Source organism: Populus nigra, chromosome 11 (assembly GCF_951802175.1).
Source record: "Populus nigra chromosome 11, ddPopNigr1.1, whole genome shotgun sequence".
NCBI lineage: Eukaryota > Viridiplantae > Streptophyta > Magnoliopsida > Malpighiales > Salicaceae > Populus > Populus nigra.
The window spans coordinates 12014516-12086604 of NC_084862.1; the positions used below are offsets into that span (position 1 = coordinate 12014516).

Below are 72089 nucleotides of genomic sequence, written 5' to 3' on the forward strand. Positions count from 1 at the left end.
AATTAAAATTATATATACAATATACATTTTTTAGGCTCATTCAAATCAAGTTTTTAATGAACAGGTAGTTTTTACTCAATGTTTCCGATAACATAACATGCGTGCAAGTGTGATTTTTTCTTTTCCATTTATTTTTATATTTTTATTTAAGAATTTGAGCTTACTCAACAAAAAATAAATGTTTAATTTAATTCGATTAGTCTTCACAAACATCTCCTGATTGGAAAATTAATGATACGTGGACGCAATAGGCAGATGTAAATTAAAGGTTGTATATTGTATTTTAAAATATTATATTTTAAAATTTATTTTTGATATTAGCATATTAAAATAATATAAATACATAAAAAAATTAATTTTAAATAAAAACAATTTTAAATTTTGAGAAAATAGTGTTTTGACCGTATTGCGTAACGCTCCCTAAATATGTTTGATATTGTGGTGTATGATAATTTTTAAAAGTATTTTTTACTTGAAACGCTTCAAAATAATTTTTTATATCTGTATATTAAAACCATAAAAAATATTAAAAAAACATTAATTTTATTATTTTTCAAGTAAAATATATTTTTAAAACACATAAAAATAAAAGATATCACACTCTTAAACACTTGTTTAAATGAAGTAACATAGTTGGATGAATTCAAATCAATTTTATTAAAATGAGTTGTTTTATTTTCTTAAAAAAATCTCTAGTTTTGATTTATTTAGAGATTGAAATAATATGGTCAGATCAACAACATAGTCCTGGGTCAATCCATTAAATTACTTGAATTTAACCGTGTCATTGCAATGTAAAAACCGATTCAATTACTTGGTTAACTCACGAGTGGAGCCGGGTTTAATTGCGAGTTGAATAAGAGATGACATTCTTAGCGTATTGCCATAACTCTCATGAGGCCCACCATCTTCGTGTGGGCAAAACTTGGCAGTTGGCATTCCGTGGTCGGTCCATCAGAACTTGTGCCGTCGTGGAGAGGGAACAGAAGATAAATTAGGCAGCTCAGCCTACATATATATATATATATATATATATATATATATATATATATAGATAATGGGTTTGACTTTGGGGCCTCACAGGTCAAAGTTTTTAGGTTTTTTCTTGGAGAACGAAAGGGCTGGTTTGTTGGCTTTTTGTCATTTACATAAAGCACCAAAGTGTGAATAATGGGAAGTCAAAATTTTCATCGGCACATATCACTCCACAACGCATATGCTGCCTTCAGGCCTCGTTAGTTTAACCAAAGATCCATTCATCGGCAGTTTTGAGATGCGGTTCAATTTATTTTTTATAAAAAAAATTTGAAAAATAATTATTTTAAATTAATAATTTTAATACTTTAGAAATATTTTAATGTGATGATATTAAAAATTAAAAAAATATTAATTTAATATATTTTCAAAAATAAACATTTTAAAAAACATTTGCTGTTTATTTTCCAACAACCCACGAGATACAAGGTCTGAATTCTCTCTCTGCTGCTATTTACCTGGAATAAAGATTTTTATGATCAACACAAGTTAAATTATTATTATTATTATTATTATTATTATTATTATTATTATTTTGACCAGGACATACTAGACTATCGGCTGCATTGACTGGCAATATTTATTTATTTTTGTTAGATTCCAAGATTAGGAATTGATTTCTCGGGGGAATTTCGACACTGATATTCTAATATATATTAGTAGAGGTTGATTCCTTGATGATTATTGTTCTTTATCTTATTTAGATTTTTATTAAATTTTATTATTTAATATTAAATTTTTTATAAATTAAATTTTTTATTATATAATAAAATAAAAAAATTAATTAAATCTAACATAGTTTATAACCTAGATCATCAATTTAATAAGTTAACTAGAATAGATTTGATTAATTTTTTTTATTTGAATTTATTCAAGGTCACGTCAAATAATTTTTTATAATTTAATTTAAAATTTGAATATCTAAAATCAGATTAAATTTTTTAAATTTAAATTGTTAAATAAATTTAATAATAAAATTAAATTTTTTTCTCTTTCTTAAACCTCAAAACCACCCAAGCAATGGCGCGTGTCCAAAAAGGACAATCCAATATTTGTAGTCGATGATTAATGGATTGACTTAAATATTTTATTATTATTTTTAATTTTTTCTTTTTAATATTAAATTGTTTAATAATTAAATTTTATAATATTATTCAGTTTATTTTCGACAAACTTCATTGTTAATTTGTTTTATCAGTATATGTATTGTGATTGTATTTTTTATTTAAATTATTTAAATTAGATGAATTTATTAAACTCTCAAATCTCAAATAATATTTTTTAAAACACCCTAATAACTTTAATATTTTTTATATGTTAAAAAAATCAAACCTGTCTGCGACGCAACGTTGACCCCTGTCTAGGAACTACTCTTTAGGAGCTTTCAATTATCTTCAAGTCTAAAATCTTAACAAAAGTTGATTAACTTGCAATGCAATTCTGTCTTGAATTTGAATTCAAGAATCAAACGGGACACATTCTTAAAGAAGTCGGGTAAAAACAACCCATCTTTTCTCTTCAAAGTTGAGGTGAAGGACTGCTTCTTAACAATGGGTAAAGCGGAGACAGCACCTTCTTTTACTCCTCTGCGACCTTTTCAACATCTTGGCAGCACTCACTATTCACTACTCAGGACATGTTGCTACCGCACTCTTACGTAATTCTCTATCTTGAACAGTGCTTAATTAAAAAGAATTACCTTTCAGTTTGGCCATACTCCACAGTCAGAGACTCACTTTTGTAACAGTTCCCAGCACCCAAATCGAGGTGGGAAAAACCCTAAAATATGTGGGTCCCAGTTCCCTGTCTGTGGCGTGAATCTAGGTTGAAGAAAGAAAAGATAGAGCAATAAAGGATTTAGAGGTCAAAAAGGTTGCTCTACTATGCTGTAATCTGTAAAAGCTGGAAACAAGAAAGAAAGAAAGAGAGAAGAGAAACTAGCAAGTAGCAACACAAAACGAGTACAAGACCAGCAAAAGCCAAACCCCTTTCCTTTATGTTCTAGTACTGCGTGCTATAAAGATATGAAATGTATCTTTCTTTGCCGATTCTCTCTTCAATTCTGAGCTAGAATCTCTACAACTTTCATGTCTTTGGGGTGTTTTCTTGAGAGAGGATGATCCCCAAACTCCCTTGTTTTTAACCCTTTTGTTCTCCCTTTTCAAGTTCTTATCTTTTTCTCTACCCTTTATAGACTTTTCGTTTCGCTCTTTCTCTTTGGCTTCTTGCGTTACACTGCCAAAATCAACCAGAATGGATGTAAGCTCTCCTGCCATTTCTTGGCTTCTTACTCTCACCCTCTTTCAGAATTGGCTTCTTTCTACTGTTTTCTGCTCCCTTTATCTCCCTCTTTTTTCCATTTCATGATACAATATATACTAATGCTATAGTTATATTGAAATTTCTTCACATGGGACGTCTTTTTTTTTTTTTAATTCTTAGCTTCCCATTGAAGTTCAGGATCTAAATAAATATTTTATCTCCTTAATTTTTTTGTGGTGCTCTGTGTGTTGATAGGAGTGGAGGAGAAGTGGACAAATACCAGCATTTGGAAACTGGGACCAAGCAAACGAGCTGCCAATCACGCAGTATTTTGAATCTGCAAGACAGGCAGGATTGATCCGATTCAGTACCACTCATAATTCCTCTGGAGAATGTGGTCATCAGGACATGCGTGGTGATCTATATGCTTCTGATATCAACAAACCTTCTCGCAATCTTCCTCCCCCTGTAAAGGTTTGTCCTTGATCTTGGCCATTTTTCAATTTTTTTTTCTGAGGCAAGTAAAATAAATTTGTTGCCGGGAAATTTAAGAGTCGGAGGTTGATGGTGAATATAATGATGTTACATAACGTAGAGATCAATAATGATGATGAGAGTGATGATGACGGTGTTGAATTTGTAGACAAGAATGAGAGAAAAGCGAGGCACGCATGCTAAGGAGCAGAGAAAGCAGGGAAAAGTCTGTGACGTGACTGAACCGGCAAGGAAACAACTACAGCAGCCACAGCCCACAGTGTACCATAAGAATAAGATATCACAATATTCTCATAAAATGGACACTGTAATTGTTGCCAAAGCTCCTGTTAAACCTCCTAAGGCAATCGATGAAGATCTCTACAAAATCTCACCTGAGCTCCTCCGCTCTTCCAAGCGGGTAAGTTTGCTTGTTTTCCTCCTTGAATACACGGGGATATGCATTAATGCAGTTTGTGCTGGACCTAGATTAGTAAAAATGGGGGAGTAAGCTAGCTATAGTGTGGAATTTGAAGGGTAAGAGCATGTAGTTTCTTAATTCGATGGGCCAAAAAAGTCTCAATGAAAAGGAAAAACAATAGTCTAAGCAACAGATGACTTCTGATTAGGCTGTGTCGGAAGCTCGAAGCCTAGAACCATCTATCCATGTCTATTCATTTTCTAGCATGTGGTTTGAGAGCTAATCTCCTTCCTAACATCGTTCAAAACCATTGAAAAGAGCAGCATTTTAATAAGCCGTGGTGGGTGGAATAGCGTTATTTTAAAGAAATTTTTAAATAGATCGACACAAATTCCAATAAAAAATAAAAAAAATTATACCCTGTGTCTTATTTTCCCTTTATTTTTTTCAAACAAAACTAGTTTTGAAAAAAAAAAATTAGTGGTTTGGATAGAACTTCTTTTCAATCCCTAGATTTCCGATTGATGTTGAAATGTTGAAATTTTTTATGGAAGTTTGCCAGGAAAAAAAGCCATTTATTGCCAAAAGTTCCACATCATTTTGAAAAACGAGACTCCCAAATGTCATCATGGTAAAAGTAAGAGTGTCGTGTTGAATAAATCTAGAAACCGTGTGAGGTGGTGGTGGCTGCAAGAAAGTTTGGGCTTGCTAGAGGCCCCACAAGCTCAACCTGCCTCGCATAATGATGAGATGCTCAAATCCTGTAACATTTCCATGGCTGAACCAGAACACCTCATTGTTTTCGTTTTTTACATTTTTTAGCAAGGAAACATCAACTTAATCATTGGGAGATTCGGAAAGTGATCTAATTGTATTTTTCCTGCTCTCTTGCTTGCATGCATGCAGAAGAAAAGACCAGGCTTGTTTTCATGCCTCGTACCCGCTTGTGTTTCATAGATTTGGACCTCAAGGAGTTCCTGTCACGAGAGTGCTTATATATATATATATATATATATATATATATATATATATATATATGGAGGTGAAGAACAAGACTCCATGGGCTTTTTGTTCCAATTGGAATGCCTGACTTGTAGTAGTTGTAGTTAAAACAATGTAACCTATGCTATGCTATGAACGATAATGGATTTATGATGATGTATTTTGCTACAGTGTATGTTACAAATTATCTTAATTTTTTGTTCTGATTTTAATTAATTTAACCAAATATGGCTTCTCAGATGATGAAATGATTGGTCGTAGATTTTTTTATTTTTTTCAATGGTATAATTCTAGTGTGTGATAAATTATATTTTTCTTTTGAAAATACATTAATTCAATTCATGCCATGAAATATTTTATTAATGGTACAAACTATCAAATAAAACCCAACTACTAGAAACTGCAATTTGAAGCCCATTATACAAGAAAAACAACACATATTTTCTTATAGCATAAGAGAAAAATAGACACAAAAAGAAGAAAGAAATAGAAAAGAGAGATTTATGATTTACCTGCTTTTCTAAAGTAATTTGTTTGCCTTTTCTAAAATCAGGTTATTTAGCAAACATATCTACTTTTAAAAGTGAGACCGAAAGTTAAATTTACAGACACAACATAGCCAAGTGTAGCACAGTGCTCTAACTTGCATCAAGTGCTCCAATGAGTAGTCTGCAAACCAATCGTGAAATCACTTTGTCCTCCATGGATTCGAGCTTGAGCAATTTGGGCTCAAGCTCAACGCAGCTTACTAGGCCCTGTAGATGACCCTTCAGCCTTTACAATATCTTCACTGGGAAAAAGGATGCCTTTAGCCTTCAGGGTAGAAGAGTTTGGTTGCGGCTTTCCGAAGGAAAAGATAATAAATCAACTCCGAAGAAAAAAAACAAGAAGAGCTTCATTTAAAATTTAAATATAAGGGGTTTAGTTTAACTAGTCAGGTATTAAATTTATTTTTTTAAAGGTTATCAGTTCGAGCTTCATAAATCTTAAGGCCACTGGAGATTTACATAACTATTAATTTCAAGATCCGTGAAATTAGTCGAGCTACGCACAAATTGGATTGAACATCCACGTTAATAACTAGTTTATAGCTATGTCATGTTTTTTAAAGTATTTTTTAATTTTTTTGATATAATAATATTAAAAATAATAATTTTTATAAAAAAAACAACATTTTAATATATTTTTTTTATTAAAAACAGTTTCAAGAAACCATGGAGGACCACATTATTGAATAAAATTCTGTCCTCTTTCTTTCTCCGGTAATTTTTTCTTGGAAACATGCAATCATACCATCTCACATGCACCAGTGATCATAGAGGACAATTTTCTCGAGAAAAGACGAGAAAATTAAAGGGATGGTAGTGGGGTTTGAATTTTTACCAAGGTTTGTGATGGGGTCATTTCACCGTTGCAAACCACTCGTAAATTATAGAGGACAATTCTCTCTTTAGTGTAGACTTGTACATGGGGAAATTGATTGTTCTGCTGAATTTTGTGGACAACAGTGCCATAAACAAGACTAGACAAAATGACAAATACATCTTCTTAAGGAAGCTCAAAGGCTTCTTTGTGGAGCTGGGGTCGAGCAATGAAGGGATGGGGTCTTTACCTTGTTATTATCTGTAAAGTTTTTCAAAGGTTAGTAAAAGAAAACGCAAATTACATTGATTCCATTGCACCAAATTTGTTTTTTTTTTTTTTTAATTTCTGAAGCTGCATTAGTCACTAGTTTTGGTGCAATCTAGTTGAATTTAGAGGTGATCGATTCAACTTTTTGGTTAAAAAATTGTATGAGAAGATTTTCGTCATTTAATCCGATCCGTATATTGTATGATAAAAATAAGTATAATTTTTTATTTGATAATTGAATTGAACTGAAATTTGACTAATAATTTTTAAAGATGTAATTCTATAAAAAATCAGTTGTGAATTGAGAGTTTTTTCATGTTCATATTAGACTTGAAAATTACTTTTTTTTGGTTTATGTTTCTATTTATATTAGATTTATATTAGGATAATCAATTTAATTAAGATTTTATTAATGAAGAACGTTTTTCATATATTTAAACAGCCTTGTAAACTATTTTTTAATAGAAGTTCATGAATTATTGACATCTCATAGTTTTGTCTACAATGTTCTGTCCAATTTTGATGGAAATGAACAAATATTTAATGCAATTTAAGAAACATGAAGCATTGATTTACACAGGGAAAAAAAATAATATTATATGACAACACAAGTCTTTGTTTCTTGTTGGAATGGGTTCTCAGGTGACAGAAGCCATAGGTCCATTTCTTCAGACGCATGGAAGGAAAAATGGACCAGAAAAGTAGATATGCTCATCTGGGTCTTCCATTTTCAAGAAAACCATGCATTAAGCAAGGAATAATTGTCAGAAATCGATCATCTTTAACCATTTTTAAGGTATCGATTGCCAAGCTCAGAAGAAATGTCCTCTCACGTCTTCATGGACCACTTGAAACCGAAAGCAAACACAAAAATGTGGCATTAACGCAGTCTGTGGATCACATCTATTCATCTTGAGAATGACACGCCCTTTACCTTCGCCATCTAACCACCAAGTCTAAAGTCACAACAAAATTAAGATTCCAGCACATGAAATCCGTCAAACAGGTTCACGACACGTCTCACGCTACAGTACAATAATGCAGGTTTTGGATATCCTTTAGCAATGGTGGTCAGCATTTCCTCATCCTGACAAACTTTTTCAAGGGTTTTCGATGTCCTTTAGCAAATTAGACCGCACGCGCTTTTAAAACGCATCTAGAAGCAGAAGCAGAAGCTACCAGCCTCTCATCCCACAAATGCTGAAAGCCAATCAAACCCCATTATTCGATTCTGCAGGTGATGCTGATAGTCTGTGTAAATGTTACAGTTGCCACTAGAGGAAATTCATAACACATTGCAAGTTAACTCTAAGCACAAAGTCACTAAACATATGCCATCTGGCTAGTTGAAACTCAAGTTTACAATTCATTGAGAAATAGTTTATTTAGTCTCCGTAGTGCTAGATAGTCAGATGATACACAAAACTAATGACAGAGACAGATTAACCATCTTTAAAACAATGTGTGGGTCGGCATGACAAGTGACACAAGCAATGCAGGCGAGAAGAAATAACTTTTTTATGAAATAATTTTCAATTATCAGTCAAAGGTGGCTTAATGACAATCAAAGCGTTGCTGGCGACAGCTAGTAATGTTTTTGATGATTTTCACCGACACTGATCTCTGAGAATTCTTGAAGCAGAGCAAAAATGGTAGAAAAGGTCAATGTGACCTTACATCTACCTAATGAAAGGGTGCATGAATATTAATACTTGCAGAGATTCATATTATAATAGGAAAAGATGTATGCGCGTTCCTATCCACTAAAATTCAGTACCTATTTACAGAACATCTCTAGTTGTTTGCTGCTGTAAGGAGGGGCGGCTATTTAACCTAACAAGAAGTTGAATACATAGTGCAACTCTACAAAAAAAAAAATTCCCACCATGGAAAGTAAACTAGTAGATGGCAGAAATGTGGAAAAACCAGTCAGCCCAACATGAAGATACTGGATATCCCCATCACTTTTTACTCTTTATCTTCCTTTATTCTAGCTCTTGATTCCTACAGAACCGTCCAAATCTTGTCAGTGTACAGTGCACTAAACTTGAATACGTGGATACTTAAGCCGGCCACTCAAAACCAGAAACAAAATATATGTTTTGTTATGTTATATGGTGATGGTGCCGACACTCTCAAAGTTGATGGTGAAAGGAACAATTGAGACCCTACAACTGCAATCGGTCCGTGTGAATCCCTAACAAATCAGTTGGCCTTGCCCTCTTTCAGTCCTCTTAGATGGCAACATTATCGGAATTACATGATGCAATATCACAATCCATTGACACATAAGGTACTAAATTGGTTTAAATGAAATAGACATTCAAGTGAAGACAGGAAAACAAACTTGAAGAAATCAAGAGGCAGGAAGATGAAGGCACAACGTAAAAAACTCACCAGTATAACTATTTTATATCCACTCATCATATTAGGGGTTAAACTCCATATGTTCTTTGCTCGTGTTATACTTGGATGAACCAAAACCAGCCTGGGACAGAAAAAGGAAACATGTACCGATATGTGAACTTTTTACAGTAAATGGCCAAACTATCGGTCTGTACAATGAGAGTGTGTAGGAAGACAGCATGTACAAGGACTAATAGGCAATATCTTCAGACTATGCTGTTTATTCTATCATGCAGTATGTGTGAGTGAAGCAGCTCTATTCAGTCTCTCGAGGATGCTATTAGCTTTCCTCTTGGCTCTTGAAGTCCCACTCTCTGCTAGTCTCGAAAGCGTACCTTTGGCATTTTCCTCTTCCCTAATGTCCCTCAATTTAGAGTAGTCGTTTAGACAGATTGTGTGTAAAATTGCAACACAATTCTCTTTGTTGCGCTCAGAACTGCTCTCCCTTATAATGCCAAGCAAACAATGAACCGCACCAAGCTCCCCCATTTCCTCAACAGCTTTCTGATGGCTAGCAAGCATTGCAAGAATAGCCAACAACTCATCAACAAAGATGCAATCCATGATTTTTTTAAGGATTACCCTGACTGCCCCTTCTCGGACAGCCCTACCTTTATTCTCAAGGACAAGACATAGGTTGAATATTGCCGATGCAGCATCCTTCATTGCCAGTGGATGCCCTTCTTCTAAAAGGTCAATTAGAGGTTTGAGAGCACCTGATTTTCCAATAATGAGCTTGTTCGAATCTAGGGCTGACAAGGAGAAGATGGCGGCGGCGGCATTGCTTCTTGTTTCAATAGTTCCAGATTTTACAGATTCAACAAGCAGGGGGATGACAAGTGGATTTTCTGCAGCTAGCCGTTTATTATTGTCATGAATGGAGAGGTTCAAAACTGTTGTGATCAAATCTTCTTGCAGATCAGGGTGAGTGTTAGCTCTGCCTGGTGATAGTGGATTGAGCAATTTTGGAATGGCATCGGTTGAGTCACTGAAAAGGGCCCGGAATGATGGCATCCTTTTAGTAAGCAGCCGAAGCTCTTTTGCAGCTTCCTTTTGATCTGAAAGGGAAGAGGACATCTTTTCAAGCAGTGACTTCAAATGGCCTCTGTCTGCATCAGTACGCACCTCATCAACATCCTTCGCAGGCCTTGGTAGCTCAATTCCACGCTCCTTGCACCACTGTGAAATCATTTCTCGCACCAAATGATTAGGGGTCAGGATAGTATGAGAAAGGACTTGCTGGGTCTGGGGACACGTACGGTGCCCTTCATTTAGCCATCTTTGGATGAATGGTAGATCATAAGTCTAGAAATCAACAAGCATTTCAATAAATGAGTGACTCTATACTATAGCCAACAAATCATTGAATAAAAATGAAACCAGCTTGAAATAGCACAGGAATTCAAGTAAAATGAACATGGACTGTTCATTCCTCGTTCTAGTGGCAAGGTCACTATCACAAATACAAATCAGTATAACTCTTCTAGCATCAATCATAGCACAAGAACATCTTCACTATGTTGGTGACAGATTCATTAATGCTTAAGAACGGGGTCAATTCCTTGTCCTAGTCTGTGAGGCCACTATCCCAAAGATAGATTGGCCATCTGACTAAGTTATCTCAAATATGGAAAATGATGGCAAGAGGTTGAACAAGAAATATCAAGTCTGTATAAAGAATTAAAAATGGAGTTACCTCAGCTCTAATCTCAAAATTATGGATGGAGGAAATGAAAAAAAAAAAAAAAAAAACAACCAGATTTTCGCCCACAAAATACCTTTTCTTAATTTTGGGCCAACTTTCTCAAAAGAAAAAAAAATCTTTTACGTTGGGTGCTGCAATTCCTTGTTCCAATAAATTTGTTAATAGAAATTAAATACACATAAACCAAAGAAAAAGGGGAAAATCTACACATTCTACAATTTCAAAAGCAAATCCCAGTGTTTGAAAAATCTCAGTTCTTGCAGAAATACCAACAGATTAATTTTACGCAAATCCAAAGCCTCAACAATTTTGCAGAAGAACCAAAATCCATATGTGCAGAAAACTTCAAAAATCTATAATTACTAGTGCATGGAAAAACATTCAACTCAAATTCTAGGACAAAATTTAGCATTAAACCCTTAAAATAAATCCCCAAAGATGATGAATTTTTTGCATGCACATTCAAATAGCATCCAAACCAAGAACGATTCAACTTCAAACAACACTCAAATCCAAAAGAAATATAGAAAAAAAAATCCCAAATGCATACATAAAGTAGAGAGGACAAATCTTGATGGTCTCTACCTGTCCAGTAGCCAAGACAACAGGGTCACCCATTATCTCCCTTGAAATGGGACATTTAAATTCTTCAGGGACAACTGTATCATCCACCATCTTCAAAGATTTCTTGAATTTCAATTCTTTCAAGACACTCAAAACCCTCATGGCTTCATCAGTGGCCTCCACTCTATAATCCTCCTCATCAAGAATTGCCTTTACTAGCTTCTCCAATTCTTTCTTTAACTCTGTTGCCTTTGTAACTGTACATGGTATGGTCTCAAGAACTCCACTTTTAGCCATTAAAAAGAAAGAATGCAAAAGAAAAGAGAAAGAAAATCTGATCAGATGGGATTTATGAGAGAAAAAAACTGAAAAAAGAAAGTAATATGTTTTGTGTGATTCATCAGTTCTTGTTTCTTTCTTTCTTTCTTGCAATTTCTTTTGTTTTGATTTCTCTCTCTCTCTCTCAACCCAAAATTCTTTCTCTCTATGCACAGTGAAAAAGGCATAGAATTATGAGAAGGAAAAAGTTGGGCTACTCCACACTTCGACTTTTGAGAGAGATATATTGTCCCCACCGTTATGTGTTTGTCTTCTCTTACATGATGTGTCTGTCTCTTGGTGGTACTGGATAGATTTCTGTTGGGTTTTGGAAGCCAATTATTTCTTGCCAAGCAAGCAGTTTTTTTCCCAAGCTTTGCATGCTTGCTAACTTGGCTTTATGCCCTCAAATTTTCGTAACTGTGATGGTAAGTTTGTCTTTTCGGTTTAATTTTTTTAAAAAAAAAAAATAATATATTTTTAATTATTTTTTATTTAAAAATTATTAAATTAATATTTATTTACTCTAATAGCATGTACGTAGACCATCGGACGAGATTCAATCTCTCAAAACCCAACTCAAATCTTTTTATGTTGAATTTATTAAATCTAAATCTAGACTTTTACTATTTGTTGAACCTCCACATATCAGGATAACCTTTTATTATTCAGATCTTTATTGGATATAAATATTCCTCTTCTTACAAACCACAACCTCTACCTACCACATCTTAACTATTTGAAAATTCAGATAGTGAAAAACTTTTTTTAAAGATGAGGAATCATATACTATTTTATTAAAATAATTGTAGAGATTGTTCACCACTATGATATTATACTTTATGAAAACAAGATATTTTATGTATAAAAAAAAATTGAATTTCTTAGCATGATTATGATTTTTATAGTTGGTGTTTATAACCGGTTAAAAATTAAAAAATATATTTTAATATATTTTTATAAGGACACATTTAAGACATCACAACCCAATCTAATGGCATCATTATAATTACCCTGTAATATTTTTTTTTAGAAGAAATAAAAAATCAAAAGAAAATTTATTTTGCTGCAGAAAGAAATATTAATAAAAACAGTGCTTTCAAGGTGAATGAAATTGAAAGTTTAACGATACATTTGTTTCGTATAAGCTTTTATAAAATATTTTTTTATTTCTTAACGTGTGTGGTTCATTGGTAAAATTTAGTCAATAAAAAATATTTTAATGTCAGAAAAATAAATTTAAAAACAAGAGAAAACCATTTATATTTCTCTAGAGATAAAAATATCAATACTATCTTTATTATTAAATAATGAATCTTACAATAAATTATTTTTTTTATTTTTAATACTTTTTTTATATATACCAAACACCAAATAATTTTTTCAAGTAGTTTTGGATAACATTGTTAAGCAATGAAAAATAATATGTATACTTGAAAGTTATTTGTTAAGTGATTTTATATCTCTATATAATATCTTATTATTACTATTATTATTATTATTTCCTAAGATATATATATATATATATATATATATATATATATATATATATATGAAGGGGTAATCAATTTATTAAATCAATATGTATTTTTAGAGATTTATTTATCCATAATTATATATGTAGATTGCTTTTTTTTTTTCATCTTAATATATTATTGATTTCTCTTTTAAAGAGGTAATTGTTTAGACAAAACTTTTCAAGGTTTCGCCATTTTGATGGCTTAATATATTATTTAGCTTTAGAACAAGGTCAATTGAAGATGCTTAAAAGTAATTAATAAGGACTGATATATACTATCAGGGACTGGACTAAATAGAACATGTACCAATCCCATGTTGTCTATCCCATAGTTATTAAACATGGTTTAGAGATTGATCTAGAAAAAGACTCGGATTACTAAATCAATCTAAATCAATTATTTTTTATTAAAAAATATTATTTCATTTAAAAAAGAAACTCTCAGATGACATCAAACTGAAATTTCTTTGTCAAAAAAAAAAAACTGAAACCGGTTTAAACCGACTGGTTTTGGTTCGGTTCGGTTTTTTAGGATAAAAACCGGTTCAAACCGGTTTGGCTTGGTTTTTCAGTTTGGCTCGGTTTTTTCCGATTTTGCTTGGTTTTTTATGGTTTCGGTTTTGGCTTGGTTTTTTCCAGTTTGGCTCGGTTTTTTTTGTTTCGGTTCGGTTCGGTTTTTTTAGTTTTAGACTTATAAAACTGGAACCAAATCAGCTGTTTTTTTTAAGTTTTAATCGGTTTAATCGTTTTTTTTTCACGGTTCGGTTTTTTCGGTTATTTTTTTTCTGGTTTTCTCGGTTTTTTTGATCACCTCTACTCGATGTTGACCTAACTAGGTATTAACCAAGTTTGGACGGATCAAACTAGTAACTAAAGATTTAGTTAGATTAAACAGGTTTTACCAAGTTAATATTTTTTTCGGTTGAACTTAAAAGCTGGTTAGGTTGAGCTCCAAGTAACAGGTTGTTCAAATCAACGTGTCAGATTATACAAAGTTTAACAGCTATAACTTATCCTAATGTCTCATTTGCTGCTATAATGCTAAATTTCTTGATGTTGATCTATTCGTACTTTGTTATGGATGAGATAAAATTTAATTTTGAACGCAAAAAAAGAATGTGCTAATTTTATTTAATTTTGTATAAATATAAATATAAATTTAATATTTAATAAAATTAAGATATATAAATATAAATTAAGATATATGATCTCATGCCGCAAAGAGCTATTCAAATTTGTTTATTTAATTTTGTATAAATAATTTTTTTATAAAAAATAATTTAAATTTTATTAAAACAAAATAATTTACAAGTATAATTCATCCTATTCTTATAAATCTATTTTTCTTTATAGTAAAGAATATATATATTGATTTATGTAATTTATTTGATAAAAACCGAAAGTGAATATAATAAATATAAAAAATAATTTAGATTTTTTAAAATCAGAATAAAAAATATATCTCTTTAATTTAAACCTGTTTATCTTGTTAATGTGCTTTCATTTTTTGTTATTTTTTACTAGAATATTTATTTTGTTAAAATAAAAACTTATCAGAATCATAAAAACAAGTTTTAATAAAAAAAATCTTTTAATAATTTTGACGTGAATGTATTAAAAAATGTAAGAACAATATATTACTCGCTTATTGTGACTAGAAAAGTTCAGGAATCCATTTTTTATATAATTATAATAAAAATAGACATATACAAAAAAAAGTCAAAAAATAAAAATTAAGTAAAAATTAAATTGTATTTAATAAAATAATATCCTTAATATACCTTCAATTAATTTTAATTAAAATAGAAGGAAAAATTATAAAAAAACTATAAATACCTTGACAAAAAAAAAAAAACTGAGTGCCTAGGCCTGGGTGGACCAACTCCGGATAGTACATAACAAAGAATATCAAATGCTCATGGACCTACAAGACCAAGCTTATGCAGCTAACCATCCTTTCTTTTTTTATTTGAAAAATACAAAGCCAATGACAAATTATGTAATGGTATGATTTTCGGTTGTATTAAGGCAACGTTTGGGAACGCAGCTGCGGCTGCGTTCCCAAAAAATTTGATTTTTTTTTGCTAAAATTTAATATGGTTTGTAAGTTTTGGATCGTTTTGATGTGCTGATGTCAAAAATAATTTTTAAAACATAAAAAAACATCATTGGCATGCATTTTGGCACGAAAAGTTATTTAAAAAGCACCCGCAACCACACTGTCAAACACACTCTAAGTGATCAGAAAGTATGGTTTTGGTTTTTTGATCCAAAAAACTTATTTTCATTAAAAAACACATAAAAAAAATACTTTATTAACCTCAATAAACATATATCTAACCTAAATCCACCCTCTAATAGGTAAAAAGAAAAGGTATTCTTTAATAAAAATAAAAATCCTCGAGCCTTGTTTTTTTTTTGCAAGATGAAGGATTAAAAACACTTCAATGAAACTTATCTCCTTAAATAGAATTCATTGACATTAATATTGCCTTTTTTTATTATTATTATGGGAATGTGGTAAGTTACTATTTTTCTATCTCCTCCCTAGTTTTCAACGATTTTATCTCTCATTTTTTAAATTTAGAAATTGAACAAAAAAAAATTTTGAATCAAAATATATAACAACAAAACTAAAACGATCAAGAAAGAAGTTAACGGAGAATATGGGGATAAAAGTGCATTTTTTGTGTGAATTTAAAAAAAAACCCATGCAACTTTTTTGGTTTTCAATTTCTTCTTTTTTATATATTTTAAATTATTTCTTTACTCCGCAAATCTACACTTTATCTCATTAAATTTTCCTCTAGTAAAGTTTGAAAATATGATGGAAACCTTTAATCCATAAGAACATACAAATAGAAGAGATTATCAACTCAAAAAATTCACAAACATTTAAGGATGTAATTAAAAAACAAAATTGATAATAAAAAATACTATTAAAATTCACATTATTTTATGAGGAGAAATACAATAAATATGGTATGGTAAAATCACCATGTGAATTAGTTTTTTGTCTTAATGTTAATGGTTGCTTTAACGTAGGGGTGTTAAGAAAATATGACTCCATGATATTTCAATCCGACCCAACCCGTAAATCTCTTTATTCTTTATTTTTATTATATGTTATGTGTTTTTTTATCCAATTAATTTTTTTATTTTGATTAATTGATTAAATTAATGTATTAAGTCTAAATTGTTGTCACAACTTATAATAAATTTCGAGTTAATTTATTGAGCCCGAATCTTAATTCTAACTAAATTCAATCCATAAAAATTAGTAATATAAACTCAACTCATGAATATATATAATATTCTTAAAAAAAAAATTAATCAAATCTGAATTATCTTAATAGTATAACATTCATTAAATAAATCAAGTTTATAATTTATAAAATATCCCAAATTGAATAAGATATAATCATGAGCTCAAACCAATTATATCAATGAACACATGAGAAGATCAATCATTTAATGGTAAGAAGTCTATAGCCTTCGTCTTTAGGATTTGCCTTTGTATATGCACAGTTTACTAGGGATGAGCAAAAAAATTAAAAAACTAGAAAAAAAATAATTGAAAAAACCGAACAAAAAAAACGATTAAACTGATTAAAATTTTGAAAAAACCAGCCAGTTTAGTTCGATTTCAATTTTATAAGCAAAAACCGAAAAAACTGAACCAAACCGACCGAATCAAAACAAAAAAAAATTGGAAAAAAAACCTAACCAAACTGGAAAAATAAAGCCAAACCAGTTTGAACCAGTTTTTACCTAAAAAATCAAACCAAACCGGTCAGTTTGACTCAGTTTTGGTTTGATAAAAATCAAATCAAACCAAAAATAATTATCTCTACGTGTCACTCTAACCTAAAGAGTGGGATATGATATTTTTTAGGATAGTACTCGATGAGCACATCGATTATAACAAAATTGGACAAATTTATCGTCAAGAGAATGTTCCCCCCTCTTTGGTTTTCTAGAGAAATTGACCTCGATATATACTTATGAGATTGTGTCCCTCCAATAATAATAATAATAATAATAATAATAATAATAAAAGAGAGAGAGAGAATTTTCATATATTGAAAAGAGTATCAAATCATTGAAAATAGAGTATCAAATCCACAAAGATTGATTGATTAATCAACTAAATATCAAAATTCACTATTCCAATTCTAAAAGTGATTAAAGAAATAGTAGTGATAATACAAATAAAATAAAATTTAAAATAAAGAATCAATAACAAAAGATGAAATAAAAGTCAATGACTCAAAAATTAGAGCATCCGATTTCATCATAATTGATCCGTAATAACTCTTAAATAATACCTGTTAAAAATAATTATTTATATTGATTAAGAGTGATTATTTTCGGTTCGGTTTGGTTTTTATAAAAAAATAACCAAACTGATTTTTTTTTAAAACCGAAACCGGTTCAAACTAACTGGTTTTGGTTCGGTTCGGTTTTTTTAGAACAAAAACTGGTTCAAACAGGTTTTGCTCGATTTTTTCCAGTTTGGCTCGGTTTTTTTGGTTTGGCTCGGTTTTTTTTCCTTTTTTTTGTTTGGGTTCGGTTTTTCTGTTTCAAGCTTGTAAAACTGAAACAAACCGGTTTGTTTTTTTTTAAATTCTAATCGGTTTAATCGGTTTTTTTTCACAGTTCGGTTTTTTCGGTTTTCTCGGTTTTTTTCTCCCCCTAATATAGGTAGTTGAGATTTCTTAACTTAATCAATATTTTCTCATTAGCATCATTGAAATTACCTTTATATATTATCCCACTATATCTTTATATGAATTTAAATATAAAAACACATTAAGTTTTATGGATTTTAATATAACATAACCACACAATCACGTTAATCTACTTTTAAATTTCATTTAATTTATGATATTAATCACATAAAGAAAATACTATATATTACCTCTTCTTCTTCAGATAACCACCAAATCATTCAGATATTGACAAGAAATTCAAATGTGTTATAAACCATGATGAACACTCAAGAAAATATTATATATTAATCACACAAGGAAGGAAGATTTCCCAAGGAAGAATAGGAAAATTGTGTGCTTTTCTAAGAGTGTCTTTTCTTTTCCGTTTTTTTTTTGTTTTCAATTCTGGAAAATTTCAGACGAGCAAATTCTGGTTGATTTTTTATTTTGCTTCAAACAATTTTTTTTTCTATTATTCATTCAAACTTACCACAAAGACAATAAATAATTTTTTTATTTTAAATTAATTTTTAGTTTTTTTAAATTTTTTTGATATGCTGATATTAAAAATAATTTTTTTTTTAAAAAAATATTTTAATATATTTCAAAAAAAATACTTTAAAAAATAATATTTTCTATACTTCTAAACAGACCATATAATTCAAGAAGGATAAAGCAAATTATGAATAATCACTCTGCATTCACTATCGGCATTAAGCCATAAGCACATTGATTTAACTTCGGAGAGATCTATTTCTGGTTATTACGGTGCCAAATCTCTCTTCTTTCCCTTTTGCCCTTTTTCCTTCTTTTTTTTTTTTAATTTTTTATTTTCTACACGCACCACTTGTTTTTTTTTTATATTTATAATTATATTTGAGTGTGTTTTAAAAATATATTTAATTTAAAAAATTAAACTTATATTTTTTTTGTATTTTTTGATTGATTTTAATATACTAATATCAAAAATAAAAAATTGTAAAAAAATATTTAATATATATTTTTTAAAATATTTTGCAACATAAAACTAAACAAAAACTAAATAATAACAATCTTTACATTTAAGAAATTCTAGGTTGTTCAACCTATAACTATTAATATTTATAATATATGAGAGAAATATAAAAAAATAATTTTAAGAAATAAAAAAATATTTATATTATTTTTTTATAAACCCAAATGTAATTTTTTTTTATATACTCTTATTTCTAAGTAATGTTTGAGTACCATATAAATTTTCTTTACATGCTTCTCACTTAGAGAAAATATAAAAATAAAAATAAAAAAGGCAAGATCTTATGTGATTGACACGTGTTGAACCACGTGCTGAAATACGGCTTGAAACAGAGCATAGATCAATAGATAGGCTTCTAGTGTGGGGCTGAGGGACAAATGGGGCTCGATATAGGTCAGTAGCGCGGGCTGAGGGACAGTTTGAACTCGTAGATATTATTTTTTATTTAAAAATAGATTAAAATAATATTTATTTTAAAAGAATTATTTTTAACAAAAACATAAAAACTATTTTTGAAAAAATTCAAACATGGTCGCCGTACAAAACAGAGCCATAATTCAATCATGTGTGTGTGTGTATATATATATATAATCTGCCACCAGACGACACCTGGCAACTGTCCTGCTGCTGCCTGATGGAATGCTTCACTTGGAAAGTTGGAATCTTGATGGGACGGGGAAAAATTTGTGGAACTCATCTTTTGCTATTTTTATTTTGTCTTTTAAAGCGTGTGGCGTTTAATTTTTAAAGTATTTTTTAATATTAAAATATATTAAATAATATTTTTTTAAAAAAATTATTTTTAAAAACAATATATTAAAACAATTCAAAACATATAATTTCTTTTTAATTTTAGTGGATCACGATTCACATCGCGTTTCCAAACACCCTACAATTTTTAGAAGTTTTGAATATATTTTTGTGAATTATTTCTTTAGAATATATTTTTTGAAAACAAAATCAACAACTAGTACTGAAACTATTAAAAACCGTTTTATTTGGTTTTGAAAAGTTTGGATAATTAGTTATTGGTTTTTTGTGTTTTTGAAAATAAAAAACAAAAACAAAAAAAGTTATTTTTTTAATCAAAACATAAAAATAAAAATAAAAATTATAATATAGAAAAAATTTATCAACCAAATAAAGTTTTTCAAAGAATAAGTTTGTGTTATATTGCAAGTATATAAATTGTTTTGCTTGATAAAAATCTGAGAAGGAACATTCTCAGGAGAAAGAGATGATCCAGAAATATTGCTCCATAGCATCATCATTGATTATGTACTTTAAGACCATTTTAGTAGCTAAAAGTTACATAATAATTTTGTCTCCCACTCTAACTCCGAGTCTCTTCAATATCTTGATGACATTGAGTTCTGTAATAAAATCACCTTAATCAGATGGCATCATTCATGGCGACATTGAAGCTTCGACCACCTCCCATAAAAAATATAAGCTTTCATCGAACAGTTTAATGGGTTTCTTTGGTTGCTCTTGCTCAATAACAAAATCTGTGATCTGATATGGTTCACCTTGCATCAAACCTGGACGACTCAACTTTCCGGATATCCCTTTTTTGCTTTGCTCGTCTTTGTTTGCTTCTTCCTTTCTGCTACTGCGAGTTTTTTTTTTTTGTTATATTGAGTTTTGTCTCTGGCTATGTCACCTAAGCTTTCGCTCTATCTTCTACAGTTTCTCTCCTTGGCTGCCTCTTTCACCTCCAAGGTGCTCAATAAATTGTTCTGAGCAATCGAGAAAAAGAGAGGCTACAACAGTCATGAAGGAACACATGCTAAAGCGCTGCTTATTTGCAGCAACCTGCTTATCATCTCTTTTTTCTGTTCTATTGGCTACATTTCAAAAGAAAAGGGCCTTGTAATAGTCTATCACTATGTTGTTTTTGTAACGCTCCAACTGTCATGGGGGGCACTTCTTTTAACCACCATCTCATCCTTGATTCACAGATATCAGAATACAAGAACTGTATTTTGACAAAAGACTTGGACATTTTCAAAACTTCTACAAGCAATTCTTTACGAGGAAGTTCCTCAATAAAACGTGAATGAGTAACTTGCCAGAGTTTACATGAAAATGCTGTTATTTCTCATAAAAACTATTAGTATTATCATCTCTTCACACTCCAGAAATACAGTAACAGAAAAGGGACAATAGAGGAAGAATCTAAGGTGAATATCCAAGTACTAGTCTAATCAACAAAGAAAAAACAGATGATTAGCAATGTTGAATCCATATTTCATTTGCAAGCACTAAATTGGCAAGAACATATGCGAAACTCCGTTGAATATCATTTTACCTGCTGAAGAAATCACTTTGCTTCATCATCAACCTTCTTGCCATGAAAGACCACCATGAGAAAAGGAGCCAAACAAACTTCAAATATTCTCTGGAAAAAGCTGGTCTTTTGCAATCTACAAGAAGCAACGTGAGCTATAAGAACATTCAAATTAATAAATTATCCATACATATTGTATGCAATAAAAAAGACCCATAAACAATAAGTATCAGCTTTTACCTAGAAAAATAAAATCATAAACAGGTAACCATTCTAAGCAAACCTGTAAACCCTGCCGATTTGGGTTATTTACCAGTTCTTCCATGATAACCAATGACCTTACCATCAAAGCATTGATTGCCAAGAAATTGCATATTTTATTAATCCACAAAGGTACTGATGTCAACACAACAAAATCAGATATGATATACTTCAGATTTTATATACATTATAAATAACAGAACAGTTACAATCTGCAATAAGGCATTGTTCTGCTAGAATGTTCCGTACAATCTTATTTCCTCTTTCACTATGAAAATAACCGAGACATTATTTTTTCACTCAAATGTGACCACTACTTATTCCATCATATATTGGAAAAAAGTACTGGCATTGTATGGGCAGTAGGAGGATAATGAAATCACTGCCTAGACAGTAAGGACCTTAACAGTATAGAAAATAAAACAGTCAAGGATACAACGGAGGATACAGATGCAGATAACTTGCTGAAGCCTGATGACTTCCTACTGCAAAGTTGTCCGGACAAAAAATGTTAAAAACAAGAACTTTTATCTAGTGCAGATAAAACATTTTTCAAAACAATAAAAATAACCACAATAGCTTACCTCACATTCTGAAGTGAGAATTTCTCAAGGTAATCTGCTTAATTGCCTTTTTGCACTGCACCTGCTAGATCAATCATGAACATCTTCCCTGGCATATGTAATGCTAGTGTAAACATCATCCTCATGCATGTCATAAGATCCTGTAGGATCATATCTATCCTCAAATGCATTTCGAGCCACAGAATTAGAACCATGATTGCCATATGCATTTCTTAGATGCCCATCTCTTACATCTAACTTCCGATCATCCCTTTGCATACCATCTGCAGATTCTAGTCCAGAATTCAACGACTTGTAATCATGATAGGACTTGCTAGAAGACCGTTTCTCATGATCCTTGGATCTAGTCAATTTAGTTTCATCTCGTCCTCTTTGGTGACCACTCCGCTCATGTGATCGGGCATGACTTCTGTGTCTTTCCGGACTTCTGCTGTACTCTCTTCCATGTCTGTCTTGGTTGGCACTTCTCCGATATTCCAGCTTTTCATGGTGACCGTGATTGCTTCGTCCTTGTTGCTCATAATCTTGAGGCAAAACATCCTTCAAGGTTTTAGATCTAGAATTGTGGTCGGGGTATGATTCCTTCCGGTAGTGGTTCGAAGTAGTTCTTGTTGCTTCAGAAGAATGGCTATTGACTTTTCTTAGTTCATTCACAGTAACATCAGGGGCAGAAGGAGGATTGGGAGACATCTCTTCCTCTTCAGTTCCCTTCTCAAAGCGGCCTATTCCTCCAGCTAGCTTGATTTCCTCCATGTATCCGTCAATTATATCCCTCATCACCTTTGACAAAGTAATTATAACTAAATAAGAGAGAGACAATGGCCTTTTTATAATGACAACATGAAGGTTAAATGTGAAAGTAATTGTTGTCAAATGGATGGATTTTCCTTTATTGGTTTTCTCAAGATTTGAACATATATGACACTACCACATGCCAAGAAAGATCAGTGATTAGAGATTGGAACTTACAGATCCAATTCATATGATTCCAACTTCCTCTTAATGAAAACTACAATACAATATTCACTTGGCAATAAGGCAAACTATCACTTTAGGAGTCACTTGGAAACTACAGGAAATAGGACACATGTACAAGCAGTTGATGATTTAGACAATACATAAAAGTAAATAGATTTCAACATGAAAAACTAATGAAGCTAATATTTTTTATAGGTATAATAACAGTACTAGTAGGAGCTTCTTTAGCTTTTGCTCATTAGCTTCCTACCTGTAAAGTTGTTCGTTTCAACTTCTTTCCACGATATGACATTCTTCGACGTTTATAATCCCTTTCTTCAGCCAATAACTCCTCTCTTGTCTTTAATTTGTTTGATTCCTTGTGCAAAAGAAAAAGATCATTAAACTTATGACCAAAGCAACATTTATGACAGACAAGCATTGTCAGGAGAGAACATGAGAAAATATGTTAGCAAGTGAAGGGTCCCATATTAGCAACTACTCGACCAGTTGCCAGTTTTCAAACCGTGGCTCTTCACAATAAATGAAACTCTGAAAGATATCAGGGGATCTAAAGGAAGTAACTAAAATTTTGATAAAATCAACATCCAAATAAAAACCGATCCTCTTTCCTTTATTTTTCTTCAATACCTATTACCATGGACATGACTGTGAATGCTATAATTTCAGACAGTTGAACTCAAACCTCTTCAAATGCATGCCAAGGATGTCCAAAAAATGCATTTTCTAAAATAAAATTTATCTCTAAATCATAGGCATGTAAAGAACATGTGGCAGCTACCTTCAGTAACTGAATACTACTGCACATCCCTAAAAATTTCAGTACCAAGGAAGACAAAACTTCCACTGCCTATGAAACTTTACAAAATTCCTGAACTATAATGTCATTTGCCTTCTTTGATATCATGTCACCATGTTTCTAAAATATTTTATATTTTTGGTGGGGCGGGCAGGAGGATTTTATATACATATAAATTCTGTCCAGTATGTCATTTGCCTTCCTGAACTTGCAATTATGTCCAGTAAAAGAACAAAAACTAAAAGCTCCAGCAATTAAAACAAAGAAAACCATCTACATGTTTAGTACCTGGTTAGATAATTGCTTTCGAGGAAGGCCATCATGCTCAATAATAGCTTTGTATTGAGGACGTTTACTTCTCTCATCATCAGCTCTTTTTGAGACAAAAGAATGCTCAGCCATCCTACACAGAAGGCGAGGCAAGTTGAAATCATACTGAACTTGTGAGTGAAACATATTACATGCAAGCACAATAAGAAAAAGAAGTAAGAATAGCAATGTACCGCTGATATCTTGGTAGTTGTTGAGGAACCCGTAATAGCTTGATTTTTGCTTCTAGTATAGACCTTTCATGCAATGCAGCGACTGCAGCTGCCACTTGGGACACATAAATTACTCCATCATCACCTTCATCCACTGCTTTTATTATTTTACACTCTCTACTTCCTTTTCGAGGCTCTTCATGTTTGCTATCCTTTATTTCACTCTCATAAGCATCTAAATCCCTCAGACTTTCTTTCAAACAAGAGTCCAACAGAAACAACACCTCATTAGCAGCGTCTAATAGACACTGCTTCAAAACATGAATGGCAAAACACTTTGCATTCACTTCACCATACAAAACAGAAAGCTGAGATGCAATCCACGTCAAAACTTGAACCAAAATTGGACACTTCAAAGATTTCACATTCATCTCACAACTCACAGAGCTCAAACCTTCCTTTCTAATAGCCTTCAAACAAAGCCTAAAAAGAACACATATATGATCCCTCATATAAACATCAATCACCACACCATATCGTGGAGAATTAGCAATAATCCAACTCCTCAAATCACTCCCTGTAATCAAATCCAACCTCAAAATCGAGCAAAACACACTATACGAATACATACTCGGATAATCAATCCAACCCTCTATCTCCCTCCTTATTGCCCACAACTCAGATGGCAAAACTCTAAACCCATTTTTATCAAAACCATCTCGCTCGCTCTCCCCACTAACCCCAAAATTCACACATTCAATTAACAAAACACCAGGTAATGTAAAAATTCTTTTTGAGCTATCTAAATCATTCAAGTTAACAGCACCAGGGCAGTCATTGTAAGAGAAATGTGAACTAAACTGATTGTAATAGCTATCTAACGAGAAACAAAGTTCAGTTTCATTAGGGTCTTGTATTGATTGACTAAAGTTTGAATCTTTATGTGGGTCTTGAGGGTTAAGTGTATTGGGGTAGTGAAGATAATCAAAAGGGGAAGATGGGTTTTGAAAGAGAGGAACTGGGCAGTTAAGAGAGTGGAGGAAGAGGGATTCTGGTGGCATAAGGTGGTGACGATTGAAAGGGCAGGGGATAAAGTTGGCATTTTGGGGTTTTGAAAGGGTAATTTGTGGAGAGAGGGAAGTGAGGGTTTGGTGTGTGAGAGAGAGGAGGTTGGTGAGAGTGGCGAGCGTGGTGGAAAGATCAAGAATAGGGGTGGTTGTTGTGGTGGTGGTAGGTGGAGGAACTTGAGGTGGTTTTGATGGCGGTTGTGAGGGGAGGAAGGGGTGGAGTAGGAAGTTAGGGTTAGGATTAGAGTTTTGGGAGGGATATGGGAAGGGAAGGTGATTAGGGTGTGGAGTATAAGGGTTCATTGAGAAAGAGAGAGATCGAAAAGCTCAGCAGCAGCTCAAAAAATAGATAGTTTGAATTCTTTATGTGCCTTCTTCCGCTTCTTCAGAAGACCAGCCGGTGGTGGTGGTGGTTGTTGCGGCGGCGGCAGTGGAGTTGGATGTTTTATTATTAAAATTAAATTACTTTTTACAAATTTGGGGTAGCGTGTTTGGCGTGGTTTGTATTAGATAATGCCATGTCAATTCTTAACCTGTTTTTATTACGTGGAATTATCTCCCTCTTTGGTCACTCGTTTACGTGAGTTGCTCGTGGGGAAGGGCAGTTTTCAGGTTGCATTAAAAAGTGTTTTTAAAAGATTTAATTTTTTTTATTTTAATATATTAATATTAAAAATAAATGTTTAAAAAATTAAAAATATTATTTTAAAATATTTCTAAGTAAAATTTTTTATTTAAAAAATAACCGTTATAATATTTTCAAACTCTAAAACTTAAAAAATTTATAAAAAAATTTTGAGTTTATAATCATTTGATTCGTAGACTTTTAAAAAAAATTTATCATTTAAAAAATTAATTTTTAAAATCTTGAGAAATTACTTATAAAAAATTATTTGCATCGGTCTTAAAAAAAAGTTTAATCCTTGACAACAATATTATATCTTTAATAAAAATATCTTCAGCAAATAAATGTATTATAAAATTTATATTAATTTAAATTTTATATCAAGTTATGTAATTGTTATAATTTAATTTCATATATAAGTAAATAGCATTGGTTTATACTTTCATGTTAAACTAAGACTTAAGATTTCAAAGTGAATAACAAGGTGTTTAACTTAAGAAAACAATATTTAGGATATTGTTAAATTATTAAATTAAAAAGAAAATAAAAGATATTGTGTTTTTACTATATTTAAGATCTATTTATTTCAAATAAAATATTTTTTAGGTTTTCTAGTGTTTGTGTCCTAAAAATAATTTTTTATATTTGTCTCCCGTGATTTTAAATGAAACTTAGTTTATTTGCTGAAAAATATTTTCAGCTTGTGAAGTTCTGTAAAATATTTTATAAATATTATTATATTTATAATATCATCTAACCATTTCAACCATCACTTTTGTTTCTCCACCACCACCACTCTCTCCATCAACGCCTCTCTCACCACCACTTCCACCTTAATATCATCATTTCACCACCAACTTTTCCTTTATCACTACCACGACCATCTCCTTCACAATCACCATCATCACCACCGCTATTGAAAATATTTACATGTAAAATATTTCACGTAAAATTATTTTTCAAGCCAAATATTAAAAAAAATTTGCATGTCATATATTTTACAAAAAATACATTTTATGTAAAAAATATTTTAAGCAAAACAAATAGACCCTAAATCTTTAATGCTATCCACGGTATAAAAGCTATTGTTATAAAAACATGGAATAATTATAAAAAGTCTCTTATAAATTATAAATTGATTGTGTTTTCACTTTTATTTTTTAAAAAAAACTACACTTTGTATTTTAGATAAAATATTTTTTAAAACAAATAAATCAAAAAATGAAATTACCCTCATATATAATACATGACCCCCCCTCTTAAATTCACAATTTCTCTCTTCTAAATCATGAAATTTTGAACGCTAAACACTAGAAATTATTTAATCAATTCGGCTTATGTGCATATCTTGTATGGAATTCTTCCCTTGTCGCATTTAGAACTCAACAAAGTATATGACTCTCTTGTCTATAATTCAAGAACATTCACAAGATGTATTACACTTGTTTTCTTTAATCGAGAATTGAAAAGTTTTTGTACTGCATCTGGGTGTTAAAAATATAGGGTTTTTTTTTCATTACGATATAATGTTTTTTAATCTCAATTGAATAAAAAATGCGAGATACTTGTTTACTATTGAAAAGAGAGTCTTGAAACAGGAACCTTATAAAATTCAATTGTTGGTCGTTCAATCGAGTAAAATTCAAACTCTCATACACTAATTAACTATTATTTACCCTAATTAGGCATGTAATTAAATATCATGAAAAACCTCTAATTAGGCATGTAATTAAATATCATGTAATTAGGCATGTAATTAAAATATCATGTAATTTTAATCATCCCAATGTAAACCATGTAGGTTATAAAATGCCACATATAGTTGCTCATCATGACAAATTTACTTATATTGAAAGAAATTCTATAATTGATTATATGTTTTTCATAGACTTATTATTTATATGCAAACAAGACTTGAAGGGATTTCAAATTACAAATGACAAAGGGGATATAATTGCTGATGATGCCTCAATATTACATTATTTAATGTGTATGAAGGTGTTAATGAGATTCATCAATATATTGATGCTAATTTTTTTGGTGCTCCCTTAACAATGAAAATGCTCTTTATAAATCAATCAAGAATGATGTTCATAATAGGCAATTTTGTATCATATCTAACAAGCACGAGGTATACCTAATTATGTTTAATGTTTTGTGAAAACTTTAACATCTGTTTTATATTTTTTTCTTTAACTTTTAATATTTATTATTTGATTTCCTAAGTCTCCTAAAAGTTGTTTTAAAGATATTTTCTAAGACAACACACATGCATGCATTGTTTAAGGCATGTTTATGCCAACATGAAGAATAAAGGATATCATGGATTGGAAATGGAGATTGGATTTTTGGGTGCCATGAAAACTTATATGAATCTTCATTATAGCAACTATTTGAAAGATATTGAAGATGTGGACCAAGTATCTTTTAATTTGTTGAAAAAATTAAACCTAAGACATGGGTAAGACATTTGTTTGATGCAGAGGTTGAGAATGTAACTAACAATTTGGTCGAGTCATTTAATAATTAGGTTAAGAAGTATAGGAATTTGTCAATTGTATGTTACTAGAGAAAACTCATTTGAAACTAATATCTAGATTCCATTATAGATTTGCTCAGAATGTAAGTTGGGAAACAAATAGCACACGACACATTAGAAAATTACAGGATAAGTATGTTGAGAAGCCTAGAAATTTAAGAATGATACCATCAAATTCAAATGATTATCAAGCCCTCAAGAGCCAATCCATATTATGTGTTGATTTGGAGAAAATTTTTTTTTTCATGTAGGGAATGAATGATGATTGGAATTCCATGCATGTATGTAGTTTCTTGTATGCATAATAAGAGGATTGACATAAAAGATTTATATAATGGAGAAACTTTTTAGGAAAACAGACAAGGAGGTTGTTCACCAATTATCAGAAGTTGATTTAGATCTTAAAGAAAGGGATTTCATTGTTTTACCTCCAAACCTTAAAAGGAGTGTTAGAAGACTGATAAAAAATAGACGAAGAGAACTAGGAGAAGATCAACATTCCAATGTAAGAAAAAGAGGCAACCACAATTATGTTCAATATTTGTAAGCAATACGACCATAATTTAGAGATCTGCCAAAGAGATAATAGTGAACAAATTAAAGGATTGAATGATGATTAGAGAGCTGAAAGTGATAATTTCAAAAAGGAAAGAGCTGAGGTTGCTATGAAATCTAGTGGAAGAGTAATTGCTAGAGTGGGAAGAGGGGTTGCTAGAGGTGGAAGAGGGCCTAACAGAGGTGGAAGATTGGCTAACAGAGGTTCAAGAGGTGATAAAAATAGGATCGATTCATCCTCCACACACACACACGAACACATGTTGGTCCTTCACAATATTTAAGTTAGTCTAATTAGTTTATAAATTATGCAATTATTAAACAATGATTTTTGTTTTAAATTGTAGATTGGTGTTGATATTTTCCCTTCTTAATAGTTTATCCAAATACCATGCATTGAGATCAATTTGGCCATGAAATCACATGTGTTTGTTTTATGTGCTTGTTTTTTTGTTTGTTTTTAAAGCAATAAGAGCTTGAATATCATAGATTAATGTGGATGTAATGACATGCTTAAAATTTGGATATTTATTGCCTTGATGTGCATGCTTTTTCTATATAATATATTAATGTTTCTTGCATTTTGTAAAAAAAAGAATACATATGTTTCATTTGTTGAACACGAGAAAGATCATAGTTAGGAACAATAACATTACACATACTAAAATACCTATCAACAACAACTCAATACTTGTAAAGGTGGCATTTATATTGTGATTTTTGATCCAAATTGTTCCTATGTCATCTTTTATTTTCTTTAATTCATCTAGTATTCATGAAACATCATTAAAAACCTCATTCTTCTATCATAGTTAATTCATTTGCATTTATAGGTTTACACCAAATGGTTAAGGAAGAGGAAGCAATCTTGTTATAAACATGTTTTGATTGCATTTTTGTAATTAAATTGAATGTAGGTAATAATATTTTTTTAATTTATAGCATCGGTAAAATGGATGACAATTTCATTATTTTGAGGTTTTAGGGGTTTTTTAGTCATTAATTGAATATAATGAAAAACTTGTAAAAATTCATACATCTTTTTAACTTTTTTTTGATAAAAAGGTTGAGGATGTAAACTTCTATTTAACATATAAAACCTATGATGTAAAGTGTAATATCTCCAAATACAACAAGTAAGTGAAAACATCATCAAATTATAAAAGATTTTTTTTGTAATTATCTCTAAAAATATAATTTGTCTTTTTATTTTTTTTAGTTTTAGATATTTATATTTTGATTGTAAATTTTATTTTTTTTATTTTTTAATTTTGAAATATTAAGAGAGGAAAGAAAACTAACTATAAATGATAAGAAAAAAGTTATTAGTCGATTATATTCTCACGATTAAAAACACCAAACTTAATGTTGATAGGTTCATCTTGAAAATAAAGGTATTCATTTGATGGTTTTGATCTCTAATCATGCTAGTAATCACAATTCATAAATATTTTTTTTTATTCAGTTTGTTTTTTAGTTTTTAAATTCATTAGTGAGTGTTTTAGGAGTTTTAATGGATTTTTAAGTATTTTAATAAGATGTTTTTAGATAAAAAAATTGAAATTTAAGGTTCTTTGGGTCAAAATATCCCAAAAACTCAATTTTTTGACCATCTCTTAGGACTAGAATTTATTATAGTGAACATTACATTATTTATCTAGTATTTACCTAGATATACAATATATCATTTGTTTCCTAAAAATGCTTATTAATGTTTTTGATCTTGGTAGTGTAGGCCCATACTTGTATGGTCTCTCTTTGCCTCATATTCTATTTGTTTTTAATAAAATCTTTATATCTTAAAATAAAATTTTCTTTAAACAAATACTTATGATCATGTTTAAAAAATTATTCAATAATGATATTTATAAATGAGTTTAGAAATTGTTATGATTAGATTTAAAATTTGTTTTTTTCTTATATAGTTATATATGAAACTAATATCCATAATATTGTAAAACAGCATAAATATTTAATAAAAAATATATTTTATTATTAATTTTTTATATTGAATTAATTATTATTTTAATGTTTATTTAGATTTGCATAAAATTTTATTTCTTTGTTGAAAATCGACTTGCATATCATTATAAATTTTTATACGAAAAACCAGGCTTTTGATAAAAACATTTTTTCCACAAAAATAAAAATAAATAAATGAGTGAAAAAATGAAATTTTATCTAAAAAAATATATTTTTTCTTGTAAATTTTAAAAAATTAAATTGTCATGTATTTTTAGTTTAATTTATTTAAATTCGTATTCAAAACATAATGTTATTGATAAAAAAAATCATGAAATTATAAAATAAAATAAACAAATACATAAATAAGAAGAGATAATTTGATCTTTGTAAATATATTTTTTACTCTAAAATTTAAATCATTAATTTTTGTCTAGTATTTCTTTTTTTCTACAAAACTAAATAAAAATTAATTTTCAAAATTACCTCGTTATATCGTGCAAAAAAGAAACTTTATTTTCTAGATTAAATAAATGTTTCAATTTTTTTATAACAATAAAAATAATAATAATAGTATTCTAACATATTTCTTAAATGCAATCAAATTATTAAAAATAATATATTTATCAAAAAAATATTTCAACCCCAACTACCCCGCATTCTAATATTCCAATCCATATTTCCTATTTCTTACCAACTTTTAAAAACATTGGAGGACTGTTTAGAGACTGTCGAATTTTTTAAAGAACCAACTTAGTTTATAGCCATTAGTTTATCTTGACTCTTCGAGGAAAAAATAAAAATTCTCGAAAGTCAACTCCATATAAATATATAGTTTTTAAACATTAAAAGTAATAATATCTTTGAATTAGTTTTTTACATGGAGACTAAGTCCCTGCTTGAATATTGTTTTTTAATATTTTCTTGCAATCTTTTTTAAAATTCAAATCTTGGATATATAATAATACGCGGACCACATTCACATACCAATTAGCACAAATTTCCAAGAGAAAAATTATAAATTTCAAATGTACATGTGGGTTTATTTATTTATTTTTAGTAGGAAGAAGAGACCTCAATTTATTTAGGTATTAAAATTTAAAATATTTTATTCTTATTCTCATAGTGCCTTATATAGGTTTAAAATAATTGTGAAAAATATAAATTTAAAATGTACATGTGGGTTTATTTATTTATTTTTAGTAGGAAGAAGAGACCTCAATTTATTTTGGTATTAAAATTTAAAATATTTTATTCTTATTCTCATAGTGCCTTTTATAGGTTTAAAATAATTGTTTGCCCCATATATATATATATATATATATATATAGCTAGTTGACCAAATAATGAAAAAATTAGAAGAAAACATGTCAGATAACTTGTAAGAAATGGGAAAATGACCAAATAATGTAAGCATGGAAATATATAACAAAGATAATAAAAGTGTGTAGTTGCTGAAGAATGGTTCATCATTTGAGACAAAATAAAATGATAAAAACGGAGAAGAAGATAGCCATTGTAGACTTGGGTTCCTTGTAGAGATAGGGAATAATGCAGACTACTTCAATGAACGATTCACCATTAATATACTTGTTTCCCATTAAATATTTCGTCATTGTCACCTACCAACTCTCATATTTTCACCGATTTCTTTAATGCAGTTGTGTGGCGAGGCATTATCAGCGCCCATTCCTGGTTAACTTATATTATGTTGAAGAAAATATGGGCACAGGATGGATATTCTCAAATGTTTTGAATCTTTTCTGCGTAGCTAACGAAGTGTTTCGTCAATGGCTTTCGTTACAGATATGAACAATAAAGCAAACATTGAAGACTTGGGCAAAGTCGTCGTCAGCCTCAACTAGAGCTAACATAACATAGACTATTTCAATGACTCCAGTCAATAAATAGCCTTGCATCGATCCATGCAAGATATCTCACCCCTCACCAAAGAAGAGAAAAATCAGTGTAGGATCTAATGAAAGGACTCAAGTTCGTAATGGATAATTATTTTCTTTGAGTCCTTCCATTAGATTCCGCAATGATTTTTGATAGTACCTCCTTCTATGCATCAGTTTTGGTTCTCAATCTCTGGTGATTTTTTATATCTGTGTTTTGCAGATTTATCTTTTATTTTATTTCGCTTTTATTAGACGTTGTTATGCTTTCTGCTTCTCAGAAAGAAAAAGGAGTTTCTTTTCTTAGAGTTCAGAAGGAATAACGTTAAGCATTGGACTACACTCCCTTTTTCTTAAATGATCTCCTCTTTACTGGGGTGAGTCTGATTTAAACTCAATTTATTTCTTGTTCACACAATTTACAGAAGAAAGCATAGAAAGTTAAACTTTGAGGGCCATGAAGAGCGCATGCCATCCAGAAATAGAAAATACAGGGAAAAAAAGGAGGAAAGAACTAAGGCCAAGCGACTAAATCTGTGATGCTACATGACTCCATGAGATAGCTTTGCTCGTTGAGCAATCAGCCACATGATTGGCTCATCTCAAAACGAGCACAAACTTCATATCAGCAGAACAAGCACTAAGATTGAGCAGCAGTTAGCATTAAACCCGGTAGGAACTAGTTCCACTCTCTAAATTTTTCCTAGTCTGTTTATCTATTTTTATTTTAGTTTCTGTTAAATGAAAGTCAGACCAAGTGATTTGACAGTGCCGGGTGGAAGAGCTGTCGCTCAACAGATAAAAGTTGCTCTAGGAAGAACAGATTGATCTTCCCTTCGGCACAGCGACATGGGAACGTAAAACGAAAAGAGAGGGATTGGCTCTCGCTTTCGGCATAGCAGGCCCTTGGCGGAGTCCCATAATGAAAGCTCGAACCTGAGATACAAGCTTGTATATATCAGTAGGCACTCTCCTAATTGTTGTCCGCCATAATTGCTTCTGAAGATTGTTAATAACATTCTTATCCTGTCAACGTTGTTCAAATTCCAGGACTCAACAGTACTCTTGGCATATCTTTGGCTCGCATCGATTATGCACTATATGGTGGCCTAAACCCACTCCACACTCACCCACATGCCACGGAAATCCTTTTCGTCCTGGAAGGAAGTCTTTATGTTGGTTTTGTCACATCCAACCCGGAGAATCACCTGATCACGAAAGTCTTAAACCCTGGAGATGTTTTTGTTTTCCCAGTTGGACTCATTCACTTCCAATTCAATGTGGGAAAAACCAAAGCAGTTGCGTTTGCCGGTTTAAGCAGTTAAAATCTTGGTGTAATTACCATTGCAAACGCAGTCTTTGGATCACAACAGCCAATTAATCCTGATGTTCTCACCAAGGCCTTCCAAGTGGACAAGAGTGTTGTGAACTATCTTCAAAAGCAATTTTTGTTGAAAATAAAGTTAAACTAAGATTTCTTGCATTCAGAGCCATCCGGACTTCCAGATTTAGTCGGCGGCGTAATTAATTTCCTAGTTAGAATAAATTTCTTATTCAGTTCAATTTCTTATTTTTCTAGGAATTTAAACCTATAAATAGACTTGTAATTAGAGTTACAAAAACCAGAGGATAGCAGAGACAAATTCAGAGAAATTATTTTAATAAAGTATACCTTCATTTCAATTTCTTTTTGTTCTTTAGTTTTGCACTTCGCCATTACTATCCAGAATAAGTTTCAACACTAATCTTCTTTCTACAAGTGGTATAGACCATAGAGCAACCAGATTTGATTATTTGTGGCTAAATTTGATAGTATATATGTAATGGCCAACTCAAATTCCTCCCTTCAAGGTCCTTGTTTGACAAAGAACAATTATAAAATATGAAGTGTCCAGGCAAAAGCTTGGTTAGGAGCTTAAGATGTATGAGAGATAGTTAAAATAGGTTTTGATGAATTTGCTGAACGAGTTGTGTTGACACCTATCCAAAAGAAAGCTATGCAAAAGGCATAAAAAAAGTATCAACAAGCACTGACAATGATTCATCATTGTTTATATTGAAAGAAATATGTGTAGTAGAAAATATCCTGAGATCAATGCCTAAAATGTTCAACTCTATAGTAATCTCAATACAGGAATCTCAATGTTGGGAGAATGTGACCATTGAGTTAACCATGGGAACCTACAAGCTCTAAGTTTTCTCTACAAGAGAAACATGACATCCCAGGATCCAGCCAAGGGTACAAAGGTCGTGGGCAAGGCAGAGAAAGAGAAGAAAGAGACAGATTTGGAAAAGGAAGTCGAAATTGTCTTAATATATCATCCCGTAGACCGGATGGAGCCAAATGGAGCCAAATGGATTGTCGGATCCTCAAGTAGTAGCAATTTGAGACTTAAGTTTGACAAATAAAAAATTAAGTGTTATAATGGTTAAAAAAACAGGTCATTGTGCTAGGGATTACTGAAATCCAACTAAAGAGGCTGAATAGAATGCCAATTTTGAAATAGAAGAGTAGCAAGAAGCCATCCTATTACTAATTTATTATGAGCAATTGAAGACCAAAGAAAACATGTGGTATTTTGATAATTGAGCCTACAACTATATGTGTGGAGATAAAAACAAATTCATGGAATTTAATGAAATATTTATAGATTATTCAAAGGTTTTCATTAAAAGAAAAGGTATGATTCTGATTCGAATAGAAGATGGTTGTCATCAATTTATTGATAATGTTTATTATATTTCAACTGTGAAAAACAATATATTGAGTTCAAGATGACTCCATTGTTTATTATTACAATGACTCCAGTCTATATATAAATATAGCCTTGCATGCATCCATGCAAGATATCTCACCCCTCACCAAAGAAAAATCGTTGCAGTATCTGTTGGAGGGGCTCAAGTTCGTACTAGTTTTTGTCCTCTTGGCTTTGGTCCACTTCACTTGCCTTTAGGCCTCTGACCTTAGTCCTCTTCGGGACTTATGCGTAGCCATCAATGAAACCGATGGTGGTATATGCTTTTAAAGAGTTTGTTTTATTTCGTTAACAGTCGCATGAAAAATCACACCAGAATTATAGCAATATTAGTCCTTGAGGGAAATGTCATGCGCCCTGGATATACTTAATATGCCTTTATTTTCTGATACTTTCATTCTCTGTTACTGATTTCTTAATGAAATCTCATCCTCATGCTGTGTTCGTGAATGGGAAATTCTGCAAGGACCCAAAGCTTGTCACTGAAATGGATTTCTTCTTTCCTGGACTCAACATTCCACGAAACACTTCCAATCCAGTTGGGTCAAATGTCACTCGATCTACTCAATGTCGATGAAATTCCAGGACTCAACACTCTCGGCATATCCTTTATTCGCATTGATTATGCACCGTATGGCGGCCTATGCCCACCCGACACTCACTTTCAACTCAATGTGGGAAAAACCAACGCAGTTGCCTTTGCAAGTTTAAACAGTCAGAACCCTGGTGTAATTACAATTGCAAATGCAGTCTTTGGATCAGATCCACCCATTAATCCTGATGTTCTCGCTCCAATTGGACGAGAAGGGAGTGAACTATCTTCAGAACCAATACTAGTGGGACAACAATCAGAAGAACACGTTCATGGAGCCGACGTTAAGGTGTAGCGCTGCCATTTCAGGTTATGTTTGGCATGTTCCCGTCGTTATTACCTTTATCATAGTTATTAACCTAAATGAAGAGGATGGTGCGCACTTGTCTTTATGCTCGGTTTGGTAATACATAAAAGTTGTTTTTTTAAGAATTTATCTTCTTCTCCCTCCTTTTGTTTTCCTCTCAAGGAGACAACATTGTCTGGATCATTTTCAACAACAACAACAATAATTACCAAGCTTTGGATAGTGTTATGGATTGGTTGTCTTACCTTAAAATAATAAATTAAATGTTAGTAGATTGAAAATTTATTATTCTAGTAATCCATAGAGGTTTATTTACAGATAGAATTGAAATTGTATTAATTTGTGCTGAATAATCGTAGATTTTTATTGTAGCAAAACTAAATTTGGATAATACATTTTAGAAAAGAATGGTTGCCATCTAAGTTCGTTGATACCAAGATCTTCTTTGTTGGACGATGAATATTAATATCTAGGCTATTAATATTTCTACTAGATTGAGTTGTACAAGGAAGAATTCTGTTCAAAATCGTTGCCAGCTTTTTTCAACAAAAGATTTGCCTTTACTTCTCTCTTATCTGAATTAGTCCTAACTCACTCGCTCACCCCCCATTGCAACAATTACAATAGTCTTTTCATGCCAAAGATAACCGCAATCGTTGGCAAGGATTCAAATCTTCTCAGAGGGTGCATAAAATCCTATCTCAGAAGTCTCTGTAAGAATTGAACAGACATATAAAGGCACCCAGATAGGATTCAAGTATGAACTTGATAGGTTCATGTCTTTTCCCTTCCGCGCTCCTCTAGTTCCATCAAGTGGAAGGGCCGCCGCACAACAGATGCTCAACAGGTAAAAGTTACACTAGGGAACAGGAAGGTTTGGCACAGCGAGGGAGAAGGATTATAACGGTATGACTTGATCAAAACACTTGATATTTTATTTATTGTTGAAAACGAGTGCCTTGAGGTGTCTTGGAGGATACAAGCACTAAACCAGGTACCAGCTTCACTAATTTCAGAAATAAAGGTATTTCGCAAACAGGAAATTTAAAATAAACAACCAAAGAATTGATGATAATCTCTTGATCTTCAACTATTGGACATAAATTATCCAGGCACCAAACAACAATACAAACCATCCATCATGCATAGGCCACGCCATTCCATTATACAACCTGACCAACTAGCAGCTTGCGGATCTGCAATAAGAAGCCATGACAGCATTAGGGTAACAAATTCAACAATACTTAGCAAAGCTGCAATGTCATGCATGTTATACAAATGAGTAGCTAAACAACATACGCAATCACAAAGCTTTCCTGAGATGTCAAGTTACACTGATGCAGGCCATTCGATATGGCCTTTCCAAGGTAGCACTAAAATTTTCAGCAATTTGCAGACAAAAAAAGGTCATATAATGGGAAAAATACTGATATAACTTCTCACAGAACTCTGTTTGCAATAGCATGTATGGAAATAAGAATGAGGGAGGTTTTGTTAAAGAATCTCTAATTCTTAAAGAGATACCTGCATAAAACTGATAAAGAAAGTTGAGAAAAAAAGGAAAATCATAAGAAGTTAGTCAGACTAGTGAACAACTTAGACCCATAAATTATACTAAATAATTACGTCTTTAAAGGAACTTCCACCTCTTACACAGAACTCATACTAGAGGATTAGAAAAGGAAGTTTAAAGTCAAATAGCAGATGCCCGTGCTGCAAGTTTCATCTAAAAATCATTTCTGCACTCTTTCTTCAGTAAAAAATAACCTGCTAGCATTTCAGATCCAAGCAAACTGTCCTTATCCTCTTTGCAGGACTATTGATTGATGGCCAAAAAAGAAAAAAGTAAGAAAAGTGATGCAGGTGGAAGCTAAAGACAGTAATAAACAAAAAAAAACATGGGAATTTTAATGAGCGAAAGGGGTTGCACATGTGAATCCCAAGCTCGCAAGTTTTATTTTCTCTAGAATAACAATCCTCAAGTCCACTTTAAGAGTTTTACAAAGCCTTAAATAGACCAGAAATCCTATCTCAACTATGAAACAAAATAAAAATCCACAATTACAAAGAAAAAAAGCACGAAATCCAAAAATAACAAGGAAATCACAAAAACTACTAAAACTGAGGCCCCGAGGTGAGATTTTAAGCTGTTATTCTGATTTGACACAACCAGACCACCTCTTGGGCTTAGATTTGTCGCACTGGTCCATAAATGTATCTGCTAGGCCATCCATGTAATTTATTTAGGGTAGATCCTCATCTAGCTATGATAAACCTGCACTTAACTACTTAGAATCATCTGTTATCGCAAGTCCAACTACATCATTCTCCCTAGGTTGGAGGGAATTCATCCTCAAGTTTTGTTTCTCCTCTAAATAAGAAGTCAAGTGCTACATTAAAGACATGAGAAGTTTTCAGAGGATGAGGAAGATGAATCTTTAGGCATTATCATTTATCTTTTACAACACCTCATAATGACCTATCTTCCTTTCCTTAGGCTTGTTATTCTCACACTAGAAACCTGTCACGTGTAAGGATTGCTCATACCAAATCACCAACTTCAAACACTACTCTCTTATGATGAGTATTAGCAAGGGCCTTATACATGGCATTGTTGTCACTAATTGTCTGCTTGACCTACTGTGAATGCCAAATAAGTAATCTACCATGTTAGTAGCTTGGATGCTCATACATCCGATGCGAGGTATGTGAATTAACTCGAGTACTCCAGAAGGATTCTACGTATAGACAATCTTAAAGGGACTTAGTTAGGTGGTCTGATTTCAAGATCTATTATAAGCAAACTTCACCTATGACAATGTCTTATCTCACTGTTTTAGCTTATCTCTAACCAAGCTTCACAGTAAGTTGTCGAGACTACTATTAACTACCTACTAGTTAATTATGTGATCTACCTTTGAATGTCTTCGATAGCGAGCTTCTGGATGTTCCCTTGTCAATGAGGGAGCTCCCCATCCCCTTCTTGGCCACACTCTGCTCCACGACCTTTTCCCACCATGGTTTGTTAGCGCACACAACAAATAAATTCTCTTCTATGGGATTGCAACACACAACAAATAAACCTAGGATTGTTGGGCTTTGATATCAACTGATACAGGCAGAAGCTAAAAACAACAACAAACAAAGAAAGAACACGAGAATTTTAATAAGCAAAATGAGCTGCAAATGTGAGCCCCAAGTTTAGAGGTTTTATTTTCTCTATAATATCAATCCTCAAGCCCTCTCTTTAGGAGGTTTACGAAGCCTTAAATAGGTCAAAAACCCAACCTCACCTAGGAACAAAATAAAAATCCAAAATTATAAAGGAAAGAAGCATGAAATCTAAAAATAACAAGGAAAATCACACAGAAACTATCAAAACCAGAGCTCTAGGGCGAGATTTGTAAAATCTAAATATTCGATGACCAAAGTAGCGATTCCAACTGTCAAATCAAAAGTTATAGCCTTTTTTAGTCATTATTTTGGTCTGGCGCAACCAGACCTCCTCTTGGGCTTGGATCTGTTTCTCTAATCTATAAATATATTTGTCAGGCCATCTATGTAATATGTTTGGGACAAATCCTTATCTAGTTGTGGCAAACTTGCACCTGACTGCTTAGAATCACTTATTATAGCACGCCTAACTACATTAGAAAGCCCCCATCCTCTTCACATTATCCCATGTGTTTCAACCAAAACTAAAATTTATTCAAGTTGGGACTAAACGTCTTTTTGAAGATTAGTTATAAATTTCAATGTGCTAAAACAATAATAAGAAAAAATACTCAATTAGAATGAGTTAACAAAAATCTAAGAACTAACATTATTCTTACTCTTAATGATTATTTAGTGTAGTGGTGATTTAGAAGATGTATATCCACCAACAAGATCACCAAACAACACAAACACAGTAAATTTTTTAATTCAATAATAATACCTTAAAGTTGATGTCCGCGGAGGGTGTAATAAAATAAGAAGTCCTAATGAAAATAGAAAACATAGGGAAACTAAAATATTAAAATTAGACCCTGTGTTTCTTTCTAAAATAAACAGCCTAAAAAATCTAAAATGTTGTTCCACTTTTTGTAGGCTACCTCACAACCCCTTTTTTCAAAATAATAATAATTGGGCACTTCATAATCATTCATGATTGTTCCTTTTCTAAGAACAAATTCAATTCTCTTTCATTCATTCTATTGATATGAGTATCCTATTAAGGAATTAGAGTGTATGGAGAGGTTAGGAAAAAAATAGTAACATCAATAACGATAATTTATTGAACATACCTCAGGAAGTTTTTTACGAAATACAACGTCCAACCGCGCATCAAGAGAATTTTCAAACACAATCTTCCCATCTCGAGATGCCAACACCACACCTCCAGAGCTTCACAACAAAAGAGTGACTTTTTAAGATAAGTCATTTGAAACCTTACACTCATTGGTTACATATTACGCAATTTGGAAACCCTAAGTTATATGATACAATTAGCAACGTGAATTATGCAACTAGAAAATTTTGGAAATCAACAGCGGGTATAAATTTACTATGGCGACCACAATAAGAACAAACTACAACACACACTTGATAAGACCCACAGAAGCCCCACACAAACAGCTATTGATTAATGAATAAGTATATGCACTCAGGTTAGTTTCTTGGATTTTCATGAACAATTTACCAGAAAGGACCATGAGCATTATGATGGCTAGGAGCAGGTGGAAGATAGACATCGTGGTCTACAATGACTTCTGGGGGATAAACATTTGCTTTCTCAGCATATTCTTCCTTTGCTGAATGCAGGACAGACTCCACCAAATGATGGTCATCTTTCCGGCAACGTAGCAAGACAGCAGGCTCCTTCAATCTGAGTAAACTCTGGAAAAAAAAAATGAAGAAAGAATATCCAGATTATGAGCACAATACTTTATTCATATATATAACACCGCATTCCTGTTAAATATGAAATCATAATGGTCATTTCTGAGCATTCCCTGGTAATACAATTTTTCATTTCTTCATCTAATTTACAAACAACCAATCATCCCCTAAAATGTATCTGCAAGTTAAAAAGTTTCATCAGATGATTCCCTCAAAGCTCAAGCCATCATCAGAGTGTTAGTAGATTAAAATTCACTTCATTTTATCAAAAAAAAAACAAAAATGCTCAGTAGGGAACATCAAGTGCATGTATCTAACAACTGAAATGTAGGCATCATGTGCATGTATCAAGAGTTTATACAGATACAGACGAACACAAGTGAAAAAGCCCCATCAACCACAACTTCATGAACTACACGTGGCAAAGCAATTCCACAATTTTCTTCAAGTTAAAAGCAACTGAAAAGCAAATGGGCATGCTGGTTATTCAATACTGACCTGAACAATGAGATCTTTGAGAAGATGCTTGTACCGATGGTGATGTTGGCTGACATTCAGAAGATCCGTTCCCGCTACATCTTTCATGGAATTAACCACATCATCTTGAGCTTGAAGCACTTTGATCCGAGAAGCATTAAGCTGCATCGAATACTCACTGCCCATAAAAACCAACAAAACAAACGTCACTTCATCACAACCACTCCTGATCAGAACTGAGTAAAATAATCCCATTCTCTACCTACACAAATCAACGTAAAATTATTTCAAAATCCAATCCTGATCTCCTTTCAATAAAATCAAACTAGTAATCTATCCTATCCTACACAGTTTCAAACCGGACCATATTTTTATAATTTCCCTGCATAAATAAATAAATAAATAAAGTGCTTGAAACATAACAAAACAAAAATAATAAGATTCAATTTCAACACTAACAAATTCCATGATTAGCATCACTTCACTTAACTGTTCACAAGATAACAACTACAAGCAATCAAATTTAACAGCACAACACAGCCCCACCAATCAATAAACAACATAATTACCAAAAAGTTAACCAATAAAAAATGGGAGAGAATTACATCTTCTTACGAACTTGAACTTGCTTCTCTTTACGCTCATACTCTTGCCTGATCTTCTTCTTCTCAGCCTCAACCAGTTGTAACTTCTCAATATTGAATTCCTTGAAGAAAACATTTTCTCAATAAGATCAAAACTGAAAAACCCATCAAGCAATTCAGCAAAAACAAGCAAAGAGGGAAGAATTACTTCTTCAGCAGAAACTAAGATCTCGTTGGCCTTTTCCTCTGCTTCTTGGCGGATGAATCGGACCATCTGCTGGATCTGCTTGGAGACATCTGCGTCGTTCATTTCGGATGACTTTGGTGGAAAAATCACACGAGAAGAGAAGATCCAAATGGTTTGGACAGCTTTGCGATTCAATAATTTCTACCAGAAGAAGATGCAAGAGCGTGTGTGTGTCTATATATATTATATATATATATATATATATATATATATATATATATATATAACGGATGATATACTTGTACTACTAGACAGCACGTTAGGCTGGTCAGTGATTATTCACGTTTTCACGAAGCAGTCCCCTTGTATATTTTTTTTCAATTTATTATTTATTTATTTATTTATGTATGCATGTTTACAATTTTTCTCTCTGTTTGGAAGGTAACAGGAGTATATAGTACAAAGTTATTAAATTAGCGAAGTTCAAGCACTAACAAAGGTTGGGTGGATAAATTTAAAAATGGCTTTGATTTAATATTATTTCAAGTTATATTATTTTGAGAACAAAAAATAATTATAATAATCTCATTTGGAATTTTATAAAAATAATCGAGATAATCAATTGCCCTATCAAATCAACTAAATTTTATTAAATCCACTTTCACCTTATTTAATATTAAATTAGATCATTAGCCTGCACCATACCATGAGTCAAATTATCAACGTGTTTTATAATAAAAAAAAATAATCATGGATTTAAAACATAATATATATTACATGATATTTTTTTAATATTAATATGGTGATATATTTGATAAATATTATTTTTTAAAAATATTAAGCTAGTAATATATTAGATCGATTTGAGTTAACCTATCAAATCCGTGATCTAAGTTATAAGATCATAATAAACTTATAAAAAATAAATCTAAATAAATTATGAAGGTCAATTCCTAATTAACTTAATGTTCAAGAATGAAATTGAAAAAAAAACATCAAATTAAAAAATGAACAATAAAAACTATTTGAGCCAACCTTGATCATAAGATTAGAAAAAACTCCATAGAAAAAAAAATCATGAAACTCAATTTTCAACTAATCTAATGTTGAAGGATAAAATAAATAAAAAAAATAAAAAAACAACTCAAGTCAACTCGGGCTAACTTGTTAAGCTCGTGATATCGATCATGAGAATATGATGACCTTATAAAAAGAAAATAAAAAATAATATAAAACTCTATTTCCAACACATCCACTATTAAAAATTAAAATTGAGTAAAAAAATTAAAGTCATGAGATCAAGATAACTCTATATAAAGTAAATTGAAAAAAAATCTAATATTGAAGGATGAAATTGAAGAAAAAATAAATAAAAAGGAAGAAGATTGAGTTGTTGGAGGGTGAAATTGAAAGAAAAATTCAATTACAAAAGGATTTAAAAAAATAAATTGAGTCAACCCGAGTTAACCTACCAAAATCATCAAGATAACTCCATATAAAGTAAATTGAAAAAAAAAATACAAAATTCAATTAAAAAAACAAAAATCAATAGAGTCAACTCAAGGATTAACCTGCTAAAATTTAGGTCATGAGATTATGATAACTTTATAGAAAGAAAATAAAAAAAATTATGAAACTCAATTTCTAACCAACTTAATATTGAAGGATGAAATTAAAAAAAAAATTAATTAGAAAAGGCAGTAAAAGAAAAGAAAATTTAAACCTGCGACTTGATTCATGAGACTGAAACAAATTCATATACCAAATCGAAAAAATTTGTAAAGCTCACTTTCAACGGATCCAATATTAACAATTGAAATAGAAGGATAAAAAAATTAAATTCATGAGATTGTAATATAACCCAACAAAAAGAAATCAGAAAAGATTATAAAGCATAATTAAAAAAAAACTAATATTAAAAAATAAAATTAAAAAAAATCTAAAAAAACATAAAATACTATTATATCAAATAATATTTTACGAGTATAACTATAATGATTTAACATATCTTTAGTATTTTGTTAATTTCTTGCGAGCAAAGCCTTATAGGAACACACACTTCACTCATTTAAATTGGATTAAAGAATGGATTTAAATTGAGATTAAGTTTAGGATATTTTGTACATGTATTGCGGTTGGATAAAAAAACATTTATACAAAAATAAAAATAAAAATATGTCATGAGCATGTTTTCTAGGATAAAAAAAAGTTTTAATTTAAATCTCAAAAGCTGATGCATGCATTTACTAAAATAAATATTTTTTTAAAAAATAATTAAAAAAGAATCATGAAAGGCTATAACAAAGAGCAATAGCTAATATTATATAAAAAAGGTGAACTATATTTTAAAAAATAATTCTGTAAATATATTGTAAATCAATTAATTTAAATGAATTTAATTTAAAACATAAAAAAATCAAAGACCCTTATAAAGAGAGCCCAGTCGACTGGGGTGATTATTTTTTCATTTTCTTTTTCTCTAACTTTGTGACTTCTTCTACTTATATTATTTTGAAATGTGTGGCGATGCATGGGGTGATTAAAATTTGACTGTCTCATTGTATGCAAACGAATAAGTTTTTCACCATATTATTATGTTTGTGTTAATTGATAATGATGCAGCCCAGATCGGGGTAGCATGCAGCAGCCCCTGGCAGAGCCTTTTCGGCCCAGACTGGGGTTATCTGCAACAGCTAGGCTGGGTCTGGCTAGCTAGAAAGGGGTTGCTGCCATCTTGACAGCCTGATCTAGACTGTCACCTTAGCAGCAGTTGAGCTAGACTCTCTCTCTCTCTCTCCCCCTCCCCCTCCCCCCTTTTCACCCTTTCTTGTTTGCGCATGTTTTAAAATATTTTCCTCTAGAAGCAGGCACCATCCATCACAGCATACCACCTTCTCTCATTAATAAACAATCTCTTATTAACTTTTTAGGCTAACCTTTCCAATCTATATCTAACTTTGCACCAACTTTCTTTGCCTTTCCTGGCCTGCCACTCTTACCGATAATGATTTACTTTCAAGCATCAATCTATCCACGTAAGTCTGGCATGCCAATCAAGTAGTCAACTTTATAGAAAACCAGATATTCCCCATCAACTTTATAATCTTCCTATAAGAAAAGCTATGTTCCTCTGGTATCTATAAGGCTTGAAGACAAGCCATTCAAGCTCATGTATGTTAACTCAAGCTCACTCAAACATACTTACATTATTCATTACATACATTTTTTTACATACACATTCCTATATTATATTTGTTAACTTAAGCATGAAAAGATCCCTATCATGACAAGGAACTTGTTTTTAAGGTTAGTCGCCAACGTAGTACTTAACTAAGAAAAGCCTAATATGTTTAAAGTTTTTTATGACTTCATTAATGAAGTTGCATGTGGGAATCTCAACAAAAAATCTAGTTTATTCCTTTTTGTTATTCATCAAAAATGTTGTTCATAACTGATGAAACTCCAGAATAAAGAAGAGTAATTGATCTTCTTACCATAAGGATTGTAATACTTTTAGGTCTCTAATGACTCTCTCAATAAGTGCAAGTGCCCAACAATGTTATTCTAGTAATATAAAAACAACTTTACACTCTTCTATTTCATCAATAAAAAAAGTTAACATATCAAGAGAGCATGACCTTAATGATCAACAAATTTATAGGAATGAAAATTTATAGGAATGAATATCTGGATTTTTAAACTGAGTTAATGACATATCAATTTATTATTTTTATTTTCAGAATATTGTTTCTTTAATTTTTTATTCAAATCTCTAGTTATTTTTTAATTTCAATATTTTATAGGAAGATTAAACAAAATTTCCCATGGGTTCAATCTTGTTTTCAAAATCACATTCCGAATTTATTTTATTTGTTATAAGTAAAGTCAGAATTATATTTTGAGGGTTCCGATGACCTACTAACTAGCCTCATCTGAGGACATACTTTGGATTTATACCCTTTCTAATTGCATCGATAACACTTTATTAAAGGTGGCTTGACATGATAATTACCTTCTTTTCAGGTTATTTATCATAACTAGAGCCAACATTAGCTTGTTTGGATTAATTGTTTATTTATGGCTGCTTAGCCTTCTCAACTGGTGTAATTGGTGTAAGTCAAGGCTCTGTGGCAGCAACCCTTCTTTGGAGCCCAATTCTATCTCTGATGGCAGGTTTTAATCCCTTTACTTATCAAGCAACTTATTGCTTATCAGTTTTGTTGTAATTTAATTTTTTATTTTTATTTTTGTATATACTTTGAAAAAAAAATAGAAAAACATCTTTTAAGTAGTGTTAGTTATTTTCTTCATTTTTTATTTAATTCTTGTGTGTAAAAAAAAATATAAAAATAGTTGAGGTTTGAAATTAGATCAATAATAATAGAGTAACACAAATAAAAACAAATTGAGCTTGAGAGTTTTTTTTGGTCATAGTAAAGGTCTCAATTGAAAAAATAGCTTAATTTAATTTAATTTGGAGTGAAAGAAATTTAAAGTTGAAGAATAATTTCCAAATCCCACAGCCCTGAGCCACCATATGCATTCTACAGCTATCAATCACCATGAAAGCCGCCCTCTCACAAACTTTAGGATCCACTGTCGAAACCAGTAGGCAGGTCCTCCTTCACGCGAACAATCCAGTAGACCCCACTTCTTAAAACTTAACCAATCAAACCCAACCCAACTATGTCGACGACAACCTAACTGACAAGAGAAGAAACACCCAGAGACAAAAAAGAAAAAGAAAAAGAAGCCCTGACAACAGGAGAAGAAAAGGAGCTGGTGTCTTGATTTGGCCAAATTAATTCACTCCCTTTGCAGGTTATAAATGGTGAGTGAAGGCACGTGGGCGTAATTCTAAGATTGGTGAAATAGCCAGCGTGTGGGTGCACGTGCGCCAAGTGGCCCAGTGGTATTTTTTTAAAACATTTTTTGGTGTTTTTCCAGCTCAAGCCCAATTTCAACCAAAATAAATATTTTCTTGCTATTTATATGTTTAAATTTTGTACATATTTTTTTATTTTTGTGAAAGTCCAATTTTTTTTTATTATTGATAGTGACATTCTTATAAAATAGTACAAAAACAAAATGCAAAAGAAAAATTATAACAAATGCTTCCTTGTATTTTCCAAGTATACGAATTGATAACTTGGGTTGTGTCAATATGGTTTTATTAAAGCTCATAGAATAATAATAATGATTTTCGAGTTTGTTTTGCAATTCATCATAGTGAATAGGATAAATTCCAATTCAATTTTTATTATTCATATGAACCACGTCTTAAAAATGGATTAGTTGACACGTTCGTTTTTAAAACGATTGATGTTCATATGTGAAAATCAAATGCTAGTTATGTTTATTTTTTAGCAATTTTGATGAAGATTCCTTTTAGGAATTTATGTCTACATCTTAATGTATTTGAAGACTAATGTCAAACTTTTATAAAATTAGAAATAATAAAAAATAATAAAACAATTAATTAGAATAATTGATTACAATAAAAAAGATAAATTTAAGTTAACATATAGTAAAGATAACCTTTCATAAAATATGATGCTTTATGAGTGACATCGTTCTTATCTTAAGCATAGTCAACCTCTTACCTGAATCTCTAGAACTAATGCTTACTTTTTTTAGGATCCTTAGTTTCCTTTAATTTCTAGGTAGGAACTACAATTTTCAATAATATGTGTATTTTGGCTTCGACATGCGACAAGTTTCATGTGGATTATTTCACTCGGCTAAGAGCAAAAATTTTGTTTTATATTCATACAAGTTTTGAGAATCTTAGAAACATCTTTGATACTTAAGGAAGAGGTCTTTTAAATCAAGAGGCAAAAATCTACCTCTCAACAACTGCTTCATCTGCTCCCAAGTCTTAATAGGCCTTCTACCTTATTGCCTCCTAGTTTCCAATAGCCTATCTCATCAGACTAAGGTCTCATGCTTCAATTTAAACCATGTAGTTTTTATTATCCTCGAATATGAAACTCTTGTATGCTTATAAAATCGATCGCATTCAACTAACCAATCAAGAAAATCCTCTACTACTAAATCACCATCAAAACAAGAAATTTCAACCTTCATACGATAATCTTGATCATACGTATTATTTCTAGAAACCTTACCTCGATCTTCTTTATTAGAAGAATACCATTGTCATACTAGCCATGAGGATTTGCATGAACTAGTTCAAGGATAGGTTTGTTGCTGGCGTCATTCCAGGCACATGCCTCTGTTATTTCCTAGTTCGTGTCTGCGTGCAACACTAATGCTTTAAGCCTGGTTGTAAGGTCATTGACTTCGATATTGGTGTCACCCAACCCAATTTGCATTTGTCCCTATAAAGCTACTATCTCTAATGATGATTTAGCTGATTTCAAATAGCTTGCATCCCCTGATCATTGTCATAGAGATGATTGTCACCAAATGCTCCACAATTCTATTCATGATTTGCTATTGATCTAAATGCTGACCTACTTTAATACCACTTGATGAATGATAACTCTTTTTTTTCATTTTATAATTTGAATTTGATGAATGATTGTAGGAAATAATTTTTTATAAATGCACAATTTAGATTCAAATGACTTGTTTAGAATATGAATCAAAGATATTTAGTTTGCAAATAAGATATAATGTACATGAAAGATATGCAAGGATACATTGTTAATAATAATAATAATAATAATAATACTACTATTATCATCATTACTAACAATAATATTACTAATGACCTTTGGTTTTTTTATTAACCTTGATTGTTATTGACTTTGATTTGCATGTGCACTAAAAAAATAATCATAAAACTGCATAGCTTTCAATCACATGTTAGAGGATGGAAAACAACATAGTTTTTAAGGACATGCCAGAAAAGTTAGGGGGGGTGGTTGTCCATATCCCAAGAAAAAAACAACAAACATCACATGACATAGAGGTTACTAGAACTCGATGAATGATTACTTCTTTTTTATTTATTTTATAATTTAAATTTGATAAATGATTTCAAGAAATAAATTTTTGTAAAAACACGATTTAGATATAAATGGCTTGTTAAATATATGAATCAAAGAGATTTAGTTTGAACATAAGATATAATGTCCATGAAAGATATGCAAGGATATAATGTTAATAATAATTGTGCTACTATTATCTTTATTATTAACAATAATATTACTAATGATCTTTGGTTTTTTTATTAACCTTGATTGTTATTGACCTTGATTAGCATGTGCACCAAAAAGATAATAATGAAACCGCACAACTTTCCATGACATGTCAGAGAGGATGGAAAACTATACAGTTTTTTAGGACATGCCAGAAATGTTTGTAGGGGGGATGTTGTCCACATCCTAAGAAAAAACAAACAAACACGCTCACATGACAGAGAGGTTACATGAACTTGATGAAAGATTACTCCTTTTTCTATTTTGTAATTTTAATTTGATGAATGTTTGACCTTGATTGACATGTGCACCAAAAAGATAATCATCCAACCGCATAGTTTTCCATGACATGTCAAAGCAGATGGAAAACTGCACAGTTTTTTAGGAGATGCCAGAAATGTTAGTAGGGGAGATGTTGTCTACATCCCAAGAAAAAAAACAAACATGCTCACATGACAAAGAGGTTGTTGGAACTTAATAAATGATTACTCCTTTTTTTATAATTCTTATTTGGTGAATGATTGCAGGACATAAATTTCTATAAATGCACGATTTAGATATAAATGACTTATTTAAAATATTAATAAAAAATATTTACTTTGAAAATTAGATATATTGTCCATAAAACATATGCAAGGAAACATTCTTAATAATAATAGTACACTTATTATCATTATTATTAACAATAATATTACTAATGACCTTTGATTTCTTTATTATCCTTGATTGTTATTGACATTGATTGGCGTATGCACCTGAAAGATAATCATGAAACCACACAACTTTCCATGATATGTTAGAGAGGATGAAAAACTACACAGTTTTTAGGACATGCCAGATATGATAGTGGGGAGATGTTGTCTGCATCCCAAGAAAAAAAAACAAGCTTACATGACAGAGAGGATACTGGAACTTATTAAATGATTACACCTTTATTTTTATTTTATAATTTTAATTTGATGAATGATTGAACTTGATTGGCATGTGCACCAAAGAAATAATTGTGAAACCGCAAAACTTTCCATGACATGTCAGAGAGGATGGAAAACTACACAGTTTTTTAGGACATGCTAGAAATGGTAATGAGGGAAATGTTGCTAGCATCCTAAGAAAAAAAAAACACGCTCACAAGACAAAGAGGTTAATGGAACTTGATGAATGATTACTTCTTTTTTTATCTTATAATTTAAATTTGATGAATAATTACGAGAAATAAAATTTAATAAATGGACGATTTAGATATAAATGGCTTGTTTAAAAAATGAATCAAAGTGATTTAGATTGAAAATAAGATATATTGTCCATCAAACATATGTAAGGAAACATTGTCACTAATGATAATAATACTATTATATTATTATTAACAATAATATTACTAATGACCTTTGTTTTTTTATTAACCTTGATTGTTATTGACTTTGATTGGCATGTGCACCAAAAAGATAATCATGAAACAACACAACTCTTAATGACATGTCAGAGAGGATGGAAAACGGAACAAATTTTTAGAACATGCTAGAAAAATTAGTGTGGTAGACAGTGTATGTATCCTAGGAAAAATAACAAACGCGCTCACTTGACAGAAAGGTTACTAGAACTTGATGAATGATTATTCCTATTTTTATTTTATAATTTGAATTTGATGAATGAATGCAGGAAATACATCTTTATAAATGCATGATTTAGATATAAATGGCTTGTTTAAAATATGAATCAAAGAGATTTAGTTTGAAAATAAGATATAATATCCATGAAAAAAATGCAAGGATACATTGTTAGTAATACCTGTCCTACTATTATCATTATTATTAACTGTAATATTACTAATGACCTTTGGTTTCTTTATTATCCTTGATTGTTATTGACCTTGATTGGCATGTGCAACAAAAAGATAATCATGAAACCGCACAGCTCTTGATTACATGTAAAGAGGATGGAAAATTGCCTAGTTTTTTAGTACATGCCAGAAATGTTAGTGAGGGAGATGTTGTCTCCATCCCAGGAAAAAAACAAACATGCTCACATGACATAGAGGTTACTAGAACTTGATGAATGATTACTCCCATTTTTTATTTTCTAATTTTAATTTGATGAATGATTGTAGGAATTTTTTTTATATATAAATGCACGATTTAGATGTAAACAAATTGTTAAAAATATGAATCAAAGAGATTTAGATTGAAAATAAGATATATTGTCCATGAAACATATGCAAGGAAACATTGTTAATAATAATAATACTACTAGTATATTATTATTAACAGTAATAATACAAAGGACATTTGGTTTGTTTATTAACCTTGATTGTTATTGCCCTTCATTGGCATGCACACCAAAAAGATAATCATGAAACAGCACAACTCTCAATGACATGTTAGAGAGGATGAAAAACAGAACAACGTTTTAAAACCTGCTAGAAAAGATAGTGGGGGAGATGGTGTTTGCATCCCAGGAAAAATAACAAATGCGTTCACTTGACAGAGAGGTTACCAGAACTTGATGAATGATTATTCCTATTTTTATTTTATAATTTGAATTTGATGAATGAATGCAAGAAATGAATCTTTATAAATGTATGATTTAGATATAAATGGCTTGTTTAAAATATGAATCAAAGAGATTTAGTTTGAAAATAAGATATAATGTCTATGAAAGATATGCAAGGATACATTATTAGTAATAACTGTCCTACTATTATCATTATTATTAATTGTAATATTGCTAATGATCTTTGGTTTCTTTATTATCCTTGATTGTTATTGACTTTGATTGGAATGTGCACCAAAAAGATATCATGAAACCGCACAACTCTCGATGACATGTCAGAGAGAATTGAAAACTATAAAGGCTTTTAGGATATTCCAGAAAAGTTAGTGGGGGAGATGTTGTCTGCTTCCCATGAAAAAAAAACAAACGCACTCACATGACAGAGAGGTTACTAGAACTTGATGAATGATTACTCCATTTTTTTATTTTATAATGTTTTTTTGATGAATGATTGACCATGATTGGCATGTGCACCAAAAAGATAATCACGAAATCGCACAGCTTTCCATGACATGTCAGAGAGGATGGAAACCTGCATAATTTTTTAGGACATGCCAGAAATGTTAGTGGGGTAGATGTCTGCATCCCAAGAAAAAAAAAACGCTTATGTGACAAAGAGGTTGCTGGAACTTGACGAATGATTACTCCTTTTCTTATAATTTTAATTTGATGAATGATTGCAGAACATAAATTTCTATAAAAGCATGATTTAGATATAAATGGCTTCTTAAAATATTAATAAAAAAGATTTAGTTTGAAAATAAGATATAATATCCATGAAAGATATGCAAGGATACATTGTTACTAATAATTTTACTACTATTATCATTATTATTAACAATAATATTACTAATGACCTTTGGTTTCTTTATTAACCTTGATTGTTATTGACCTTGATTGACATGTGCAACAAAAAGATAATCATGAAACCGCACAGCTCTTGATTACATGTCAAAGAGGATGGAAACTTGCACAGTTTTTTAGGACATGCCAGATATGTTAGTGGGGTAAATGTTGTCTGCATCCCAAGAAAAAAACACGCTCACATGACAAAGTGGTTGATGGAACTTGTTCAATGATTACTCTTTTTTTATTTTATAATTTTAATTTGAAGAATGATTGACCATGATTGGCATGTGCACCAAAAAGATAATAACGAAACTGCACAACTTTCCATGGCATGTCAGAGAGGATGGAAAACTGCATTGTTTTTTAGGACATACCAGAAATGTTAATGGGGGAGATGTTGTCTGCATCCCAAGAAAAAAAAAAGACGTTCACATGACAAAGAGGTGATTGGAACATTCATATATATATATATATATAATTTTAATTTCATGAATGATTGCAGGAAATAAATTTTTATAAACGCACGATTTAGATATAATTGGGTTGTTTAAAACATGAATAAAAAAGATATAGTTTGAAAATAAGATATAATGTTCATGAAAGATATGCAAGGATACATTTTTACAAATAATTGTACTACTATTATCATTATTATTAACAATACTATTACTAATAACCTTTGGTTTCTTTATTAAACTTGATTGTTATTGACCCTGATTGGCATATGCATTAAAAAGATAATCATGAAACTCCACAGTGACACGATCAAAGAGTTGATGTTTTATCCCAAGTGCAAGAGTGTTAGAGTAATAAATAACTCGGCAAGACCGGGGTCGAACCACAGAGAGGTAAATTATATAAATTACAAATAATAAAATGATTTTGATATTGAAGAGAACTTTGAGATGTAATATTGATGTAAGGATTAAACAATGATAAAACAGATGTCAAGATTAAAGGATTAACTAATGGTATTTCAAATAAATATAATATAAACTCCTTTTATTACTCAACTGGAAACCACACATAAAGGAGGTTCCAATCAGATGATTTATCGTTATTAGCTCATTATAAATTATTAACATGATCATATTAATCATCTTATCTAAGTAACACCATACTTATAAATATCATCAAGCATTCATGTTGCTAGCTTATGTTAACAACAAATCAATTTTCTATCATAATAACGATGTCGCCCGAAGACTATGAAGGATCAAACATTTGATGTACCAAGTGTAATATAACACAAATCTAGATTAACCATTTAACAAGCAAAGTATTGAGAATTAGTAAGATAAAAAGATAAGACATGCTAATAACAATCTTTCTTGGATAAAGATAAGACATGCTAATAACAATCTTTCTTGGATATAAACATTAAAGTCCATGTTGAGTTTATATTATACATATTCTAACACCGTTAGTGAAACCTTTTCACCTTAACATAATTAACTTAGCTAAACATAATGAAGAAGAAAAAAATAAATAAACAATATAAGAACATAGACATGATATAAGTTAACTAAGTATAGGAAAGGAAATGAAAAAGCATAAACAAGAGATTAATATAGCATGAAAGAAAACTTGAACATTACAAAGATATAAAGAGAAAAGCAAGAAGATGATTTTGATCTGAAAAATAATATGACTAAATACATGGCAAATGCCTCCTTTTATAGGCTAAGATTCAGAACTATTGATTGGTTGACTAAGAAAATAGTTGGTGGCCAACCATTGATTTGGTGGCTGGTTTTTGACATTGTTGGCTGCTGGTTATTGATATTGTTGGCTGGCCAAAATGTCATTGCTAACATCAGAATTTGAGCCCTTTGTTCATGAAAGTTATGGGCAATTGTCTTAGCTTTCCAACAAAAAAAACCAGAGCTTATTTGGACTTCTAGAACTCAAGATATGAGCTGAAAATCGAATAGTGTCTAAGCTGTAGGACAGATTCTGACTTCTCTGTTGTTGCTAAGAATTGAACTTGAAAATAGCAGAATTGAGTTTTAGACTCCTCATGAAAGTTTTAAGTATATGTCTTAACTTTCCATCCATATAAAGCAGATCTAAATCCAAGGTCTACAACTTCAGTTATGATCCAATAACCGAATGGTGTTCCAGTTTGGAATTGAACTAGCATCTCTTCTCTTAGCCTAGTCCTCTTTTTGTCTCTTCACTTTCAATAGTTAATCACATCAATAAATCATTTGAATTGTGAGATATATCTGTATTAAAAATAAGCATTTACCATAAATTAAAGATATCTTATATTATCAGACTTGTTATTATAAAACATGTTTTAGTTAGAGAATTTAGTGATATTTTAGTGCAATATGATAATATAAAGTCTTAATAAGAATGTACTTTTAAGTACTAATCACACAGCTCTCGATGACATGTCAGAGAGCATGGAAAACTGCCTGATTTTTTATGACATGCCATAAATGTTCATAGGGGAGATGCTGTCTATTTCTCAAGAAAACAAACTAAAGCGCTCACATGAGAGAGAGGTTACTAGAACTTGATGAATGATTACTCTTTTTTTTTTTCATTTTATAATTTTAATTTGTTGAATGATTGTAGCAAATAAATTTTTATAAATGCACGATTTCGATTTAAATGGCTTGTTTAAAATATGATTCAAAGAGATTTAGTTTGAAAGTAAGATATAATGTTCATGAAAGATATGCATGGATACATTGTTATAATAATTGTACTACTATTATCATTATTATTAATAGTAATATTATTACTACTATTATTGTTAATAATAATAATAAAAATAATAATAGTGCGGATAATGGATAATAATTAAATTGCTTAATAATAATAATAATTGTTGCACTTGGAAGCGCGATGTTGGGGGGCAGGAAGTTGACACCTAGTTGTTTGATTCAGAGTCACCAAGAGACCCGAATGTACTGGTTTTATTAGAAATTCAAAGGGTAAGGGATTGGTTATGGCTTGGGAAGATATTAACATACCTAGCATACCCTACAAGAGGTAAGCCGTATTTTATGTTCTAAATGTGGTTTGAAGATTTTGATGGGTTCCTAACCGGTAATATGTTTATGGCTCAAGATAAAGATCCACTCATGTCGCACATGGGCATGCAATGTCGAGGGGTTTTAGGAGTCGCCACCTAGTTGTTTAGTTCAGGGTCGTTAGGAAATCTACGTATAATGGTCTTATTAGAGATTCTAAGAGTAAGAGACTAATTATTTCTAAGGAAGATATCAACACTCTTAGCGCACCTTACCTGAGGTAGACTGCATTGTATGATTTTAATGTACCTATATGAATTCTTATGGAGATAATCCAAGTAGGTCACCTGATAGGGTTCACCTATCTTGGAAGGCGAAAATGTTTTCTACAACTTGTATATTATGGTAAAATTACAATCAAATCATATCGATTTTCACTTAAAAATCTCGATTTTGTTAAATTGGGTTTCGGTTTGAAACCAAAACCTTAGGATTAAAAACCATTTAAAATGTGTTGTTAATGAGAAAGAACACCACATTATTAGTTAATCATGCATAATAAAGGTTTATGTTCAAAGAAATGGACAAAAATGATCCAAATCAAGAGTATAAGGCAATGTTCTTCCCATAAACATGAAAAACATTGCCTTAAACCTAGAAAATCACCAAGAAAACTCAGCCACTATCCAAACCCAGAATGATCATTTTTTACTTCTAAAGTATGGTTTCTTGGTTCCAACAAGACACATTATCAAAACCAAACTTATTTACATAAAAAGAACTTACAAAAACAACAAATCATCATAAATATGCATCAAATTCCAATCTTTAAAACTACCAACTTAAAATAGCCTACATATTCAAGCAATTTGGATTAAAAAAGTCTTTCTAAACCTTTAACTAAGACAAAAAAAAAAAAACTCAGAGACCTAGACACATGCATTAACTAAAACAGAAGAACACCAAAACCATGCTGCCATATTTGGCAAATCCCAAATCAAACTCAAATGTAAACTTAGCATATTATGGTAATCATTAACATGTCAACACATTTAAAACATTGCATTTAAACAATAAAATCAATCCAGCAAGCCTCATGGACTCAACTTTCAAGGTTTGTAAGGATATACCTTCCAAGCTTGTTGAGATCATTGGAGAAAATAAGATGTAAATATTTGATTTCATGGAAATAGGTGTCTCAGTCAAGGCTAACTAGGTAGGTAACTTTCATGGCTTTGCCGGAACAACTTTGACGTCAAGGTTGCTTGAGACCACCTGCACTTGGTAGATGGGTACGTACATTTTGATTGGATCTATTTTTGCTTAATTTGAAGGTTTGTAGCTCCACATTCATTCATTTGAAAGTGCCAACTTAATTAGTATGGAATCTGAAAGTGTAGTGATGACTGATTAGGGATAAAATATTATTGAGATCATTAGAGAAAATGGGATGTAAACATTTGATTTCATGAAAATATGGTTTTAAAGGGGATGTTTCTCAGTTGAATGGTGGTGGTTTCAACCTTAGAGGTGGTCGAAAACGCCACATTCATTCACTTGAAAGCACTTACTTGATCATCCAAAACTGTCGAAGAAGATGATGCACAATACCTTAAACAATGTTGTTTTGGCTAAACCCTACAAATTAGGGTTTCTAATTTTGGATTTGACAAACTTCAATTTAATCCCTATTCTTCTAATTTCTTTTAATTTGACCCTTAATTTCCTCTTAAACTTCTAATTTCATGCAATTTTACCCCTATTAAATTCAATTGCTAGCTTTAAACTTGAGTGCCTTTTATAATTTGGTCATCGGTTTATTTCACTCCAAACAACCATCAAACTTTTATTTTTTTTCAATTTGGTCCTTGATTTCACTGATTTCAGTCACTGAAATCATGCGACTTTTGCAAGTCCTTAACTGTCCATCAGACTTTGAATTTTATGCAACTAAGTTTCTGATTTGACCAATTAAGTTTCTCTAAGTCTAATTTCAATCAAACTTCAATTGTTTTCAATTAACATCAAAATTGACTCCAAATACTTATTTGCCTTGCAATTAAGTCCTTAATAATATTCATTAAGTCTTCCAAAATTCTAATTGAGTCCTTAAACATATAAATTTGCATTTCTTTACCGCAAATAAAAATTAGGGCCAATCTTGTACATTTTGGTCCTCTAACTTTACCATTTGCCATTTTGGTCTTTCACCACCAACTTGTACAATCCTCTAGGCTTTCTTCATGTGTATCCTCTTGTATTTTGAATTTTTTTCTATATATTTTTTAATTTTTGTAGGATCAAAAAAGGGTAACAACAACTCGTGTGAATAAATATGTCATTTTGAATTTATTATGGGCTCGTATGCTTAAATGAATTCTTTTGGAAAGGATCTAAGTACCCTAACAAGGTTCACCTATCCTGAAAGGTGAAAGAGTTTTTCACAACTCGTATATTGTGGTGAAAAATAACCCTAATTAAAATTAGTGAATATTTAGAATAAATTTGAGAATTTTCTTGTCAACTCCTGATATTTAAATACTAGCCTACTTCTTGGTCCAACATTTATACTAGAATATTGCTCATTAATTCTCGTCAATTAAAATTTTTAGAGGTTATTGAAATATTGATCAAATTCTCATGGATTTAGTAAACTAGTTATCAAATCTAAAATGCATGCAAAACACATCATGTATTTTTAAATTATTTTTTTTAAAAAAATATGATTTTTTAATCTTTTGACAGACTTGGCCATATGCAATTAAAACATATAATCCTTTTTTTTTCTTTTTGGTTTTAAGAATTAAGAAAAAACATATAAGAAAATAAAAACACACACCCATCTCTTTTACTAATTAACCTACACACTCGTACAATTATAAATATTTACACATTATTATAATTAAACATATATATTAAAAAAATAGAAAATCATCTGAATCTCAAAATAGACCTTCTGAAGGCTGAGGATAACTTGGGGAGACTATTACATGGTGCTAGACATGGAGAAACAATGACAGAGCACAGGTTCCATGCACCACCATTACTGTTGGTGCATGGTTCCATGTATTGCTGTTGGTGAACTGGAAAACAAGGTGAATCTAAAGTGACCTTTTCTTTTCTTCTTGTAAGAAAAAAAAAATCACACAGGAAGTTCATTTGTTTTTTTTTTAGATTTGTTTCTTTCTGTGTTGCAAATAATGGTCATAATTAAAATCAAGGGAGGGAGTGGCCAATATTGGAGCTTGCGGGTTGCTCGAGGGAAAGATAGTAAGCTATTGTCGGTTTAATTACAAGGTCGTTGAGGGCTAGTGATTGTTGGCTACTATTGGTGTGGGGTTCGGTTATGGTATTTAGCCAAAAAGGAGAAGAATGGATGAGTCTTTGTTTATGAGGTTGAGAAGAAAGGAGAGGTTGACTTCTGATAGTTGATGGCGTGTTGTTTTTGGTATAGAAGGAGGATGGGTTTTTTGGTGGGTTGTTGTCATTAGCTGGGGCTACTGGTGGTTGTTTAAGAAGCAGCATTGTTGCTTCTATCTAGGCTGGTGGTGAGTTAGAAGATGAAGACGTCATTGTTGAGGAAAACCAAGAGACAGGGGTGAAGTTGGTAGAGAGGGGTGCTAGTGGTGGCACAGTACACTCATAGTGGTGGGTGGTGGATGAGTGAGGATGACCTACGCATAGTCGGTGGAGTTAGTGGGTGGTGGACCATCGATGGGAGGTTAACACTTAAGGGTAGAGAGAAGAAGGCTGGGTGTTTTTTATTTTTGTTATAATAGGAGGGGGTTTGCACAAGGGGGGTTTGTGTAGCTGGCTGCTAGGTTTATGTATAATAGGGCTAGGGTTTTTTCTTGTATGTGTGTGTGAGCTGGAGAGAGCTATCTATTTTTAGTATTTTTCTGTTAGTTTTTTTTTTTTTTGTAATGGCCTCTCTTCTTGAAATTCCTCCCTTGAAATTCTCTCCCCCTTTTTTTATGGGTAAAATATTTTTTATAGGTAAAAATATTTTATTTTCTTCCCCTTAATTGCTTGATCCCCAGGTATAAATTTTCTTTGGTCCCTCATTTTCTTCCTTTTCACTTTTAGTCCCTTTGTCCATTTATATTTTGATTTTTTTTTGTATTTTGATTTTTTGAAAGAGCAACATCAACATCGACTTAATAAGCACATTAACAACTGAGTACATTGAAAGTAGATTTCTTTTAATTTTAAATTCTTTGGAAAAGAAGCTGAAAGTGATGCGAATACATCAGTATCATATTTTTTTGGAGTTTTTATTGGTTTTTTTGCATTTGTTTTTAAAAATAAGGTAAAATATTAGGTAGCAACATATGTCCTCTATTTAAAATACTTACGAAGCAAAGAATTGTTGAGTGCTTGGTGTATTAAGTTTGTAAAGCCAAATGAATTGTTCTTCCAAAATTAATCTTTTCAAAGCTTTTAGTTTGGTTAATCTGAAACTTTGTCTTTGCAACAATCCCTTTCAATTGGAACTATGAACAAATTGTTTACAGTCTGATTAATTTGAAATCCCAATCTAACAATTTCTTTTAACCAGAACATTAATATCTGATACCTCAAGATTGTGAGGTTTGAAAACTTGGTACTTCTTGATTTATGGGTTGACCTTGTAAAATCCTAAAAATAATAATAATAAATAAATAAATGTAATAATTAAGAAATTAAATAAGAAAATATGAAGGACATAAGGAGTATGACTCAATTTGTAAAGAAAAGAATAGGGGCCAATGTATAATTATAAAGCAAGGATAAGTAGAGAGGACATCTAATAACAAGGATTCTTACAAGGAAAACAAGTGAAGAATTGGAAGAAAAGGGAGAGAGGGGTCGATTGCAAGCATTAGAGGAGAAGCCAAAATCTTTAACTAAATTGAGCTGAAATTCTGAAATTTCTCAAGGTATGGACACTAGACTTAATTATGTAAAACAAAGTAACAATTAATTAGGAATTATACACCAATTTTAGATTTTATAAATTAGGGTTTTTAAGTGAAAATTTAGGGGAAGTGCGGAAATTGTTTGAATGAAGTTAGTTAAGCTAACATAAGATGTTCTGAACATGAAAAACACACAAAATTATTAAAGAAAAATCATTGACCCAAAGGCTTGAGTGGCCAACCATGTAAGGATTTATTGGGGGAGGAAAGGAATTCAAAAATTTAGGTTGTTGAACACTTATAGTATATGTAGAATGTGGACAATGAGTGAATGAGATAAGAAAACAATCAGCTAGAAGGAAAAAGGGAATCATTAGTCTCCTTAGACTAAGCTCGGCCAAGAGCCAAATTGAGGGAAAGAAGAAGAATTCAGGTGTATTATGTTTTTTATGCATGAATCAATTGTAGTAGATTGCTCACTAATAAGGAAACGTGTGGAAAAATTGATAACAAGGGACTTCGCGAGTTTGATGTGTGTTGTATATGGCAAAAACAAAATTATTGACCATGGGTATAGCCCTTGATTTTGGTATGGGAAGGTTCATAAGATGTAGGAAAACATAGAAAATAAATATCATAGAAGAATAGAAAAGTGAGGTTGGCGAAAAACTCACTTAGAAATCACTGATGAAATCTAGGCAGATTCGTCACTCCTGTTCTAAGGGATATTTGTGCCTCAGAATGACAAAATTTAGGAAACTTCTCTATAGAAATTGTAGTATGTGATGTTAGCGTTCCAATGAATCCAACTTCACTTGATTTGGAGCTCTAGAGCTCCAAATATAGGTAAATATATGAGGAAATGTCGATCTGCCACCTCTACTAGCAGATTCAACGAACAATGATAAAATGGAGAATTTTAGTTGTGATAGGGATAGAACCCAGTTTCCTCCCTACCAAATTTTTTGTAACATCGTATCTTGACACTAGAAAGGGATAAACTGCATTTGAAAATGAAGTTGATAATATGCATAATGATTTAAAACAATGAAGCATAAAGAGTAAATGTTGTTGTTGTTATTACCTTGCTATTTGCAAAATGAAAATTGAACATGAAGCAGTGTGGTGTACTTAGGAACCATGGGGGAGTACAACAACAACAAGGGAGCTCAAATCGAGTATCGGTGGCAGGTAGGTGTTTTACACTTGTACTCTCCTTAGTTGATAGTAAAAGAAAACCATAAGTGGGTTGTGGAATGATAGGCTCTAGTTATAGTAAAGGAAGCATTAAGTGTGTTTTTCTTTTTTCGGAACAACTATGATTATGTCTTATTGAGTTGATAATTGTATACGTAGATACATTTATTAGTGACTCTCCATCATCTCTACTATATTTTTTCATTTAATATAATTATTTTCACATTTTAATATTACTAGTCCTTCTTATTAACGCCAGGAGTAGTGTTCTGGGTGTCTAGTTCCTTTTGTATGAATTAGAAAATTAGTGTTTCTAATTATTTTTGTATGTATTAGGAATTTGATGTCTCTAATTCCTTTTGTATGAATTAAGGAGTTAGTATTCCTAATTCTTTTTGTATGAACTTGGAATTAAATGAATGTTAATGTATTTTGCTTTTAGTAATTAAACGACCCGAATGGTATTAGTATCTCTTTATATTAATCATCGAAACTTAAGATTTCTATTATTTTATGCTTGTAATGTTAATGTTACTATCCATGTTTAACTACTAATTCGTTTGTGTTGTAAATTTTATATTTGGAATGAATATATAGATTTTTATACTTGTAATTGGTAATAATTGATGTTGTGATGTGACATGAATATATGGTGATTATGGAATGAACATGAAATGTGTGTAGGATAAATTATCGATAACTTAGGACTTCTTGGTATAGGGGAGACTCTACTGAAATTTCAGTGGAAATTTCAGTAGACCTTAAATAAACCGACAAAAAAAAAAAATTACCCATGAATTTTCAATAATATAATTGCTTTGTTTGATCCCGGAATTGAGAATGTTACAGACTTGATACTTCTTGATTGCGTGGTTTGAAAACTTGGAGCTTCCTGATTGCTGGGTTGACCTGATACTTCTTGATTGCAAGGTTAACCTTCTCATTCTTTTGATAATTTTCTAATAGTAGGGTTCTTCCCACTTTTCTTCTTGATTGTAAGGTTGAATTTCTTGGTATTTCTTAATTGCAGGGTTGACCTGATACTTCTCGATTACGAGGTTTGAAAACTTGGTGCTTCCTGATGACAGGATTGTTCTTGAAGACTTTTCCTGATGATAGGGTTGTTCTTCTCCTTCTTTTGAGAATTTTTTAATAGTAGGGTTCTTATCTCTTTTCTTCCTAATTGCAGGGTTTAACAACCACGATTCTTGATGGCAAGGTTTTTCCTTTATTTCCTTTTTACGATGATAGGGTTTGATCAAGTTCTTTTTTAACTTTCTTAATGTTTCCTGATTGCAGGGTTGAATTTCTTTGTGCTTCCTAATTGTAGGGTTGAACTGTCCTTCCTGATGGCAGGGTGAATTTGGAGACTCTTCCTGATGAAAGAATTGATCTTCTCTTTTTCTTGAGAATTTTCTAATAGCAGGGTTCTTCTCAGTTTTCCTCTAATTATATAGTTTAACTGCTACTTCTCAATCGCAGAGTTTAAAAACTTGATGTTTTCTAATTGCAGGGTTGACCTAAAGTCCCACATCTTAGCGGTTCTCTCCAATTTATAATCAAAATCTCTATAAATAGCTTGGTTAACTTGAAATTCCAATTGATGATTTTCTTTAACCATAACTAAAATTTTTGCCTTCAGCTTGGTCTACTTGAAATCCCAATCTAGCGATTTCTTTTAACCAGAATCAAATTTTTTGCCTTTAACTCGATCAACCTGAAACCTAATCTAACGATTCCTTTTAACGAAAGCCTTGGTCTTTGTTTTCAATTCGGTTACCTAAAATCCCAATATGATGATTCCCTTTGACCAGAACTTTAATCTTTGTCTTTACCTTGATTAACCTGAAATCCCAATATGGTGATTCCTTTTAACCAAAACCAAAATTTTTGCCTTCAGCTTGGTTAACCTGAAATCTCAATCTAGAGATTCCCTTTAACCAAAACCTTGGTCTTTGTCTTCAACCCGATCAACCTGAAATCCTAATCTGGCGATTCTATTTAATTAGAACCTTGATCTTTATCTTTAGCTCGGTGAACCTGAAATCCCAATCTAGGGATTTCCTTTAACAAGAACCAAAATATTTGTTACTTTCCAATCACGAGGTTTGAAAACTTGATGCTTCCTAATTACAGGGTTGACTTGATACTTCCTGATTGTGAACTCAGTGCTTTTTGATTGTAGGGTTGTCTTGATACTTCCTGATTGTGAGGTTTGAAAACTCGGTGCTTCCTGATTGTAGGACTAAACTGATACTTCCCGATTGCAAAGTTTGTAAACTCAGTGCTTTCTGATTGCTAGGTTGACCTTTCCTTTTTAATGGCAAGGTAAAAAATATGATTCTTTACTTCTAAGCTTAAGGATTATTTCTTTGTCAATTCAAATTTATCAAAATCTTGCTGGATTTCATTAAGGACTTTTCATGAAAAATTCAAAAATATTTATGCAGTGCTTTGAGGTTAGATGACATGCATGCATCCTTACTTAGTTTGAAAAATAGGGTGCATTTGTTTGCTATCCAAAGCTCTCTCAACTTTCTAATTTACCAACTTATTTGAGTTTATCATATATTAATCCTCTACTTAAATGTAAGTGCACTGCTCATCCTAGACTGTCCATGACAATTATTGCTCTTAGTGTTTATTAAGCATAACTATGACCCAAATGTGGTATTGCTTGCTTTACCATCAAGGATTTTAACAAATCATTCAACTTCTTGGATTATAAAAAGGTTTTTTAGTGTTGGTCTCATCTTAGATTGCCAATCAGTCATGAAGCTACCTCTAATTGAACCATACTTTTTTTTTGTTGATCTGAGCATTATTAATTGATTTCACTATGCTCTTTTGCATTATCTTCATAAAGAATTTTGCAAGACTCATTAATGGACTATTTGCTTTTAAACAATGGATTTTCAAAGATCATGCCAATTCCTATCTCATTGTTGAAATGAAAACAAAAGGATGCTAGTTTTGAAAGTATTTTGAAAATCAACCTTGTTAAAGACCCAACATGCGCCATTCAATATATGCAATCTTTTGATTATTTTGAATTTTGAAAATTAAAATTGATTCGATGTAAGATTAAAACATTTGTTTGGCCCTTTCATGGTTCTTCGTGTTAATTTTTATATATTATTTTAGGTATACCATTTGATAGTACATGATGAGGTGACCTTTTGTAGATTTTAACAACAAGAGGTTCGAGTTAAGACTCGAGGTTATATCAAGAAAGATTGTCTCTTTCGAGCAACCATTTCATCAATATGCATAATAACCAGTAACTTAGTTAGTGAAGTTATGACCTTTAAAGAAAAACTCTTTACATTTTGAGAGCATCATTTATCAGTTCAAGTCACTCGCTTGATTAAAAAGGGCTTTTAAAATGATGTAACACACTTTATGGCTTATGGCCATGAAGGGAATGGAAATTCATAGGCTTAAAAGGTGTTTAAGGGTTTCAATGACTTAGGATCACTTTTCTTCTACCTCTTTTCTTTTATGATGTCGTTTCATGGAATTAATGAAGAGTCTTGCTTCAGGATCTTTGTTTTAGTCTTGAAGCATCATAGAATCACCTGTTTTTTTTTCTTTTCCTTTCTTTTATTTCTTCTTTTTCTTCCTTTTATTTTTTGCTTCATCTTTCTTGTCCTTCCCTTTTTATGATAACACCCTCTAGCGTTGGGTTCTGACTTTCATAGATTCATATGTGCATTTCGGCAGTTTACTCACATTTCCTTCTTGCCCCTAGTGTGGGGAGTGATCTATGTCAGGGTTTCTTTTTGAAAGAAATATTCCATCAGGCTCGAATTAAGACTGCAAAAGATATATATTTTAAGAATTGTAAAAGGAATAAGCAAAGATGACCTTTTCTCATTTCAAGCAAGGTTAGTTAGAATCGATAAGTTTTGACCTTGTCCAGCATAATGATTTGACTTGCGAAGAACCATGATTTGCAAGTCCATAACTACTAAATTCACTACATGTCAATATGCATACTATTAAAATTTAGCTTCATGCTTCATAAACTCAATTCGTCCCTTGCCCGCCAGCTTCTAAACGTGATACTTGAAATTTTTGTAATTTTCAATTAAATAGCCCAAGAACTCGTCATAATATTAACATCTTTCATCTGTATTATACCACCTAAAAAATAATAATTGTATAGGATTTAATGGAATAAGAACAACAATTCTAGAGTCTAACAAATACTGATAAACAAGCTTAAGTGGCAAAGCTATGTCAATCGTTGAAAAAGACCCTTAAACAGTTGATGCTAGAGGAGACTCAACTCATCTTTTAAAACGATAACAATAGGTCATTAACCCAAACAAGCATTAAATTTCACTGTATGAAATTAATATTTAGTTGCGCCTTCAATTTTCTTTGTGCACGCCACAATCAAGTCTACCATGTTTCCCGTTACTGTTAAAGAGAATGTATTACCATTTGGCAGCAGTTGCTCGAGTGTCTGTGATAAAGTTTTGTTAAAATGATTTTAATATATATATATTTTTTCAAATTGTTTTTACATTAGCATATAAAAATTACTAAAAAGAATTAAAAACATAAATTTAAATTTTTTTCAAATCAAACACAATTTTAAAATTCAATTGAATACAGTTAAAAAGACTAAAAATAAATAAATAAGTGTCTTGTCTCATCCAGCAGTCATGTCTATTAACTATTTAAAATGAATCTTGCTTGTAATGAAATCACTTGTGATGGTGCTAGATCAGCTTCATTAACTACATCATTGGTTTCTTTCACATAATGCTACAGTAAAATTTTGATGAATCATCATCTTCATCACCATTAAATATGCATTCAAGAACACTAGTACTGATGCTAGCAACTAGCAGTCCCTTTATAAGGATTTGACGCGCCTTCTCTCGCTTCTGAAATTAAAGATAATACACATATAATAAAGGCTGAGTTCAATCATGTTTTTATACGCAAACATTGAGGAAACATTGAGAGCAACTGAAGCATGCTCCTTCCAAGAACGTATTACAAGACTTGCAAGTTAGAGCTCTTCCACTCTGCATGAGGTAGAACAAGACGATTGCTTCCCCAAAATCCAAGCTTCCATTGCCGTCCTTGTCCAGCGCGCTAAAGATGCTCTGATGAGTGAAGTTATATAGTGGCTTTTTTTCTCGTTAGATGGTCCATGTATTCAGGCAAATTTTTCCCTTTTTTTTTCTTTTTAATACAGATTATTTTTAAAAATATTTTTCATATAAAATATAGTAAAATAATATTTTTTTAATTTTTAAAAATTAATTTTAAGATTAACACATTAAAATAATACAAAACATAAAAAAAATAATTTTTAATAAAAAAATTTAAAATTTTTAAAATATAATTAGAACTATATTTTCAAACACTCATAAATATTCAATTCAGTATGATTTTAAATTCCAGGTTGGTCGGAGTTCTACAGCTGTAAGTGAAGTACAGCAGTAAGTGTAGTTCACTGAAGCCGCGACCCAAAGCCCAAGGAAACCCAGCTACTGCCTAATACTATGAGAGGCCCCCACAAATTTGGTTTTGGAGACAATCTTTTCTTTGATTCCACCTGCCCGAATTATTCATTTCTCCTCCACAATTCTATTGACAGTAACCATCCACAAATCTGATCATACCGTGCAACCCAGAATCTTTGTAGTCCATTATAAAATTATAAAACGAAGACCTAAAGTATTTTTTATGAGACTTGAGCACTGTTAAAATTGAAGTTGTTTTTATTACACATGTCATATGATTCGACCGTCTCTTTTCTTAGACTTATATTATTCTATAATTATATCTTCTATATATTTTTCAGTCATTATCTCCTACACCACAATCCTTTAATATTATTATTATTGTTAATGACCTTGATTAACATGCATACCACAAAAATAATCATGAAAAGACACATATCATCAGACTGCTCAACTTTTGATAACATGTCAGAAATATCAAAAAAGTTAGTGGAGGAGATGTCACCCGCATCCCAAGGAGAAGCAAAAACAAACACATTCACATGATAAAGAGGCTAGTGAAACTTGATGAATAATTACTCTTTTTTTTATTTTATAATTTGAATTTGATGAATGATTGTAGGAAATAAATAATCATAATAATTATGATATTAATTAGTAATAATAATAATTGTTCTAATAACAACAACAACAATCCATTTTCGAGTTATTTTTTAAGTTCACATTTTTCTTTTCAAAATAAAAATAAAAAATAATAAAAATAAGAAGACTGGCGACTTGAAAAAGCAGGCTGGAAAGGATTTTAAAGATATAGGAGCTGCAATTTTAGACAAATTAAAAGCCTAATTGTAGCTCATTACACCCAAACTTGGAGAGATAATTTTTAAGTCCAAAGACATAATTAGATTTTTAATAGGCCAATTTGATTTAATCATGATCCAAATTAAATGATTAGTTATGTTTAAGAATTAATTTGGATCTAATTGAAGGATTTAATTAGGTGCGGGGATTTAATTATACTTTAAATGAGTCAAATTAATTTTATTAAGGGCTTAATTGGTGAAAAATTAAGTTTGAGAGCTCAATTTGGACTTAATTAAAAAGATTGGAATTTTATTAGATCAAATTCATTTTTTACCATGTTAATTGATTGAAATCAAGGGTAAAATCATAAGAAAATCAAAGTTTTGAGGTCAATTAAGGATTAAATTGAAGAAATTCGCATCTAAGAACCAATATATAAAAGGCATTTAAATGATTCCAATTGTATAAAAGTTGAAAAACATTAAATCAATAATGAGAGGTAAGAACAAAATGGAAGGTTCAAATAGCATAGGCATTACCTCGTGCGTATGGGGGAGATCAGAGGTTTTACACTAACTCAATCTAATTTTATGCACACGAGTCTACCACTATTTTTTTATTGGTTATTAACCCATATCAAAGTTCATTATATAAATACTATAAAAGACTTTTATTTTTTCAATGTGAGATTTAAAGTTCATTAATATATATATTTCATGTTCACAATAAGAAAGATATGCTTTTCCATTGTTGGATAAGAAAATTTTTTTATTTAAATATTTTAACTTAAAAGTTACAATATGAGATAAAAAATATTTTAAAATAATCTTTTAAATTTAATTATGTACAACATGTATAGTCTACATCCATATAAACTGTATCTTAAATTTTTTATGTAGGATATTAAAACCTAAAATGATATTTTTTATTTTCTTAGGTCGACCCCAGGACTACATTTATAACTATGATTATTTGTCTAGATTTATGTCGAAGTTATTTATTGTGATCTCAATTATGTTATTTTTTTTTCTCTATACTTGTTCCAAGTATATGGTGTGCTAAACATTTTTTTTGTGAAAATTTGAGTAAAAATCTTTAACTTGGTTTTCTGTTCTATATCTCCTTGTTATTTATGAGAATTTAACTCATAATTTTGTATCTCTAAAGTGATGAGAAAATATGTATCTTCAATGTAAAGGGTTATTTGTGTGTGTATATATATCTTTAGTTTTATACCTAGTGGCAAGCATATACTATACTATCCTTTATGCGAGTGAATTGTTGCTATTATCCTGGTATCATCCTCCAACTTCTCCGTAGTGACAATTGACGGCAGCAATGAATGTAACCACAATATTATTGACAAAACCCACTATTTGTCCTGGTAAATCACTACATGTCAATGAAATATTTAATGATTTTTTAATTATTTACGACACATATTTCATCTCTATCCAAGTCAGTAATGTCCAATGGATATGTTGTATCACTATTTTCATCAACGGGGTATTTTCATTGGTAATTCTATTCATTATTTGTTTTGTTGTGGAGTAGAAAAGTAGTACGACAAAATAAAACAACAATAGCCTTTATATAACATTGTTTTACTTTCGACCAGTTCACTCGTGGATCCAACTCGCTGAATCCATGCATTATGGACTGGATCCAGTCTCTTCCCTGTGCCTTGAGAAGACTCAACTCATCTTTACTTTTTTTTTAAGTTTAATGTGGGTGTCTGAACCAGCTTACATGCACTTCGATTAATTTCACGGATCTTGAAGTTAACGACCATGTAAGCCTCTAGTGGTCATCATATGAACAACCACAGGGCTCGAACCTGAGACCACAAAAGAAACAAACCTCTTGGTTTCAAGTTCTTATCATTGAACCACCACTTAGATGGTTAATTCAGGTTCATCTTTTAAAACGATAACAAAAGGTCATTAACGACCATGTAAGCCTCTAATGGTCATCATATAAGTAACCACAGGACTTGAACCTGAGACCACAAAAGAAACAAACCTCTTGGTTCCAAGTTCTTATTATTGAACCACCACCTAGATAGTTAACTCAGGTTCATCTTTTAAAACGATAACAAAAGGTCATTAACCCCTATAAACATTAAATTTCAGTGAATGAAATTAATATTTAGTTGCGCCTTCAATTTTCTTTGTGCATGCCAGAATCAAGTCTACCATGTTTCCCATTGTTGTTAAAGAGATTGTATTATCATTTGACAACAGTTGCTCAAGTGTTTGAGAATGTGATAAAGTTTTGTTAAAATGATTTTAATATATCAATTTTTTTTTCAAATTGTTTTTACATTAGCATATAAAGATTACAAAAAAGCATTACAAATATAAATTTAATATTTTTTTAAATCAAACACACACATTAGAATGAAAAACTATTTAGAGTGCCTTGTCTCATCAAGCAATTATGTTTATATAACTATTTAGAGTTAATCTTGTTAAAGAATCATTTCAATTCAATAGCTTTAATTATTAGGTAACGTTCCATGATATAATTTATATTATTCTCTAACATATTTTCTTAAGTGAAAACTCTTTAAGTTTGATACTTGTGATGGTACTCAATGATTTTGCTAGATAAGCTTCATTAATCACATGATTTTACATAAGAGCAGCTTAAGATTAAAGTAACAAATTCACAATGCCCTCCAAAAGTACACATGAGAATATGGAGAACGAATGCATGAGAATACAATTGCAACACAAAAATACAACTCCATAATAGTAACTTGAGCTTATTCTCTACTGGATGTGAGCTTTACTTGAAGAGTTTCCAGTCATTTGTTCTTACCTCATCAGCAATTACAGTACGATTGAAGCATTTGACTGGTGATAAAATGCATCATTGGTTTCTTTCACATAATGCTACAGCTAAATTTTGATGAATCGTCATCATCATCACCATTAGATATGCATTCAAGAACACTAGTACTGACGCTAGCAGCTAGCAGTCCCTTTTTAAGGATTTGAAGCGCCTTGTCTCGCTTCTGAAATTAAAGATAATACACATATAATAAAGGCTGAGTTCATATTTTTGTACGCAAACATTTTTTTAAACATATTATGGTATTTATTAATTAATTAGACAGAGAGAATAATTTTATCAATGAAAATATGAGGATTCAAATGGGAATTATTAGTTATTTTGAAGCCAGTCCTAAGAATATAATTAATCTCTTCATTCCGAGATCAATTAAAGAACTTCAATCAATACGACAAATTAATGGGAATTCA

General features: G+C 31.3%; 5 protein-coding genes and 1 pseudogene across 9 annotated transcripts in view; 2 read left to right on the forward strand and 4 right to left on the reverse strand.

Moving 5' to 3' along the window:
- The first annotated feature begins 2756 nt into the window (after positions 1–2756).
- LOC133668080 (uncharacterized) lies at positions 2757–5420 on the forward strand. The gene is made up of 4 exons (XM_062087825.1): positions 2757–3294; positions 3553–3771; positions 3941–4192; positions 5099–5420. The coding sequence occupies exons 1-4, from the start codon at positions 3289–3291 to the stop codon at positions 5147–5149; spliced, it is 528 nt and encodes a 175-aa protein (XP_061943809.1). The 5' UTR covers positions 2757–3288; the 3' UTR covers positions 5150–5420.
- A 3791-nt stretch (positions 5421–9211) lies between these two features.
- On the reverse strand, positions 9212–12091 carry LOC133706220 (U-box domain-containing protein 9-like). 2 transcript variants are annotated; one of them, XM_062131704.1, is made up of 2 exons: positions 11523–12091; positions 9212–10411 (listed from the first exon to the last, which is right to left on the reverse strand). In XM_062131704.1, exons 1-2 carry the CDS (start codon positions 11796–11798, stop codon positions 9461–9463), a joined length of 1227 nt encoding a protein of 408 aa, XP_061987688.1. In that variant the 5' UTR covers positions 11799–12091; the 3' UTR covers positions 9212–9460. The 2 variants fall into 2 exon arrangements, with proteins under 2 accessions (XP_061987688.1, XP_061987687.1); XM_062131703.1 differs by having other exon boundaries at positions 9212–10537; positions 11523–12087.
- An 8212-nt stretch (positions 12092–20303) lies between these two features.
- On the reverse strand, positions 20304–26026 carry LOC133668443 (U11/U12 small nuclear ribonucleoprotein 48 kDa protein). 3 transcript variants are annotated; one of them, XM_062088298.1, is made up of 6 exons: positions 24481–26026; positions 24266–24380; positions 23429–23536; positions 22201–22980; positions 21377–22101; positions 20304–20677 (listed from the first exon to the last, which is right to left on the reverse strand). In XM_062088298.1, the coding sequence occupies exons 1-4, from the start codon at positions 25827–25829 to the stop codon at positions 22270–22272; spliced, it is 2283 nt and encodes a 760-aa protein (XP_061944282.1). In that variant the 5' UTR covers positions 25830–26026; the 3' UTR covers positions 20304–20677; positions 21377–22101; positions 22201–22269. The 3 variants fall into 3 exon arrangements, with proteins under 3 accessions (XP_061944282.1, XP_061944281.1, XP_061944280.1); XM_062088297.1 differs by lacking the exon at positions 20304–20677 and having other exon boundaries at positions 21143–21491; XM_062088296.1 differs by lacking the exon at positions 20304–20677 and having other exon boundaries at positions 21143–22101.
- Positions 26027–35319: 9293 nt separating this feature from the next.
- On the forward strand, positions 35320–36698 carry LOC133668102 (germin-like protein subfamily 1 member 20; annotated as a pseudogene).
- A 975-nt stretch (positions 36699–37673) lies between these two features.
- On the reverse strand, positions 37674–43142 carry LOC133706247 (V-type proton ATPase subunit E-like). Of its 2 annotated transcripts, XM_062131740.1 has the most exons (7): positions 42911–43142; positions 42724–42824; positions 42140–42296; positions 41442–41638; positions 41047–41146; positions 39676–39766; positions 37674–37956 (listed from the first exon to the last, which is right to left on the reverse strand). In XM_062131740.1, the coding sequence occupies exons 1-7, from the start codon at positions 43010–43012 to the stop codon at positions 37865–37867; spliced, it is 840 nt and encodes a 279-aa protein (XP_061987724.1). In that variant the 5' UTR covers positions 43013–43142; the 3' UTR covers positions 37674–37864. The 2 variants fall into 2 exon arrangements, with proteins under 2 accessions (XP_061987724.1, XP_061987725.1); XM_062131741.1 differs by lacking the exon at positions 39676–39766 and having other exon boundaries at positions 42911–43138.
- Positions 43143–71413: 28271 nt separating this feature from the next.
- LOC133706365 (uncharacterized) overlaps positions 71414–72089 on the reverse strand; it is a 1671-nt gene continuing 995 nt past the window's right edge. Inside the window, exon 2 of the mRNA XM_062131891.1 lies at positions 71414–71842. Coding sequence (XP_061987875.1) covers positions 71711–71842 — 132 coding nt within the window. The 3' untranslated portion in view covers positions 71414–71710. The remainder of the gene's footprint in view (positions 71843–72089) is intronic.

Coding starts and splice junctions, on each gene's coding strand:
- LOC133668080 (XM_062087825.1), top strand. Junction 3,772..3,940: donor ATCTTCCTCCCCCTGTAAAG/GTTTGTCCTTGA, acceptor TTGAATTTGTAG/ACAAGAATGAGAGAAAAGCG. Junction 4,193..5,098: donor TCCTCCGCTCTTCCAAGCGG/GTAAGTTTGCTT, acceptor GCATGCATGCAG/AAGAAAAGACCAGGCTTGTT.
- LOC133706220 (XM_062131703.1), bottom strand. CDS start 11,798: ATGGCTAAAAGTGGAGTTCTTGAGACCATACCATGTACAGTTACAAAG. Junction 10,538..11,522: donor TTGTCTTGGCTACTGGACAG/GTAGAGACCATC, acceptor GTTGATTTCTAG/ACTTATGATCTACCATTCAT.
- LOC133668443 (XM_062088298.1), bottom strand. CDS start 25,829: ATGAACCCTTATACTCCACACCCTAATCACCTTCCCTTCCCATATCCC. Junction 24,381..24,480: donor CAACTACCAAGATATCAGCG/GTACATTGCTAT, acceptor CCTTCTGTGTAG/GATGGCTGAGCATTCTTTTG. Junction 23,537..24,265: donor GAAAGCAATTATCTAACCAG/GTACTAAACATG, acceptor CTTTTGCACAAG/GAATCAAACAAATTAAAGAC.
- LOC133706247 (XM_062131740.1), bottom strand. CDS start 43,012: ATGAACGACGCAGATGTCTCCAAGCAGATCCAGCAGATGGTCCGATTC. Junction 42,825..42,910: donor TCTTAGTTTCTGCTGAAGAA/GTAATTCTTCCC, acceptor GTTTTCTTCAAG/GAATTCAATATTGAGAAGTT. Junction 39,767..41,046: donor TTCGTAAAAAACTTCCTGAG/GTATGTTCAATA, acceptor TGGTGGGAAAAG/GTCGTGGAGCAGAGTGTGGC.